Raw genomic sequence first — 72,089 nt, forward strand, 5'->3', positions numbered from 1 at the left:
AGCCTTGCTCTGCTGCCCAGTCTGGAGTGCAGTGGCGCCATCTCGTCTCACTGCAAGCTCTGCCCCCAGGGTTCATGCCATTCTAGATGAGATTTTTAATGTTGTTACCACAAAGAAATGATAAATGTTTAAAGTAACGGATATGGTAACTACCCTAATTTGATCATTATACTATGTATACATGCACCGAAACATCACGTTGTGCCCCGTAAATATATACAATTATTATGTGTCAATCATAAATTTAAAAAGTAAATAAAAATAAAAGAATCTAGTTGATACTATTTACAAGAATCAGAATAAAAAGAAAGTAATGAAAATCTAAAAGTAAATGCAAGAGACAGAGAGGTTGGAGGCGAGAGAGGCTGGATATCAATATTAATGTTAGAAGGTGGACTTCAGGGTTGAAAGCACTAAACAGAATATAAAATAGGCCGACATGTACTGATAAAAGTCACATTTTGTGAAGCAGATTTGCAGTCATAGAGCTTTGCAAGACACATTACAGCAGCTCAATATAAAAAGTAAGAACTACATATCACACTGGCAACTTGAAGAAAATATAATTTGAATAAGAACATTTAATATATTTCTTTTGAAATGTGGGTAAACCTAAGCATGTCATGAAAATTAACTGACTTCATCCTCACAGTAATAACTCTGTGAACGGAACACAATTATAATCTGTATGTACAATTGAGAAAAACTACAAATGATAAATAAGTCAACAGGTTTTTTTTTTTTTGACGTATCCAATAAGAATTACAAATCCTTCATATGCTTGATTAAGGACAAAAGAAAGGGAGTAAAATATAAAAGAATAGAGATAAGAAGATTCAAGTACAGAGAGTTTGTACAGAATAATATATGTTATGATATGCAATTCTATGGCAGCCCATTTGAAAACCAGAATAAATGAATGAATTTTTGGCAAAATATGTAATTACCACAATTGAATGAAACCTAAATGGAAAATCTGAAATGATCACTCAGAAAAGTATTGAAGGAACAGATATATTCACAGGTAATTTCTATTAAATATATAAAAAGTATGTACTTCAGGTACATTAAAGTAAGGGATGAATATTCATGATCAGAAAATGTATGGATGGTGATATCGGATAAGCATTTGATACAATTCAGTAGCCATGCTCTCTCTCAGATACAGTTCCCCTTCCTCCCTCCAGGGGGCGCCATGGAAACGCAGGGCCCTCCCTGGCCCTGGGGACTGGGTGACGTCAGGGGTGAGCCTCTCGTGATTGGCTGCATCACCCTGCGGAAGCTCAAAGGCCCGAAAGGTCACCCCGGACACCCGGAGTCATTGTGGCTCCGGCCGGTTGCGCCTGCCCTCGGGCCCTCAGGGAGGCGGGGGCTCGAGAGAGCGAGTTCGAGGCCAGCCTGGTCCACATTGGTTGAAACAAAAATTTTTTTCTCCTTCCCTGTAGAACAACAAAACATAAAGGGAGGACGCCTTCGTAGGAAGACATGACATCTTCCTAAGTGTTTTTAAATTACTTCAATGTATCTTTTTTTTTTTTTTTTTTGGGGGGAGGGGGAGACCCGAGCCTTGCTCTGCTGCCCAGTCTGGAGTGCAGTGGCGCCATCTCGTCTCACTGCAAGCTCTGCCCCCAGGGTTCATGCCATTCTAGATGAGATTTTTAATGTTGTTACCACAAAGAAGTGATAAATGTTTAAAGTAACGGATATGGTAACTACCCTAATTTGATCATTATACTATGTATACATGCACCGAAACATCACGTTGTGCCCCATAAATATATACAATTATTATGTGTCAATCATAAATTTAAAAAGTAAATAAAAATAAAAGAATCTAGTTGATACTATTTACAAGAATCAGAATAAAAAGAAAGTAATGAAAATCTAAAAGTAAATGCAAGAGACAGAGAGGTTGGAGGCGAGAGAGGCTGGATATCAATATTAATGTTAGAAGGTGGACTTCAGGGTTGAAAGCACTAAACAGAATATAAAATAGGCCGACATGTACTGATAAAAGTCACATTTTGTGAAGCAGATTTGCAGTCATAGAGCTTTGCAAGACACATTACAGCAGCTCAATATAAAAAGTAAGAACTACATATCACACTGGCAACTTGAAGAAAATATAATTTGAATAAGAACATTTAATATATTTCTTTTGAAATGTGGGTAAATCTAAGCATGTCATGAAAATTAACTGACTTCATCCTCACAGTAATAACTCTGTGAACGGAACACAATTATAATCTGTATGTACAATTGAGAAAAACTACAAATGATAAATAAGTCAACAGGTTTTTTTTTTTTTTTTTGACGTATCCAATAAGAATTACAAATCCTTCATATGCTTGATTAAGGACAAAAGAAAGGGAGTAAAATATAAAAGAATAGAGATAAGAAGATTTAAGTACAGAGAGTATGTACAGAATAATATATGTTATGATATGCAATTCTATGGCAGCCCATTTGAAAACCAGAATAAATGAATGAATTTTTGGCAAAATATGTAATTACCACAATTGAATGAAACCTAAATGGAAAATCTGAAATGATCACTCAGAAAAGTATTGAAGGAACAGATATATTCACAGGTAATTTCTATTAAATATATAAAAAGTATGTACTTCAGGTACATTAAAGTAAGGGATGAATATTCATGATCAGAAAATGTATGGATGGTGATATCGGATAAGCATTTGATACAATTCAGTAGCCATGCTCTCTCTCAGATACAGTTCCCCTTCCTCCCTCCAGGGGGCGCCATGGAAACGCAGGGCCCTCCCTGGCCCTGGGGACTGGGTGACGTCAGGGGTGAGCCTCTCGTGATTGGCTGCATCACCCTGCGGAAGCTCAAAGGCCCGAAAGGTCACCCCGGACACCCGGAGTCATTGTGGCTCCGGCCGGTTGCGCCTGCCCTCGGGCCCTCAGGGAGGCGGGGGCTCGAGAGAGCGAGTTCGAGGCCAGCCTGGTCCACATTGGTTGAAACAAAAATTTTTTTCTCCTTCCCTGTAGAACAACAAAACATAAAGGGAGGACGCCTTCGTAGGAAGACATGACATCTTCCTAAGTGTTTTTAAATTACTTCAATATGTCTTTTTTTTTTTTCTTTTTTTTGGGGAGGGGGGGGAGACCCGAGCCTTGCTCTGCTGCCCAGTCTGGAGTGCAGTGGCGCCATCTCGTCTCACTGCAAGCTCTGCCCCCAGGGTTCATGCCATTCTAGATGAGATTTTTAATGTTGTTACCACAAAGAAGTGATAAATGTTTAAAGTAACGGATATGGTAACTACCCTAATTTGATCATTATACTATGTATACATGCACCGAAACATCACGTTGTGCCCCATAAATATATACAATTATTATGTGTCAATCATAAATTTAAAAAGTAAATAAAAATAAAAGAATCTAGTTGATACTATTTACAAGAATCAGAATAAAAAGAAAGTAATGAAAATCTAAAAGTAAATGCAAGAGACAGAGAGGTTGGAGGCGAGAGAGGCTGGATATCAATATTAATGTTAGAAGGTGGACTTCAGGGTTGAAAGCACTAAACAGAATATAAAATAGGCCGACATGTACTGATAAAAGTCACATTTTGTGAAGCAGATTTGCAGTCATAGAGCTTTGCAAGACACATTACAGCAGCTCAATATAAAAAGTAAGAACTACATATCACACTGGCAACTTGAAGAAAATATAATTTGAATAAGAACATTTAATATATTTCTTTTGAAATGTGGGTAAACCTAAGCATGTCATGAAAATTAACTGACTTCATCCTCACAGTAATAACTCTGTGAACGGAACACAATTATAATCTGTATGTACAATTGAGAAAAACTACAAATGATAAATAAGTCAACAGGTTTTTTTTTTTTTTTTGACGTATCCAATAAGAATTACAAATCCTTCATATGCTTGATTAAGGACAAAAGAAAGGGAGTAAAATATAAAAGAATAGAGATAAGAAGATTTAAGTACAGAGAGTATGTACAGAATAATATATGTTATGATATGCAATTCTATGGCAGCCCATTTGAAAACCAGAATAAATGAATGAATTTTTGGCAAAATATGTAATTACCACAATTGAATGAAACCTAAATGGAAAATCTGAAATGATCACTCAGAAAAGTATTGAAGGAACAGATATATTCACAGGTAATTTCTATTAAATATATAAAAAGTATGTACTTCAGGTACATTAAAGTAAGGGATGAATATTCATGATCAGAAAATGTATGGATGGTGATATCGGATAAGCATTTGATACAATTCAGTAGCCATGCTCTCTCTCAGATACAGTTCCCCTTCCTCCCTCCAGGGGGCGCCATGGAAACGCAGGGCCCTCCCTGGCCCTGGGGACTGGGTGACGTCAGGGGTGAGCCTCTCGTGATTGGCTGCATCACCCTGCGGAAGCTCAAAGGCCCGAAAGGTCACCCCGGACACCCGGAGTCATTGTGGCTCTGGCCGGTTGCGCCTGCCCTCGGGCCCTCAGGGAGGCGGGGGCTCGAGAGAGCGAGTTCGAGGCCAGCCTGGTCCACATTGGTTGAAACAAAAATTTTTTTCTCCTTCCCTGTAGAACAACAAAACATAAAGGGAGGACGCCTTCGTAGGAAGACATGACACCTTCCTAAGTGTTTTTAAATTACTTCAATGTATCTTTTTTTTTTTTTTTTTTGGGGGGAGGGGGAGACCCGAGCCTTGCTCTGCTGCCCAGTCTGGAGTGCAGTGGCGCCATCTCGTCTCACTGCAAGCTCTGCCCCCAGGGTTCATGCCATTCTAGATGAGATTTTTAATGTTGTTACCACAAAGAAATGATAAATGTTTAAAGTAACGGATATGGTAACTACCCTAATTTGATCATTATACTATGTATACATGCACCGAAACATCACGTTGTGCCCCGTAAATATATACAATTATTATGTGTCAATCATAAATTTAAAAAGTAAATAAAAATAAAAGAATCTAGTTGATACTATTTACAAGAATCAGAATAAAAAGAAAGTAATGAAAATCTAAAAGTAAATGCAAGAGACAGAGAGGTTGGAGGCGAGAGAGGCTGGATATCAATATTAATGTTAGAAGGTGGACTTCAGGGTTGAAAGCACTAAACAGAATATAAAATAGGCCGACATGTACTGATAAAAGTCACATTTTGTGAAGCAGATTTGCAGTCATAGAGCTTTGCAAGACACATTACAGCAGCTCAATATAAAAAGTAAGAACTACATATCACACTGGCAACTTGAAGAAAATATAATTTGAATAAGAACATTTAATATATTTCTTTTGAAATGTGGGTAAACCTAAGCATGTCATGAAAATTAACTGACTTCATCCTCACAGTAATAACTCTGTGAACGGAACACAATTATAATCTGTATGTACAATTGAGAAAAACTACAAATGATAAATAAGTCAACAGGTTTTTTTTTTTTTGACGTATCCAATAAGAATTACAAATCCTTCATATGCTTGATTAAGGACAAAAGAAAGGGAGTAAAATATAAAAGAATAGAGATAAGAAGATTTAAGTACAGAGAGTTTGTACAGAATAATATATGTTATGATATGCAATTCTATGGCAGCCCATTTGAAAACCAGAATAAATGAATGAATTTTTGGCAAAATATGTAATTACCACAATTGAATGAAACCTAAATGGAAAATCTGAAATGATCACTCAGAAAAGTATTGAAGGAACAGATATATTCACAGGTAATTTCTATTAAATATATAAAAAGTATGTACTTCAGGTACATTAAAGTAAGGGATGAATATTCATGATCAGAAAATGTATGGATGGTGATATCGGATAAGCATTTGATACAATTCAGTAGCCATGCTCTCTCTCAGATACAGTTCCCCTTCCTCCCTCCAGGGGGCGCCATGGAAACGCAGGGCCCTCCCTGGCCCTGGGGACTGGGTGACGTCAGGGGTGAGCCTCTCGTGATTGGCTGCATCACCCTGCGGAAGCTCAAAGGCCCGAAAGGTCACCCCGGACACCCGGAGTCATTGTGGCTCCGGCCGGTTGCGCCTGCCCTCGGGCCCTCAGGGAGGCGGGGGCTCGAGAGAGCGAGTTCGAGGCCAGCCTGGTCCACATTGGTTGAAACAAAAATTTTTTTCTCCTTCCCTGTAGAACAACAAAACATAAAGGGAGGACGCCTTCGTAGGAAGACATGACATCTTCCTAAGTGTTTTTAAATTACTTCAATGTATCTTTTTTTTTTTTTTTTTTGGGGGGAGGGGGAGACCCGAGCCTTGCTCTGCTGCCCAGTCTGGAGTGCAGTGGCGCCATCTCGTCTCACTGCAAGCTCTGCCCCCAGGGTTCATGCCATTCTAGATGAGATTTTTAATGTTGTTACCACAAAGAAGTGATAAATGTTTAAAGTAACGGATATGGTAACTACCCTAATTTGATCATTATACTATGTATACATGCACCGAAACATCACGTTGTGCCCCATAAATATATACAATTATTATGTGTCAATCATAAATTTAAAAAGTAAATAAAAATAAAAGAATCTAGTTGATACTATTTACAAGAATCAGAATAAAAAGAAAGTAATGAAAATCTAAAAGTAAATGCAAGAGACAGAGAGGTTGGAGGCGAGAGAGGCTGGATATCAATATTAATGTTAGAAGGTGGACTTCAGGGTTGAAAGCACTAAACAGAATATAAAATAGGCCGACATGTACTGATAAAAGTCACATTTTGTGAAGCAGATTTGCAGTCATAGAGCTTTGCAAGACACATTACAGCAGCTCAATATAAAAAGTAAGAACTACATATCACACTGGCAACTTGAAGAAAATATAATTTGAATAAGAACATTTAATATATTTCTTTTGAAATGTGGGTAAATCTAAGCATGTCATGAAAATTAACTGACTTCATCCTCACAGTAATAACTCTGTGAACGGAACACAATTATAATCTGTATGTACAATTGAGAAAAACTACAAATGATAAATAAGTCAACAGGTTTTTTTTTTTTTTTTTGACGTATCCAATAAGAATTACAAATCCTTCATATGCTTGATTAAGGACAAAAGAAAGGGAGTAAAATATAAAAGAATAGAGATAAGAAGATTTAAGTACAGAGAGTATGTACAGAATAATATATGTTATGATATGCAATTCTATGGCAGCCCATTTGAAAACCAGAATAAATGAATGAATTTTTGGCAAAATATGTAATTACCACAATTGAATGAAACCTAAATGGAAAATCTGAAATGATCACTCAGAAAAGTATTGAAGGAACAGATATATTCACAGGTAATTTCTATTAAATATATAAAAAGTATGTACTTCAGGTACATTAAAGTAAGGGATGAATATTCATGATCAGAAAATGTATGGATGGTGATATCGGATAAGCATTTGATACAATTCAGTAGCCATGCTCTCTCTCAGATACAGTTCCCCTTCCTCCCTCCAGGGGGCGCCATGGAAACGCAGGGCCCTCCCTGGCCCTGGGGACTGGGTGACGTCAGGGGTGAGCCTCTCGTGATTGGCTGCATCACCCTGCGGAAGCTCAAAGGCCCGAAAGGTCACCCCGGACACCCGGAGTCATTGTGGCTCCGGCCGGTTGCGCCTGCCCTCGGGCCCTCAGGGAGGCGGGGGCTCGAGAGAGCGAGTTCGAGGCCAGCCTGGTCCACATTGGTTGAAACAAAAATTTTTTTCTCCTTCCCTGTAGAACAACAAAACATAAAGGGAGGACGCCTTCGTAGGAAGACATGACACCTTCCTAAGTGTTTTTAAATTACTTCAATATATCTTTTTTTTTTTTCTTTTTTTTGGGGAGGGGGGGGAGACCCGAGCCTTGCTCTGCTGCCCAGTCTGGAGTGCAGTGGCGCCATCTCGTCTCACTGCAAGCTCTGCCCCCAGGGTTCATGCCATTCTAGATGAGATTTTTAATGTTGTTACCACAAAGAAGTGATAAATGTTTAAAGTAACGGATATGGTAACTACCCTAATTTGATCATTATACTATGTATACATGCACCGAAACATCACGTTGTGCCCCATAAATATATACAATTATTATGTGTCAATCATAAATTTAAAAAGTAAATAAAAATAAAAGAATCTAGTTGATACTATTTACAAGAATCAGAATAAAAAGAAAGTAATGAAAATCTAAAAGTAAATGCAAGAGACAGAGAGGTTGGAGGCGAGAGAGGCTGGATATCAATATTAATGTTAGAAGGTGGACTTCAGGGTTGAAAGCACTAAACAGAATATAAAATAGGCCGACATGTACTGATAAAAGTCACATTTTGTGAAGCAGATTTGCAGTCATAGAGCTTTGCAAGACACATTACAGCAGCTCAATATAAAAAGTAAGAACTACATATCACACTGGCAACTTGAAGAAAATATAATTTGAATAAGAACATTTAATATATTTCTTTTGAAATGTGGGTAAACCTAAGCATGTCATGAAAATTAACTGACTTCATCCTCACAGTAATAACTCTGTGAACGGAACACAATTATAATCTGTATGTACAATTGAGAAAAACTACAAATGATAAATAAGTCAACAGGTTTTTTTTTTTTTTTTGACGTATCCAATAAGAATTACAAATCCTTCATATGCTTGATTAAGGACAAAAGAAAGGGAGTAAAATATAAAAGAATAGAGATAAGAAGATTTAAGTACAGAGAGTATGTACAGAATAATATATGTTATGATATGCAATTCTATGGCAGCCCATTTGAAAACCAGAATAAATGAATGAATTTTTGGCAAAATATGTAATTACCACAATTGAATGAAACCTAAATGGAAAATCTGAAATGATCACTCAGAAAAGTATTGAAGGAACAGATATATTCACAGGTAATTTCTATTAAATATATAAAAAGTATGTACTTCAGGTACATTAAAGTAAGGGATGAATATTCATGATCAGAAAATGTATGGATGGTGATATCGGATAAGCATTTGATACAATTCAGTAGCCATGCTCTCTCTCAGATACAGTTCCCCTTCCTCCCTCCAGGGGGCGCCATGGAAACGCAGGGCCCTCCCTGGCCCTGGGGACTGGGTGACGTCAGGGGTGAGCCTCTCGTGATTGGCTGCATCACCCTGCGGAAGCTCAAAGGCCCGAAAGGTCACCCCGGACACCCGGAGTCATTGTGGCTCTGGCCGGTTGCGCCTGCCCTCGGGCCCTCAGGGAGGCGGGGGCTCGAGAGAGCGAGTTCGAGGCCAGCCTGGTCCACATTGGTTGAAACAAAAATTTTTTTCTCCTTCCCTGTAGAACAACAAAACATAAAGGGAGGACGCCTTCGTAGGAAGACATGACACCTTCCTAAGTGTTTTTAAATTACTTCAATGTATCTTTTTTTTTTTTTTTTTGGGGGGAGGGGGAGACCCGAGCCTTGCTCTGCTGCCCAGTCTGGAGTGCAGTGGCGCCATCTCGTCTCACTGCAAGCTCTGCCCCCAGGGTTCATGCCATTCTAGATGAGATTTTTAATGTTGTTACCACAAAGAAATGATAAATGTTTAAAGTAACGGATATGGTAACTACCCTAATTTGATCATTATACTATGTATACATGCACCGAAACATCACGTTGTGCCCCGTAAATATATACAATTATTATGTGTCAATCATAAATTTAAAAAGTAAATAAAAATAAAAGAATCTAGTTGATACTATTTACAAGAATCAGAATAAAAAGAAAGTAATGAAAATCTAAAAGTAAATGCAAGAGACAGAGAGGTTGGAGGCGAGAGAGGCTGGATATCAATATTAATGTTAGAAGGTGGACTTCAGGGTTGAAAGCACTAAACAGAATATAAAATAGGCCGACATGTACTGATAAAAGTCACATTTTGTGAAGCAGATTTGCAGTCATAGAGCTTTGCAAGACACATTACAGCAGCTCAATATAAAAAGTAAGAACTACATATCACACTGGCAACTTGAAGAAAATATAATTTGAATAAGAACATTTAATATATTTCTTTTGAAATGTGGGTAAACCTAAGCATGTCATGAAAATTAACTGACTTCATCCTCACAGTAATAACTCTGTGAACGGAACACAATTATAATCTGTATGTACAATTGAGAAAAACTACAAATGATAAATAAGTCAACAGGTTTTTTTTTTTTTGACGTATCCAATAAGAATTACAAATCCTTCATATGCTTGATTAAGGACAAAAGAAAGGGAGTAAAATATAAAAGAATAGAGATAAGAAGATTTAAGTACAGAGAGTTTGTACAGAATAATATATGTTATGATATGCAATTCTATGGCAGCCCATTTGAAAACCAGAATAAATGAATGAATTTTTGGCAAAATATGTAATTACCACAATTGAATGAAACCTAAATGGAAAATCTGAAATGATCACTCAGAAAAGTATTGAAGGAACAGATATATTCACAGGTAATTTCTATTAAATATATAAAAAGTATGTACTTCAGGTACATTAAAGTAAGGGATGAATATTCATGATCAGAAAATGTATGGATGGTGATATCGGATAAGCATTTGATACAATTCAGTAGCCATGCTCTCTCTCAGATACAGTTCCCCTTCCTCCCTCCAGGGGGCGCCATGGAAACGCAGGGCCCTCCCTGGCCCTGGGGACTGGGTGACGTCAGGGGTGAGCCTCTCGTGATTGGCTGCATCACCCTGCGGAAGCTCAAAGGCCCGAAAGGTCACCCCGGACACCCGGAGTCATTGTGGCTCCGGCCGGTTGCGCCTGCCCTCGGGCCCTCAGGGAGGCGGGGGCTCGAGAGAGCGAGTTCGAGGCCAGCCTGGTCCACATTGGTTGAAACAAAAATTTTTTTCTCCTTCCCTGTAGAACAACAAAACATAAAGGGAGGACGCCTTCGTAGGAAGACATGACATCTTCCTAAGTGTTTTTAAATTACTTCAATGTATCTTTTTTTTTTTTTTTTTTGGGGGGAGGGGGAGACCCGAGCCTTGCTCTGCTGCCCAGTCTGGAGTGCAGTGGCGCCATCTCGTCTCACTGCAAGCTCTGCCCCCAGGGTTCATGCCATTCTAGATGAGATTTTTAATGTTGTTACCACAAAGAAGTGATAAATGTTTAAAGTAACGGATATGGTAACTACCCTAATTTGATCATTATACTATGTATACATGCACCGAAACATCACGTTGTGCCCCATAAATATATACAATTATTATGTGTCAATCATAAATTTAAAAAGTAAATAAAAATAAAAGAATCTAGTTGATACTATTTACAAGAATCAGAATAAAAAGAAAGTAATGAAAATCTAAAAGTAAATGCAAGAGACAGAGAGGTTGGAGGCGAGAGAGGCTGGATATCAATATTAATGTTAGAAGGTGGACTTCAGGGTTGAAAGCACTAAACAGAATATAAAATAGGCCGACATGTACTGATAAAAGTCACATTTTGTGAAGCAGATTTGCAGTCATAGAGCTTTGCAAGACACATTACAGCAGCTCAATATAAAAAGTAAGAACTACATATCACACTGGCAACTTGAAGAAAATATAATTTGAATAAGAACATTTAATATATTTCTTTTGAAATGTGGGTAAATCTAAGCATGTCATGAAAATTAACTGACTTCATCCTCACAGTAATAACTCTGTGAACGGAACACAATTATAATCTGTATGTACAATTGAGAAAAACTACAAATGATAAATAAGTCAACAGGTTTTTTTTTTTTTTTTTGACGTATCCAATAAGAATTACAAATCCTTCATATGCTTGATTAAGGACAAAAGAAAGGGAGTAAAATATAAAAGAATAGAGATAAGAAGATTTAAGTACAGAGAGTATGTACAGAATAATATATGTTATGATATGCAATTCTATGGCAGCCCATTTGAAAACCAGAATAAATGAATGAATTTTTGGCAAAATATGTAATTACCACAATTGAATGAAACCTAAATGGAAAATCTGAAATGATCACTCAGAAAAGTATTGAAGGAACAGATATATTCACAGGTAATTTCTATTAAATATATAAAAAGTATGTACTTCAGGTACATTAAAGTAAGGGATGAATATTCATGATCAGAAAATGTATGGATGGTGATATCGGATAAGCATTTGATACAATTCAGTAGCCATGCTCTCTCTCAGATACAGTTCCCCTTCCTCCCTCCAGGGGGCGCCATGGAAACGCAGGGCCCTCCCTGGCCCTGGGGACTGGGTGACGTCAGGGGTGAGCCTCTCGTGATTGGCTGCATCACCCTGCGGAAGCTCAAAGGCCCGAAAGGTCACCCCGGACACCCGGAGTCATTGTGGCTCTGGCCGGTTGCGCCTGCCCTCGGGCCCTCAGGGAGGCGGGGGCTCGAGAGAGCGAGTTCGAGGCCAGCCTGGTCCACATTGGTTGAAACAAAAATTTTTTTCTCCTTCCCTGTAGAACAACAAAACATAAAGGGAGGACGCCTTCGTAGGAAGACATGACATCTTCCTAAGTGTTTTTAAATTACTTCAATGTATCTTTTTTTTTTTTTTTTTGGGTGAGGGGGAGACCCGAGCCTTGCTCTGCTGCCCAGTCTGGAGTGCAGTGGCGCCATCTCGTCTCACTGCAAGCTCTGCCCCCAGGGTTCATGCCATTCTAGATGAGATTTTTAATGTTGTTACCACAAAGAAGTGATAAATGTTTAAAGTAACGGATATGGTAACTACCCTAATTTGATCATTATACTATGTATACATGCACCGAAACATCACGTTGTGCCCCATAAATATATACAATTATTATGTGTCAATCATAAATTTAAAAAGTAAATAAAAATAAAAGAATCTAGTTGATACTATTTACAAGAATCAGAATAAAAAGAAAGTAATGAAAATCTAAAAGTAAATGCAAGAGACAGAGAGGTTGGAGGCGAGAGAGGCTGGATATCAATATTAATGTTAGAAGGTGGACTTCAGGGTTGAAAGCACTAAACAGAATATAAAATAGGCCGACATGTACTGATAAAAGTCACATTTTGTGAAGCAGATTTGCAGTCATAGAGCTTTGCAAGACACATTACAGCAGCTCAATATAAAAAGTAAGAACTACATATCACACTGGCAACTTGAAGAAAATATAATTTGAATAAGAACATTTAATATATTTCTTTTGAAATGTGGGTAAACCTAAGCATGTCATGAAAATTAACTGACTTAATCCTCACAGTAATAACTCTGTGAACGGAACACAATTATAATCTGTATGTACAATTGAGAAAAACTACAAATGATAAATAAGTCAACAGGTTTTTTTTTTTTTTTTGACGTATCCAATAAGAATTACAAATCCTTCATATGCTTGATTAAGGACAAAAGAAAGGGAGTAAAATATAAAAGAATAGAGATAAGAAGATTTAAGTACAGAGAGTATGTACAGAATAATATATGTTATGATATGCAATTCTATGGCAGCCCATTTGAAAACCAGAATAAATGAATGAATTTTTGGCAAAATATGTAATTACCACAATTGAATGAAAACTAAATGGAAAATCTGAAATGATCACTCAGAAAAGTATTGAAGGAACAGATATATTCACAGGTAATTTCTATTAAATATATAAAAAGTATGTACTTCAGGTACATTAAAGTAAGGGATGAATATTCATGATCAGAAAATGTATGGATGGTGATATCGGATAAGCATTTGATACAATTCAGTAGCCATGCTCTCTCTCAGATACAGTTCCCCTTCCTCCCTCCAGGGGGCGCCATGGAAACGCAGGGCCCTCCCTGGCCCTGGGGACTGGGTGACGTCAGGGGTGAGCCTCTCGTGATTGGCTGCATCACCCTGCGGAAGCTCAAAGGCCCGAAAGGTCACCCCGGACACCCGGAGTCATTGTGGCTCTGGCCGGTTGCGCCTGCCCTCGGGCCCTCAGGGAGGCGGGGGCTCGAGAGAGCGAGTTCGAGGCCAGCCTGGTCCACATTGGTTGAAACAAAAATTTTTTTCTCCTTCCCTGTAGAACAACAAAACATAAAGGGAGGACGCCTTCGTAGGAAGACATGACATCTTCCTAAGTGTTTTTAAATTACTTCAATGTATCTTTTTTTTTTTTTTTGGGGGGGGGGGGAGACCCGAGCCTTGCTCTGCTGCCCAGTCTGGAGTGCAGTGGCGCCATCTCGTCTCACTGCAAGCTCTGCCCCCAGGGTTCATGCCATTCTAGATGAGATTTTTAATGTTGTTACCACAAAGAAGTGATAAATGTTTAAAGTAACGGATATGGTAACTACCCTAATTTGATCATTATACTATGTATACATGCACCGAAACATCACGTTGTGCCCCGTAAATATATACAATTATTATGTGTCAATCATAAATTTAAAAAGTAAATAAAAATAAAAGAATCTAGTTGATACTATTTACAAGAATCAGAATAAAAAGAAAGTAATGAAAATCTAAAAGTAAATGCAAGAGACAGAGAGGTTGGAGGCGAGAGAGGCTGGATATCAATATTAATGTTAGAAGGTGGACTTCAGGGTTGAAAGCACTAAACAGAATATAAAATAGGCCGACATGTACTGATAAAAGTCACATTTTGTGAAGCAGATTTGCAGTCATAGAGCTTTGCAAGACACATTACAGCAGCTCAATATAAAAAGTAAGAACTACATATCACACTGGCAACTTGAAGAAAATATAATTTGAATAAGAACATTTAATATATTTCTTTTGAAATGTGGGTAAATCTAAGCATGTCATGAAAATTAACTGACTTCATCCTCACAGTAATAACTCTGTGAACGGAACACAATTATAATCTGTATGTACAATTGAGAAAAACTACAAATGATAAATAAGTCAACAGGTTTTTTTTTTTTTTTTGACGTATCCAATAAGAATTACAAATCCTTCATATGCTTGATTAAGGACAAAAGAAAGGGAGTAAAATATAAAAGAATAGAGATAAGAAGATTTAAGTACAGAGAGTATGTACAGAATAATATATGTTATGATATGCAATTCTATGGCAGCCCATTTGAAAACCAGAATAAATGAATGAATTTTTGGCAAAATATGTAATTACCACAATTGAATGAAACCTAAATGGAAAATCTGAAATGATCACTCAGAAAAGTATTGAAGGAACAGATATATTCACAGGTAATTTCTATTAAATATATAAAAAGTATGTACTTCAGGTACATTAAAGTAAGGGATGAATATTCATGATCAGAAAATGTATGGATGGTGATATCGGATAAGCATTTGATACAATTCAGTAGCCATGCTCTCTCTCAGATACAGTTCCCCTTCCTCCCTCCAGGGGGCGCCATGGAAACGCAGGGCCCTCCCTGGCCCTGGGGACTGGGTGACGTCAGGGGTGAGCCTCTCGTGATTGGCTGCATCACCCTGCGGAAGCTCAAAGGCCCGAAAGGTCACCCCGGACACCCGGAGTCATTGTGGCTCCGGCCGGTTGCGCCTGCCCTCGGGCCCTCAGGGAGGCGGGGGCTCGAGAGAGCGAGTTCGAGGCCAGCCTGGTCCACATTGGTTGAAACAAAAATTTTTTTCTCCTTCCCTGTAGAACAACAAAACATAAAGGGAGGACGCCTTCGTAGGAAGACATGACATCTTCCTAAGTGTTTTTAAATTACTTCAATATATCTTTTTTTTTTTTTCTTTTTTTTGGGGAGGGGGGGGAGACCCGAGCCTTGCTCTGCTGCCCAGTCTGGAGTGCAGTGGCGCCATCTCGTCTCACTGCAAGCTCTGCCCCCAGGGTTCATGCCATTCTAGATGAGATTTTTAATGTTGTTACCACAAAGAAGTGATAAATGTTTAAAGTAACGGATATGGTAACTACCCTAATTTGATCATTATACTATGTATACATGCACCGAAACATCACGTTGTGCCCCATAAATATATACAATTATTATGTGTCAATCATAAATTTAAAAAGTAAATAAAAATAAAAGAATCTAGTTGATACTATTTACAAGAATCAGAATAAAAAGAAAGTAATGAAAATCTAAAAGTAAATGCAAGAGACAGAGAGGTTGGAGGCGAGAGAGGCTGGATATCAATATTAATGTTAGAAGGTGGACTTCAGGGTTGAAAGCACTAAACAGAATATAAAATAGGCCGACATGTACTGATAAAAGTCACATTTTGTGAAGCAGATTTGCAGTCATAGAGCTTTGCAAGACACATTACAGCAGCTCAATATAAAAAGTAAGAACTACATATCACACTGGCAACTTGAAGAAAATATAATTTGAATAAGAACATTTAATATATTTCTTTTGAAATGTGGGTAAACCTAAGCATGTCATGAAAATTAACTGACTTCATCCTCACAGTAATAACTCTGTGAACGGAACACAATTATAATCTGTATGTACAATTGAGAAAAACTACAAATTGTAAATAAGTCAACAGGTTTTTTTTTTTTTTGACGTATCCAATAAGAATTACAAATCCTTCATATGCTTGATTAAGGACAAAAGAAAGGGAGTAAAATATAAAAGAATAGAGATAAGAAGATTTAAGTACAGAGAGTATGTACAGAATAATATATGTTATGATATGCAATTCTATGGCAGCCCATTTGAAAACCAGAATAAATGAATGAATTTTTGGCAAAATATGTAATTACCACAATTGAATGAAACCTAAATGGAAAATCTGAAATGATCACTCAGAAAAGTATTGAAGGAACAGATATATTCACAGGTAATTTCTATTAAATATATAAAAAGTATGTACTTCAGGTACATTAAAGTAAGGGATGAATATTCATGATCAGAAAATGTATGGATGGTGATATCGGATAAGCATTTGATACAATTCAGTAGCCATGCTCTCTCTCAGATACAGTTCCCCTTCCTCCCTCCAGGGGGCGCCATGGAAACGCAGGGCCCTCCCTGGCCCTGGGGACTGGGTGACGTCAGGGGTGAGCCTCTCGTGATTGGCTGCATCACCCTGCGGAAGCTCAAAGGCCCGAAAGGTCACCCCGGACACCCGGAGTCATTGTGGCTCCGGCCGGTTGCGCCTGCCCTCGGGCCCTCAGGGAGGCGGGGGCTCGAGAGAGCGAGTTCGAGGCCAGCCTGGTCCACATTGGTTGAAACAAAAATTTTTTTCTCCTTCCCTGTAGAACAACAAAACATAAAGGGAGGACGCCTTCGTAGGAAGACATGACATCTTCCTAAGTGTTTTTAAATTACTTCAATGTATCTTTTTTTTTTTTTTTTGGGGGGGGAGGGGGAGACCCGAGCCTTGCTCTGCTGCCCAGTCTGGAGTGCAGTGGCGCCATCTCGTCTCACTGCAAGCTCTGCCACCAGGGTTCATGCCATTCTAGATGAGATTTTTAATGTTGTTACCACAAAGAAATGATAAATGTTTAAAGTAACGGATATGGTAACTACCCTAATTTGATCATTATACTATGTATACATGCACCGAAACATCACGTTGTGCCCCGTAAATATATACAATTATTATGTGTCAATCATAAATTTAAAAAGTAAATAAAAATAAAAGAATCTAGTTGATACTATTTACAAGAATCAGAATAAAAAGAAAGTAATGAAAATCTAAAAGTAAATGCAAGAGACAGAGAGGTTGGAGGCGAGAGAGGCTGGATATCAATATTAATGTTAGAAGGTGGACTTCAGGGTTGAAAGCACTAAACAGAATATAAAATAGGCCGACATGTACTGATAAAAGTCACATTTTGTGAAGCAGATTTGCAGTCATAGAGCTTTGCAAGACACATTACAGCAGCTCAATATAAAAAGTAAGAACTACATATCACACTGGCAACTTGAAGAAAATATAATTTGAATAAGAACATTTAATATATTTCTTTTGAAATGTGGGTAAACCTAAGCATGTCATTCCCTCTGAATATTACTAATCATTCCCTCTGAGAACTGGAACAAGACAAGGATGCCCACTCTCACCACTCCTCAACATAGTACTGGAAGTCCTAGCTAGAGCAATCAGACAAGAGAAAGAAATAAAAGGCATCCAAATTGGTAAAAAAGAAGTCAAACTGTCACTGTTTGCTGATGATATAATCGTTTACCTTGCAAAGGTACCTAAGGACTCCACCAGAAAGCTCCTAGAGCTGATAAAATAATTCAGCAGTCTCTGGATACAAGATTAATGTACACAAATTGGTAGCTTTTCACTACACCAACAGCGACCAAGTGGAGAATCAAATCAAGAACTCAACTCCTTTTACAATAGCTGCAAATAAATAAATAAATAAATAAATAAATAAATAAATAAATAAATACATAAATAAATAAAATACTTAGGAATATACCTAACTAAGAAGTTGAAAGATCTCTGCAAGGAAAACTACAAAACACTGCTGAAAGAAATCATAGATGGCACAAACAAATGGAAACACCTTCCATGCTCATGGATGGGTAGAATCAATATTGTGAAAATGACCTTACTGCCAAAAGCAATCTCCAAATTCAATGCAATTCCAATCAAATTACCACCATCATTCTTAACAGAATTAGAAAAAACAATTCTAAAATTTATATGGAACTGAAAAAGAGCCCGCATAGCCAAAATAAGACTAAGCAAAAAGAACAAATCTGGAGGCATCACATGACCTGATTTCATACTATATTATAAGGCCATAGTCACCAAAACTGCATGGTACTGGTATAAAAATAGACACATAGACCAATGGAACAGAATAGAGAACCCAGAAATAAACCCAAATACTTACAGCCAACTGATCTTCAACAAAGCAAACAAAAACATAAAGTGGGGAAAGGACATCTTTTTCAACAAATGGTGTTGGGATAATTGGCTAGCCACATGTAGGAGAATGATACTGGATCCTCATCTCTCACCTTATACAAAAATCGTTGCAAGATGGATTAAAGACTTAAACCTAAGACCTGAAACTATGAAAATTCTAGAAGATAACATTGAAAAAACCCTTGTAGACATCGGCTTAGGCAAAAATTTTATGACTAAGAACGTGAAAGCAAATTCAATAAAAACAAAGATATATAGCTGGGACCTAATTAAATTAAAGTGCTTTTGCGTGGCAAAAGGAACAGTCAGCAGAGTAAACAGGTGACACATAAAGTGGGAGAAAATCTTCACAATCTATACACAAAGGACTAATATCCAGAATCTACAATAAGTTCAAACAAATCAGTAAGAAAAAAAACAAGCAATCTCATCAAAAAGTGGGCTAAGGATATGAATAGACAATTCTCAAAAGAAGATACACAAATGGCCAATAAACGTACGAAAAAATGCTCAGCATCGCTAGTGATCAGGGAAATGCAAATCAAAACCATGCTGCAATACCACCTGACTCCTGCAAGAATGGCCATAAAAAATAATAAATAAATAGTAGATGTTGGCATGGATGCGGTGAACAGGGAACATATCTACTCTGCTTGTGGGAATGCAAACTAGTACAATCACTATGGAAAACAACATGGAGATTGCTTAAATAACTAAAAGTATTATTACCATTTGAACCAGCAATTCCACTACTGTGCATCTACCCAGAGGAAAAGAAATCGTTATTCAAAAAAGATACTTGCATATGCATGTTTATAGCAGCACAATTCACAATTGCAAAATTGTGGAACCAACCCAAATGCCCATCAATCAACAAGTGGATAAAGAAACTGTGGTATATATATGCGATAGAATACTACGCAGCCATAAAAAGGAATGGATTAATGGCATTTGCAGTGATCTGGATGAGATTGGAGACTATTATTCTAAGTGAAGTGTCTCAGGAATGGAAAATCAAACATTGTATGTTATCAATGATTTGTGGAATCTAAGCTATGAGGACATAAAGGCATAAGAATGATACAGTGGGGACTTTGGGGGAAGAGTGGGAGGGGTGCAAGGGATAAAAGACTATAAATATGGTGCAGTGTATACTGCTCGGGTGATGGGTGCACCAATATCTCACAAGTCAGCACTAAAGAACTTACTCATGTAACCAAATACCACTTGTACCCCAATAACTTTTTGAAAAATAAATAAATAAATAACAAAAATGATTCAAGGAAAACAAATGCCAATAATATGCTTATTTTTGAGAGAGTAGTTTATTTCCTTCAAAGAAAAACAATCTTTATAGCCTCTCCATCTCCCTAACCTTAACTCACTATGTGCAAAGACCTTTGGAATGGGTTGGGGTGTTTCTGGATTATGACGACACTCTTGAGAACTTTTATGTTTTTAAATCTTCCTTCATACATAGCTTTTTTCCCCTCTTTGTCTTTTTTTCTGATCCCTTTCTTTTGTCTTGGTTCCATGAAAGTCAGGTTTCATGATGATTTCTTGGTGAACTCCCCTTTTTGAAGAAACTTCAATCCCAATCATTCGCATGTTAGACAACAGGACAATGTGTGACTGTCTTTGAGTTCACTGTAACTAGAGGAAACAAAATTGTTGTATGGATATGAAATGGGATAACCACATTGAGTATATACATTTGTTTATAAATTTTTACATAAGTTAACAGTTGTGCAACAATCATAAAAAAAGAAATTTACATAACTAAAAGGAAGGCAAGTGCTAGTAGCTTCCAACATAATGGACAAAAGGCCTTCAAGGTATTTCAGAGACCTTTGGGGCAGCCCCTCCCATTATAGGCCCAGAGGCCTTGGAGAGAAGAATGGTTTCATGGGCCAGGCCCCCAGGGCCCCGTTGCACTGCACAGCCTTGGGACACAGCTCCCTGCATCCCAGCCACTCCTGTGCCAGTTGTGGCTCAAAGGGACCCAGGAACAGCTCAGGTAGCTGCTTCAGAGGGTGCAAGCCATAAGCCTTGGCAGTTTCCATGTGGTGTTAATCTTGCAGGTGCACAGAATGCAAGAATTGAGGATTAGGTGTCTCTGCCTAGATTTCAGCGGATGTATGAAAAGCCTAGATGTCCAGGCAGAAGCCTGCTTCAGGGACAGAGCCCTTATGGAGAAGCTCTACTAGGTCAGTGAGGAGGGGAAATACGGAGTTGGAGCTCCCATACAGAGTTCCCACTGGGTCACTGCCTGATGCAGCTGTGAGAAGAGAGCCATCATCCTGTAGACCCTAGAATGGTAGATTCACTTGCAGCTTGCACCCTTGCACCTGAAAGGGCCATAGGCACTCAACAGCAGTACATTAGAGTGACTGTGGAGGCTGAGTCACAGAAGTGGAGCTGCCCAAAGCTTTGGGAGCCCACCCCTTGCACCAGTGTTCCTTGGATGTGGTACATGGAATAAAAGAAGATTATTTTGGAGCCTTCAGATTTAATGATTGCCCTTCTGGGTTTTGGAGTTGCTTGGGGCCTGTAACCACTTTCTTTTATTCAATTTCTCCCTTTTGACAGAGTTGTGTTTACAAATGTCTATAGCCTCATTGTACCCTGTCAATAACTAACTTGTTTTTCATTTTTCAGGCTCATAGGCAGGAGGGCCTAGCCTTGTCTCAGATAAGACTTGAGACTGTGGACTTTTGAGTTAATGCTGAAATGAATCAACACTTTGGGGGAATGTTGGGAAGGCATGATTGTATTTTGCAATGTGAGAAGGACATGAGATTTGGGAGGGACCAGGGGCAAAATGATATGTTTTGGATCTGTGTCCCAAACCAAATCTTATTTTGAAGTGTAATCCTTAATGCTGGAGGTGGGGGAAGTGATTGGATCATGAGGGTAGTTGCTCATGGTTTAACACCGTCCCCCTATGGTGCTGTTTTCATGATAGTGAGTTCTTGTGACACCCGGTTGTTTAAAAGTGTATGGCACCTCCCCTCTTTCTCTTACTCATGATCTGGCTATGTAAGAGGAGCCACTTCCCCTTTGTCTTTTGCCATGACTGTAAGATTCCCCAGTCTTCCCCAGAGGCCAATGGCCAGCATCATGCTTGCTGTACATCTTGTGGAACAATGAGCCAATTAAACCACTATTCTTTATAAATTACTCAGTCTCAGATTTTTTTTTTAGCAATGAAAGAACAGACTAATACAGTATACATGAAGATTTCAGCATTAGGCTTGGCAGAATTTATATGCTAAATATATGTTTGCTAAAAATAAGACAGAGAGGCACCTACATGATTCTCATATAGTTCTATTTGTCTTTAGGTGGTCAGACACTTTAGGGTAAATTTTATAAAAGCAGTGAACCCAAAACAAGAAGTTGAGGATCTATCAAACCTAAAAATAGAACTTATTTAGGTGCATAGGTAAAGAAACCACACACAGCAAAAAGGTTCAATAGGGTCCGCTTGGTGATGAGAAGGTTGCTTCACCCATAATACTTGCTCACCCCACAATGGGAAGTAATGGTGACACTAGCTCATACTTCAGCACCTTCTCTCTTTAAAGCTCCTAGTTTTTAAAAAAATTCTCCCATGTGGACAAAATACAGCATGGGTTTCCATCAGAGACTACTTATGTCGCAAGTCTTACTAGCTGACTGCAGCCACTTGGTCATGATGCCTGCGCACAGTGGACATTATATATTTGCTTGTGTTAAAAGCCCCATTTTCTATACCCTTCATCCCAGCTGATGGGACTTCATTGAGCAGATCAATAATGGAACAGCCTGAAACAGTCCTAATTCCTTAGTATTGAACCACCACTAAATTCCACCTTTTTTGGTTTTATTTTGTTATGAATTACGAGATACAATTGTCTGCAATGCATTATTTTAATCCCTGGTGATGTAATATGTTTCTCTTTTTCTTATTTAAATAAACAAACATCACTCACCTGTCTTGTAGTAGCTTGCCTGCATGCTTGATTATTTGGATTAAGCCATTTCAATTATTCAGATAGTTTATTTTAAGGGGAACAATATTTCTGTGGACCTTGTATAAACATAGAGGTTTTTATGAATGTTACAAATATATATATCTTTTCCACAGAATCACATTTACCACTTGGATTATATCTTTTACAGGTAACAAGCAATTTAAAAATACGCTTTCCTAAGTATTAGCTCATGTATTTTTATTCACTTAAAACATGTATCTTTTATTTGTCACCTTCGAAATCAGAACAGCTTGTAGTATTAAGATTTTGCCAGGAATTCATTTAAAAATAAGTAGGAATAGTAGGACCAAAGAATTTTTTAACAGATGGCATTTAGACCATCTAATTTAGCAAAATATTTATTTTGTTTTTACAGAAAATTACCAGGCTAATGAGGGTGGTATAATTTTCCCAAGTTCACACGATAGATACCAAAATCCATAATGTCTGAGTCTGTCATGTTTCTTGTATTAAAAGTCCCATTTTACTTACATTTTTAAAAGAAACATAGAAATAGCTAATATTCCTGTTAAAATAAAAATCAAGTTGTTATCACTGCAATGTTATCTAAAAATATGAGAGCCTAATCTTGCCCAGGGAATGTTTTGTGGTTTCAAGGTTTAACATATGGAGCCACTCCTAAATCACACTTTCTACATTTCTCAATTGTCTCAGAATTTTAATTACTCATGGCTAGTACAATTATTACTAAACATAACTAGGTCCCTCACATTATATTTCCTAGAGTAGTTAAATGAAAGAAGTCTTTCTCAGTGAAACTTAACCAGAATTCACAAAATAATTACTATGTGCAGATAGTTGATGCATATAATATTTGCTTGGAATGTTTTCTAAATTAATCATTATCTAGACAAAAAATGGTTTTAAACACCATTTTGAGGAAGACCTGGGATTTCTACAGTGAAACATTAAAGATGCAAGGGAAACAAGGAGATAACTGAATGATATGGCTTGGCTCTGTATCACCACCCACATCTCACCTTGAATTGTAATAATCCCCATATGTTGTAGGAGGGACCCCATGGGAGGTAACTGAATTATGGGGGCAAGTTTTTCCTGTGATGTTCTCATGATATGGAATAAGTCTCATGAGATGGAATAAGTCTCACGATATCTGATGGTTTATAAAGGGGAGATCCCCTGCACATGCTCTCTCTTGCCTGCCACCCTGTAAGATGTGCCTTTCTCCTTTTTCGCCTTTTGCTGTGATTGTGTGGCTTCCTCATCCATGCAGAACTGTGAGTCCATTAAATCTCTTTTTCTTTAAAAATTACCCAGTCTCAAGTATGTCTTTATTAGCAGTGTAAGAAAAGTCTAATACAGTAAATCGGTACTGGGTAGTGGGGTGCTGCTGTAAAGATATCCAAAAATGTGGAAGCAACTGGAACTGGGTAACAGACAGAGGTTGGGACAGTTTGGAGGGCTCAGAAGATAGGAAAATGTGGAAAAGTTTGGAACTTCCTAGAGACTTGGAGGGCTCAAAAGACAGGAAGATGTGGGAAAGTCTGGAACTTCCTAGAGACTTGGAGGACTCAGAAGAGAGAAAGGTGAGGGAAAGTTTGAAACTTCCTAGAGACATGTTGAATGGCTTTAACCAAAATGCTGATAGTGATATGGACAGTAAAGTCCAGGCTGAGGTGGTCTCAGTTGGAAATAAGGAACTTGTTGGGAACTGGAGTAAAGATCACTCTTGCTATGTAAATAGACTGGTGGCATTTTGCCCCTGCCTTAGCGATCTGTGAAACTTTGAACTTGGGAGAGATGATTTAGGGTATCTGGGGGAAGAAATTTCTAAGCAGCAAAGTGTTCAAAAGGGAGCAGAACATAAAATTTTGAAAAATTTGCAGAGTGACAATGTAGTAGAAAGGAAAAGCTGATTTTCTGGGGAGAAATTCAAGTTGGCATCAGAAATTTGCATAAGTAACGGGGAGCCAAATGCTAATCCCCAAGACAATGGGGAAAATGTCTCCAGGGCATGTCAGTGATCTTCACAGGAACCCCTCCAATCACAGGCTCAGAGACCTCAGAGGAAAAAATGGTTTCCTTGGCCAGGTCCAAGGATCTCTGCTGTGTGCAGTCTTGGGACTTAGTGTCCTGTGTCCCAGCTGCTCCAGCTGTAGCTAAAAGGGGCCAACATACAGCTCAGGCCATTGCTTCTGACAATGCAAGCCCCAAGCCTTGGCAGCTTCCACATGGTATTGGGTGTGCGGGTGCACAGAAGTCAAGAATTGATGTTCGGGAACCTCCACCCAAGTTTCAGAGAATGTATGGAAACACTTGGATGTCCAGGCAGAATTTTTCTGCAGAGGTGGGGCTCTTGTGGAGAACTTCTGCTAGGGTAAAGCAGAAGGAATATGTGGGGTCGGAGCCCCCACACAGAGTCCCCAGTGGGGCACTGTATAGTGGAGTTGTGAGAAAAGGGCAAACATCCTCCAGATCCCAGAATAGTAGATCCACTGACAGCTCGTACTGTGCACCTGGAAAAACCATAGACACTCAATACCAGCCCATGAAAGCAGCCAGGAGGGAGGCTGAGCCCCACAAAGCCACAGGTGTGGAGTTTCCCAAGGCCATGGGAATGCACCTCTGGCATCAATGTGACCTGGATATGAGACATGATGTCAAAGGAGATTATACTGGAGCTTTAAGATTTGACTGCCCTGCTGGATTTCAGACTTGCATGAGGCCTGTAGCCCCTTCATTGTGGTCAATTTCTCCCATTTGAAATGGGCATAGTTACCCAATGCCTGTGCCTCCATTGTATCCGGGAAATAACTAACTTGCTTTTGATTTTACAGGCTCATAGGCAGAAGGGACTTGCCTTGTCTAAGATTAGACCTGAGACTTGGACTTTTGAGTAAATGCAGGAATGAGTTAAGATTTTGGGAGATTATTGGGAAGGCATGATTTGTTCTGAAATGTGAGGACATGAGATTTGGAAGGGGCCAGGAGCAGAATGATATGTTTTGGCTCTGTGTCCCCATCCAAATCTCAACTTGAATTGTAATAATCCCCATGTGTCATGGGAAGGACCCATTGGGAGGTAACTGAATCATTAGGGCAGGTTTTTTCTGTGCTGTTCCCATTATAGTGAATAGGTCTCACAACATCTGATGGTTTTATAAAAGTGAGTTCCCCTGAACATGCTCTCTCTTGCCTGCCTCCATGTAAGATGTTCATTTCTCCTCTTTTGCCTTCCACAATGATTGTGAGGCTTCCCTAGTCATGTGAGACCACAAGTCCTTTAACCTCTTTTTCTGTATAAATTACCCAGTCTTGGGTATGTCTTTATTAGCAGTGTAAGAACAGACTAATATATCAAGGAAGCAAGTTGCTGAGCTTTCCTCTCTACTCTCAAAAGGCCAATAACGAGTGGCTTTAAAATCTGTTCATTACTTCTCTGACATTCTTTCCTTTAAGAGATGGAGCTTAATATCTCTCCCCTGGAATGTGCGCTGGACTTAATGAGTCACTTGAAACAAATGGAATATGCCAGAAGTGACCATCTGGGTAATTTTTGAGACTAAGTCACAAAAAACATTGTGTCTTTTGCCTTTCTATCTCTTTGGGATCACTTACCATGGAAAAAGCCAGTCGTCAGGTCATGAGGACATTTAGGCAACCTTGTGGAGAGGTCCATGTGATGAAAAACTGAGACCTCCTTCCAACAGCCATGTGGAAAATGATCCTCCAGCCCTAGTCAAGTCTTCAGTTTTCTACAGCCCTAACCTGTATTATTAACCAAAGTAGAACCCTAGGTGTCATAGTTCCACTGACTATTAATAAATATTTCACGATAAAAATGATTCAGTGGTCAAATAAGTGTGGGAAGGTCTGAATTAAACAAAGCTAAGAAAGCTTATTTCCCCTAAGATTTTAAAAATTCTTTAATATAATGTATACACTGTGGCTCTGGGTATTTTATATCTAAGAGGAGTTAACAGAAAGTTTACTGCTTTCTTTACCCTAAATCTGTTTATTTGGTAGTACGCTTTTATATTCAATTATAACATTTATGAACCTATTTTGTAGGAAAGAGCTCTTTGTCACAAATTAAGTGGGAGGATATTACCTCAGTGCTTAAATGTTAGAAGCGGGTGAGTCTTCCAATACAGTATTGGGTTGTACATGTGTGAGTCATAGATATAAATAAAATTGCCATATAGCTCAGTGAAAGATGGACGTCCTAATAATACATATTGAATTTTTCATGCTATACATTCTCCTATGTGCTTCTGAATAATTAAATATGTTTTATGGATTTAAAAAATAGTTTCAGAAGGCTGGTTAAGTGCTCAATACAGAAGACTGTCAAAGTGGCCTAGTGGGGAATCCAGTGTTTTTTCCATTGTATCATTCTGCCTCAAATATGATTCTGGCATATCCAATCAAATTTATCTGGATTTCTCAACTTCTATACACATTCTAGTTACTCCTAGCATGGGACATATCCATACCTGTGTCTTATTTCCTGTTCTTCCTTTATCTTTCCTGAATGACTATCATCAATTTCTACCCTCTCAGAATCTTTGGCTAATCAATATTTATGGATCATTCATTATACTTTCATCACTGTCACTACTAAAGAATAAACTAAAAGGTAAATCATTTATTCAAGATCACACAAAGTTTGAGGTTATTAGGTTTATTAGTACTTAGACCCAACTCTAGTGCTCATGCTCTTCACCACTATGCATATTTCCATGACCTATTTCCTTCCAAGTGTCACTCCTACATATGAATTATGCAGCTCTTATATATTTTCTGTACTATTCACAGATCCCCATCATATGAGACCATGTTTCATTTGATAATGTTATATATGTGTCAGTTTATAAGTAGGTTACAGATGAATTAGAACATAGGAATCATATCTTGGCAATATTAAGTAAGTTGGCTGATGTGATGGTAGTAGAAAAGTTGTAAGCAAAAAGGACTACAGAAACTGCTTTTGATATTTACTAAACCTGCTTTTGATATTTACTAAAGCTTCCATTAAGTTTGATAGTTATGTTCAGGAAAATGTGAAATCCTGATTTCTGTGTATAGTGTTCACGAATCTTTATAATGTAGCTCGAATCTCTTTTTCAAACCTCAGCTTTCACTTCCACCATTCAAAGGCCTTAGCAATTCTCTATCCACAATTTATATTCTCAAAGTCTAACCATTCTCTACATTTCTTTGCCTTTGCCTACATAATTTTTTTTTGCTTCCCTGCCTGAAAATCTACTCATTCTTCAAAAACCATGTCCATTATTCTCCTCTTAGCTAGATAGCAATTATTACTTCCTTTCTGATCTCTATTAGAACATTTATAGCATTGCTCAGGACTAGATACAAGTGCTTACATATCTGTCTTCAAGGAAACTTCATCACTCAGGGTAGAAGAAAATCTGTAATTATTAAAAATGTGAGCCTTAAGCTTAGGTATATCTGGATTCAAACTCTGACTCTGTCACTTATTAGCTACTCTGTCACTTATTAGTTATTAGGAACTTGGCCAAGATGTTTAACTTTTCAAAGTCTCAATCCCCTTCTGCATAAGTAAGGATATTAATAACCTTACAGAGTTCTTGCAAGGATGACACAATAAAATACACATAGTTCCAAGCATATAAAAGCATCATGAATTTTGTGATATGATGATAATAATAATTGATAGATCTTTGTGTTTCAATCATTAACACTGACTGAAACCTTTTATACACTTAAATTTTTGCAGAAGGCATATATGAAAATATAAATGCTTGTATATTTACTTTTTCATTACCCACAAATAACATACACATTATGACCATAATGAATTCTTGCAGATTGAAATTAAAAAGAACAAACCCAGCAGTATGTTGCCTGCCCTTCTGGAAACTGAAGAATATAATTAATAAAATTAGAGAAAATTAAAGACTCAAGTGACACAGGTAAGTATATCTAATTAGTGTCAAAACTTAGGCCTCCTGAATGTCTGGCCCACAGAATGCCTTTCAGGTTAGCAAAATGTCCATGCAGGTATGACTGAAGATGAAGTATGGCAGAATATGGTAGCCATGCTTTATAACAAACTAAGAATGAATAAGATTTTGCCACTTATAATTCATATGGTTGCAGATTTTCCTTATTAAGATCTGAAGTTTGTTGCTTCCTCTTCCTTCTCAGCATTTTACTTCCAAAAGTCTTTTTCAACAAAGACACTAAGTCAGAGACAAAAAGCAAATGAACAAACAACAACAACAACAAGAAACCTCTTCTTTTTATTCATCTTCTATTCCAAGATAGAAGAATCTGAGTGGAACAGGGAACTGATGAGGGATATTGTCTTAATCAAAGGATCATTGGATGGGTCTATTAGGGCTGCGACACTTCTTTTAGGGAGCTGTGTATGTGTTCTCAATTAATTAGCATAAAGCATTTAGACTGATTTTTAGTTCACAGTACGCACTCAGTAGGCATTGTGGTTTTAATTGGAACTCGTAATTACTTCATCGTAAAATAAATTTTATCCCAATTTTGTATTGCTTTTGCTGTTTTCTCTGAGTTTCTAGAGAAGACAGTGAACTGAAAATGCCTTTCTGAAAAAGTGTGTGTGGGGGTGTGGGTTGGGGGTGTGTAAATGCCAATATACAAGCAGTGAATGCGCCCCCGCACGCTTTGGAAGCCCTGTGTACCGCCCTCCCCCCCACCCCCGCATGCTTTGGAAGCCCTGTGTCCACTTTCCTTTAACCAGTGATTAACAGGCAAGCGCAATTTTTAATTTTATAGTTTGAAGCTTTTTCACTATTCCTATGCCTTTTTTATCTTCAGGCTTTGTTGAATTAGGATGAGAATTTTAAACGGGAAGTTTGGCACTGAGTAAGCATCATTGGGAGACGGCTGAATACAGGCGAACCTCTGCACTCTGTCAGTATCAGAATTTTTGAAAAGGAAACAGATTGCTTTGTCTTTATTTGCAATAATATAATGTTAACCTTCAAGTAAACCTTCTTTAATAAAAACCTTCTTTGATAAAAAATATTATTTTTGCCCAATGAAAACAATATGCCTAATTATTTTTTTCTGCATTGTTTATCTCTATCTCCAAATAAATGTCTGTTGGATCCAAGCTCTAATACTCAGAAGTGGTACAGAGTAGGTAAATCATCATTATCTATATATGAGATTATGAGATCCTTGAGAAAATGGGCTGTAAGTTGTTCACCTTGTGATTGCCCGTGACTAGCACCGTGTCTGGGATTGTGTGGCTCACTATTAAAGTGGGGGAAGATATGAAGTCCTAATTGTACAGAAAGAGAGATGATTTTAGTAAACAATAGGTTCCTTAGCTATAAAATGAAGTAACAACTGCTACTCATAGGTATAGAACACAACTGTAGGTAGCCCATAGGCATAGAATTAGAAGCCGAAGTCAGCATCTACTATGTGTCGTGCACTATACTATGTCTAGATACTTTAGATCCTTCTCCTTTAGAGAAAGAGAAGAATTAAAAGAGAGTGTAATGGATGCTACTATAGAGGCTTTAAAAATTCTTATGAGGACCCTGTATAGAGTGTTACCCCTCCCTGAGAAATTCAAAAAAGACTTCACAAAAGAAATGATATTTTAGCTGGGGCCTGAGATTCATTAGGAGTTTGCCAAATGAAGAAAGGCAGATGGAATTTTAGGTGGAGGGAGGAAAACACAGATAGAGTCTGGATTTAACAACAATTTTCAGCTGAAAATGAAAGTTTGCAAACCTAAAATTTTATCTTACAGATAAAAATTATCTACTGTTAGATGGTATTTAAAGTAACTTTGTAGTAAAATTTTTACCATTTGTATTATTTATAGTCCAAAAGCTGGGTCCATTGGTCCCTTTCCCGCCAAACAGGATATTGTCATTAGAGTGACTTGCATCCTGCTGAAAGCAGTATGTCTGATGTGTAAGGCACAAAGACATTGTTTAAAGAACCCTTATGATTTTGAACAAACTGGCCCAGCAGGGAAGTTTTAACCTGCCCACCCTAACACGCACAACAGCCTGTGTTTGTAAACAGAGCCTTATTGCACTAGTGAGAGCAGACTCAGAACAGTGTCAGCTCATTAATTGGGTGTCAGCTCCCTGCTGGGAAAAAAGCTTAATGAGTCATCTCATCATAAAGAACTGTGGCTCAAGGGAGGGGTGAATTTCTTAGAGAGAGGGGGAAAGATTTGTCCAGCAATAACTGTGTGTATAGAAAAGCTTGAAGCCCGCCTGCTGGGATAAAGAGAGAGCAGCATTTGGGAACGGATGGTTTCTCTGCATTCTGCTATTCAGAGCGAAACCTGAGTTTATGAGTTTATAAATGCAGCAATTACCAGTGCGTATATTCAGATTTATTGGTAGTTTAATAAATTGAAATCATTTAAAACACATTTTTGTATACAATTTAAGTTTTTCTTTGTTCTGCCCCCAATATAAATACTATTCTACATTTCTTCATAAAATTTCCTGTGACAAAGCACACGTTAATCAGTGCTCGTATTGAAACTCAAATATATTCTTGACATCAACAGCAAACATTATTAAAGGCTATCAAATTTATGCTGTGTGTTTTGTAGAAAGTCATAAGACAATATTAAACTAATTAACAAAATACAGCCTTAAACATGAAAAAATCCACCTCTCTGAGTTATTATTTTAAAATCTATCCTAATATTCACATAAGAAAGTATTTTAGGTTTTCACGTAGTGCTCCAGATTTATACCTAATATTCATTATTAGGACACTGTGTTCTTATGTCTTGGGCCATTGGTCTTATTAATTTGTAACATCTCTTGATATTAAATTGTCAGCCCATTGTTATATATTTTCCATAGTTTGTGTTCGTATTTTAATTTTGCCTCCAGTATTTTTGCCATGAGTTTGATAAATGAATTATGGTAAGTGTTTTCCCTTATGTCTCTATTTTTCTCAATTCCCAAAGAATCTCAAAATCTCTACTCTTTGCTCACTGACTTCTCAACCTAAGTGGCCTTTCCGACCTTCTGATCCCTCTTATCAAATCGCTAGTTCTTTCTCTCATCCTCATTCCATGTCCCCTCCGCACGAAATGTTTCAATAGTTAATGCGTAATGTATTTTGCTGAGAAAATTAGGGGGATTTATTTATCATTTCCATAAATCTGAGATTTTCTTATCCCCTCTAGAATACATCTATTGCTGTGGTTTCTAAAATGTGTTAACTTCAAATGTGTTGACTCTCCTAGTGGGAGTCTCTATTTCTTCCCCTTAAACCTGGATAGGCTTGTGACTGCTTAGACAAATAGGTAGAAGTGACACTATGTAGAGGGTGGCTCGACAAAAGGCACGAAGCTTCTACTTCGTTTGCTAAAATACTCCCTTATGGAGACCTAAGCTGCAATATACAAAATCCAACTGAACTGAGGCCACCAACCTGGAGAGCCATAAGAAGAGGCCACATGGAGAGGCTCTGCAGTTACATAGAGGGAGGAAGCTATTTGAGTCATCCCTGCCCATAAACTAGACGTGTGAGTGAAGAAGCCTCTAGAGGTGTCAGGCTTCCAGCTGTTCAAACAACTGAGACCCTAGACATTGTGGAACAAAGACAAACCACACTTGCTGAGCCCTGCCCTAATTCCTTACTCACAGAATCCATGAGTATAATCAAATAATTTTTTGGAAGGTGAGTCATTTTGCAGTAACAGATAATTGGAATATCTGCCTCCTTTCAGTAAGTAGAAAATCCTTTTAAACACACTTTCCAGCATTTAATATCTGTTTCTATTCATTACCTTCCTTTTGTCTTCTTTAAATAAGTTTAAGAGTACAATTTAATAGATATCCTTGACTCTTACTTTCTCAGATTTTTCTTCAATTTCATCTTACATCGCCAATTACCTTTTTAAAGTTCTGTCTCTAGGCATTGCATTCACTTTCTTCTTCTGATTCCCCTTCTATCTCCCAGAACCACCTAAATTGAAGTAAGATACCACCCCTTAAACTTTCATTATTCTCGAGAAAACCTTTGTGAACGCATTTGTTACCTTCATTAAATAATTTTGTTGTTCAAAGGCAGAGACCAGGTCTTTTTCAGAGTTGTATTTTCAGTGTCTACTAGTGTGCACTGAAAGTAAGACAGCATTCAAATAATATTTGGATAAGAGAACTCCACCTATTTCTATACTGTCTACTCTTTTAAAAATTATTTGTATCAACATACAATAATTACACATATTTAATAGGTCCATGTGATATTTTGATACAGAGTGTGTAATGATCAAGTCAGGGTAATTAAACTATACATCATCTCACTCATTTATCATATATTTATCTTATCTAGCTGCTCTGACTAGGACTTCCAGTACTCTTTTGAACAAAAGGGCTGAAAGTGGGCATTTTAATCTTCTTCCAGAACTTAGAAGAAACGCTTTCAATTTTTCCCCATTCAATATGGTGCTAGCTGTGAGTTTCATATATACAGCCTTTGTTATTTTGAGGCATGTTTCTTCCATGCTCAGTTTGTTGATTTTTTTTCATCATGAATTGAAGTCGAATTTTATCCAATTGTTTTTGACATCTATTGAAATAACCATGTGGTGTTGTCCTTGATTGTATTAATGTAACATATCAAGTTTATTGATTTGCATATGTAATGTGATTCTTCCAGCTTTATTCTTTTTGCTCAGGATTGTTTTGACTATTTAGGGTCTTTCGTGGTTCCGTATGAATTTTAGGATTGTTTTTTCATTTCTGGAAAAATGTTATTTGTATTTATACAAAGAATGCATTGAATCTGTAGATCGCTTTTGGTATTATGCACATTTTAACAGTGTTAATTCTTCCAATCCATGAACATAAGCTATCTTTTCATTTTTTGTGTGTCTTCATCAATTTTCCTCATTGGCATTTTATAGTGTTCATTGTAAAGATTTTAACTTCTTTAGTTAAATTAATTCCTTGTTAATTTATTTTTTGTAGCTAACGTAAATGAAATTGGATTTTTAAATTTCTTTTTCAGAATTTTACTGTCGGTGTATAGAAATGCTACTGATTTTTGTACGTTGATTTTGTATCCTAAAACTTTAATGAACTCATTTGTCATTTGTCAGTTCTAACAATTTTTGGTGGAGTCTAGATTTTTCATTTGTGAATAAGGATAACTTGACTTATTATTTTCCAATTTGAATGTTCTTTATTTATTTGTTTTGGGGACATTCCAGATACTCTGTTCTAGCTACTTTGAAATATGCAATAAATTATTGTTAACTGTAGTCACCCTAGTGTGCTACAGAACACCAGAATTATTCCTTCTACCTAGGTAAGGAACTCCATGCATTCCCCAGGCAACTACTCATTTGCTACTATAGATTACTTTGCATTTTTCTAGAATTGTATATTAATGTAATAATAGAATATATACTGTTTGTTGGTCTGGCTTTTTTCTTCTATGTTGTCATATGTGCCATTTTTATTGCTAAATGATAGTCTACTAAGTACTGTTTCAAATGTATATACTGCAATGTGTTTATAAATTCATCTGCTGTTAGATAGCGGATGGTTTGTGCATAAGTTTTTATATGGAAATATAGTACAAGTGGAACAGCAAAATCATGTAAGTGTATATTTTGAGAATGTCCTAAAAACCATCAAACTATTTTACAATTGGTTATATCATTTTATACTCCCACAAAAAATATATTATAATTCCACTTACTAATATCCTTGCTATCATTTCGTCAGATATACAATTTTAGTTATTTTAGTAGGTGTGTGATGGTATCTCATCGTGGTTTAGATGTTTTTTTTTACTGATTAATAATGAGTACATTTTTCTGTGCTAATCTGCCAGCTGTATATCCTATGCTAAAGTGTCAATTGAAGTTTATTGCCCACCTTTAATTGTGTGCTTGTTTCCTGAATTTTGAATTTAGAGAATCCTTATATCATTTATGAACTGCAAACATTTTCTTACTGTCTGTAGATTTTTTTCCATTTTCTAAACCATGTTTTTCTTTCTTTCTAACTTTTATTTTGGTTTCAGGGGGTATATGTGCAGGCTTGTTACATGGGTAAATTGCATGTCATGGAAGCTTTTTGTACAGATTATTTTGTTACTCAGGTAAGGAACATTGTACCTCATAGGTGGTTTTCCAGTCCTCAACTGCTCCTACTCTCTACCCTTAAGTAGTCCCTGGTGTCTGTTGTTCTCCTCTTTGTATCCACATGTACTCAATGTTTAGCTCCCACTTATAAGTGAGAATGTGTAGTTGGTTTTCTGTTTTTGCATTCATTTGCTTAGGATAATGGCCTCCAGCTCCATCTCTGTTGCTGAAAGAACATAATTTAATTCTTTTTATAGCTGTGTAGTGTTCCATGATGTGCATGTACCATATTTTCTCTATCTAGTTCATTAAAGGCATCTAGGTTGATTCTATGTCTTTGTCTTTGTAAATACTGCAATAATGAATCTATGGGTATATGTGTGCATGTGTCTTCATGTAGAACAATTTATATTTCTTTGGGTATAAACCTAGCAATGAGATTGCTGGGTAAAAAGGTGGTACTCATTTAAACTCTTTCAGAAATTTCCAAACTGTTTTTCACAGTGGCTGAACTAATTTACATTTCCATCAGCAGTGTATAAGCTTTCTCTTTTTTCCACATCTTCACCAGCATCTGTTATTTCTGGACTTTTAAACAATAGCCATTCTGACTAGTATGAGATGGTATCTTATTGTGGTTTTGATTTCCACCCCTCTGATGATTAGTAATGTTAAATATTTTTTCATTTGTTTTCATACATGTTTTCATACATGTTTGCTGCATGTATGTCTTATTTTGAGAAGTGCCCATTCATGTCCTTCGCCCATTTTTTAATGGGGTTATTTGGTTTTGCTTGTTATTTTGTTTAAGTTTCTTATAGATACTGGATATTGGACCTTTGTCAGAAGCATAGTTTGCAAATATTTCCCCTCATTCTGTATGTTGTCTGTTTACTCCCCTCCTAGTTTCCACTGCTGTGCAGAAGCTTTGTAGTTTAATAAGTCCTACTTGTCAATTACCATTTTTGTTGCAATTGCTTTTGGAGTCTTTGTCATGAAATCTTTGCCAAAGGCTACATTCAGAATAGTATTTCCTAGTTTTTCTTCCAGGGGTTTTATAGGTTTGGGTTTCATATTTAAATATTTAATCTATCTTAAGTTGATTTTTATATATGGTGAAATGGAGGGGTCCAGTTTCAGTCTTCTGCATATGGCTAGCCAGCTATCCCAGCATCATTTATTGAATAGGAATTCTTTACCCCACTGCTTGTTTTTGTCAACTTTGTCAAAGCTCAGATATTTTCCCTTGTGTGGGTTTATTTCTGGGTTCTCTAATCAGTTTCATTTGTCTATGTGTCTGTTTTTCTACCAGTACTATGTTGTTTTGGTTAGTGAGGCCTTGTAGTACATAGTTTGAAGTCATGTGGTGTGATGTTTCTGGTTTTGTTCTTTTTGCTTAGGATTGCTTTGGCTATTTGGGCTTTTTTGGTTCAATATGAATTTTAAAATTGCTTTCTCTAATTCTGTGAAAAATATCATTGGCAGTTTGGTAGAAATAATATTGAATCTGTAAATTTCTTTGGGCAGCATGGTCATTTTAACAGGACTGAATCTTCCTATCCATGAGCACGGAATGTGTCTTCACTTGTTTGTGTCTTTTCTGACCTCTTTCAGCAGTGTTTTGTAATTCTTATTGTAGATATTGTTGCCCTCCCTGGTTAGCTGTACTCTTAGGTATTTTATCATTTTATAGCTATTGTGAATTGGATTCCATTTTGGATTTGGCTCTTAGATTGAACATTATTGGTATATAAAAATGTACTAAATTATGCACATTGATTTTGTATTCTGAAACATTGCTGAAGTTGTTGATGAGATCTAGGAGTCCTTGGGCAGAAACTATGTGGCTTTCTAGGTATAAAATCACATTGTTTGTAAAGAGATATAGTTTGAGTTTCTCTCTTCCTATTTGTACATGTTTTATATCTTTCTCTTGCCTGCTTGCTCTGGATAGGACTTTTAGTTCTATGTTGAATAGCAGTGCTAAGAGTGGACATGCCTGTTTTGTTCTGGTTCTCAAGGGGAATGCTTTCTACTTTTTCCCATTTGGCGTGATGTTGACTGTGGGCTTGTCATAGAAGTCTCTTATTTTTTTGAGGTACTCCCCTTTGATATGTAGTTTATTGAGAGATTTTAACATGAAAGGATGTAGAATTTTATCAAAAACCTCTTCATCATCTATTGAAATGATTATGTGGTTTCTGTTTTCAATTCTGCTTATGTGGTAAATTATATTTATTGATTTTCATGTGTTGAACCAGTCTTGCATCCCAGGAATAAAGCTTACTTGATTGCATTGCATCAGCTTTGCGATGTGTTGCTGGTATCAGTTTCCTGATACTTTGTTGAAAATTTTTGAATCTGGGTTCATCAGGGATATCAGTCTGATGTTTTTGGTAGGAGTCCTTCCTCCCCAGTTTTTTTTTGGAATAACTTCAGTAGCATTGGTACCAGCTCTTCTTTATAAGTCTGGTAAAATTTGGCTGTGAATCTGTCTTGTCCAGGGCTTTTTCTTGTTGGTAGGTTTTTTATTATTGATTCACCTTTGAAACTTCTTATAGTCTGTTAATGATTTTCATTTCTTCCTGGTTCACTCATGAGAGGTTATATGCTTCCAGGAATTTATCCATCTCTTCTAGGTTTTCTAGTTTGTCTCCAAAGTGGTGATCATTATAGTCTCTGAGGGTTTTTTGTATTTCTGTGGGGTTGGTGACAATGTCACCTTTGTCATTTTTAATTTTGTTTATTTGGATATTCTCACTTTTTAATTTATTAATCTAGCTAGCAGTCTATCAATGTTATTTATTCTTTCAAAGAACCAACTTTGGGTTCATCTATCCTTTTTATACATTTTTGTGTTCAATTTTGTTCAGCTCAGCTTTGATTTCTGGTTATTTATTTTCTTCTGCTATGTTTGGGGTTGGTTTCCTCCTGTTTTTGTAGTTTATCTGGATGCAATATAAATGTTATTTTGAGGTCTAACTTCTTCATATAGGCAATTAGTGCTATGAACTTTCCTCTTAACACTGCTTAGCTGTGTCCCAGAGATTCTATTGTATTGTATCCTTGTTTTCATTAGTTTCTAAGAATATTTTTTAATTTCTGCATTAATGTCATTCTTTACCCCAAAGTCATTCAGGAATAGGTTGTTTAATTTCCATGTAATTGTTTGATTTTGAGAGTTCTTCTTGGTATTGACTTCTCTTTTAATTATGCTGTACTCTGAGAGTATGCTTGGTATGATTTTGGTTTCTTTAGAATTTGTTGAGAATTGCTTTATTGCTGAGCATGTGTTTGATTTTCGAGTACGTGCCATGTGCAGATGAGAAGAATATATATTCTGCTGTTGTTGCATGGAGTCTTCTACAGATGTCTATTAGGTCCTTTCGATGAAGTGTCAAAGTTTAGATCCTAGATATGTTAGTTTTCTAATTCATTGATTCATCTAACACTGTCAGCGTGCTGTTGAAGTCTCCCACTATTACTGTGTAGTTATCTAGGTCTCTACATGTCTCTATAAGAACTTGTTTTACAAATCTGGGTGCTCCAGCATTGGGTGCATATATATTTAGGACTGTTAATTCTTCTTTTCGAATTGAACCCTTTATCATTATGTAACGCCCTTCTTGGCTTTTTAAAAATTTTTTGTTGGTTTAAAGTCTATTTTTCTGAAATAGGAATAGGAAGTCCTGCTCTTTTTGTTTTCAGTTGGCTTGGTAGATTTTTCTCCATCACTTTCCTTTGAGCCTATGAATGTCACTGCATGTGATGGGTCTCTCGAAGATAACATAGAGTTGGGTCTTGCTTCTTTATCCAACTTGCCAATCTGTGCCTTTTAAATGGGATGTTTAGCTCAACATTTAAAGTTAATATTGATATATGCGCATTTGATCTTGTCATCATGTTATTACCTGGTTGTTATGTAGACATGTTTTTGTCTTTGCTTTATAATGTTAATGGTGTATGTACTTAAGTGTGTTTTTATGATGGCTGGTAATAGTCTTTCATTTCCATATTTAGCACTAACTTAAGGACTTTTTTTAAAAGAGATCTCATGGTTTCCTTAACATTTGCTTGACTGAAAAGATTTCATTGCTTCTTTGCTTATAAAACTTAGTTTGACTGGTTATAAAATACTTGGTTAGAATTTCTTTTCTTTGTGGATACTGAATATAGGCCTTCAGTCTCTTCTTGCTTGTAGGGTTTCTGCTGAAAAGTCTACTTTGAGCCTGATGAAGTTCCCATTGTAGGCAACCTGCCCTTCTCCCTTCTCTCTAGCTATTTTTAATATATTTTCTTTTTCTTTTCTTTTTTCTTTTTGAGACAGAGTCTCACTCTGCTGCCCAGGCTGGAGTGCAGTAGAGCTATCTCAGCTCACTGTAACATCCACCTCCCGGGACTGCAACCTCTGCCTCCTGGGTTCAAGCGATTCTAGTGTCTCAGCCTCCCGAGTAGCTGGGATTATAGGCATGTGCCACCACTCCCAGCTAATTTTTGTATCTTTAGTAGAGTCAGGGTTTCACCATCTTGGCCAGGCTGGTCTCAAACTTTTGACCTCATGTGACACACCTGTCCTTGCCTCCCCAATTGCTGGGATTACAGGTATGAGCCACCGTGCCCAGCCTTTAATATGTTTTCTTTCACATGGCTTTGGAGAATCTGATTGTCAGGCCTCTGAGCCCAAGCCAAGCCATCGCATCCCCTGTGACCTGCACATATACGCCCAGATGGCCTGAAGTAGCTGAAGAATCACAAAAGAAGTGACTATGCCCTGCCCCATCTTAACTGATGACATTCCACCACAAAAGTGTAAATGGCTGGTCCTTGCCTTAAGTGATGACATTACCTTGTGAAAGTCCTTTTCCTGGCTCATCCTGGCTCAAAAAGCACCCCCACTGAGCACCTTGTGACCCCTACTCCTGCCCGCCAGAGAACAAACCCCCTTTGACTGTAATTTTCCTTTACCTACCCAAATCCTATAAAAGGGCCCCATCCTTATCTCCCTTCGCTGACTCTCTTTTCGGACTCAGCCCACCTGCACCCAGGCCATGTTGCTCACACAAAGCCTATTTGGTGGGCTCTTCACACGGACGCGCATGAAACTGATGACAATGTGTATTGAGGATGGTCTCCTTGTATGGCATCTTGCAGGGCTTCTCTGGTTTTCCTGAATTTGCATGTTGACTTCTTTAGTGAGGCTGGGAAAATTTTCAAGGACAATGTCCTCAAATATGTTTTCCAAGTTACTTGCTCTCTGTCCCTCTCCTTCAGTGAGGCCAATGAGTCATAGATTTGGCCTCTACCTAATCTTGTATTTCTTAGAGATTTTGTTCAATTTTTAAAATTCTTTTTTTGTTTTAATTTTTGCATGAATGAGTTGACTAAAAGAACCAGTCTTCAAGCTCTGGAATCCTTTCCTCAGCTTGGTCAATTCTGCTATTAAATTTTCCAATTGTAATATCAGCTTCAACAGATTAGTTTTGTTTGTTTGTTTTGTTTTGTTTTCATAAAATGGTTATTTTATCTTTCAGCTCTGGTATCATTTTATTGGCTTCCTTAAGTTCCTTGGATTGGGTTTCACCTTTCTTCTGAATCTCAATGATTCTTGCTGCCACCCAGATTCTGAATTCTATGTCTGTCATTCCAGCCATTTCAGCCTGGTTACGAACCATTGCTGGGTAGCTAGGGTGTTTGTTTGGAGTTGAGAAGACGCTCAGGCCTTTTGAGTTGCCAAAGTTCTTGTGCTTGTTCTTTCTCATCTGTGTGGGCTGATGTTCCTTTCATCTGTGAAGTTGCTGTCGATTGAATAGGGCTTTTTCCTTTTATAGTCTTTAATTCCTTTGAAGGATTGGCTGTGGTATAGAACCTGGGGTCAGTTAACTGGCTTCATTTCTGTATGATTTCATGAGGCCAAGGCTCTGCTCAGCACTCCTGGCCTGCCTGCTGTAATTCTGGGGTTCTGGAGCTAGGCCCACAGCTTTGTTCTCTGGTCCCTTGCGGTTAAACACCTGCTGTGCTGGAGGGGCTGAGGTGTTCTCAGGCCACTGGCAACAACGCTCCAATGGGTGTTCTGACCAAAGTGCTTCATCAGGGCAGTGTCAGTGTGGTCTATGCATATGGTTGTGCCAACAGTTACAGTTACAGGGTGGCAGGATCTGCATGTGTGCATGTGTTGGTGGGGACAGGGCAGTGGTAGTGAGATCTGCAAATGTGCTAGTTGTGGCAGGGTGGCCAGGTCCACACATGTGTGTCTGCGAAATGGTGGGCAGTGTTTGTGAGTGCAAACTGGTAAAGTAGTGTATTTTATTGTATTTATTTAAAGACAGAGTCTCACTTTGTTGCCCGGGCTGAAACACAGTGGCATATGAAATGACCATCACTCACTTCAACCCCAGACTCCTGGGCTCAAGCAATCCTCCACTCCAGCCTCCTGAGTAGCTAAGACTACAGGCATGCACTGCCACACCTGGCTAATTTTTCAATTTTCTTATGGAGATGGGGTGTCACTGTGTTGCCCAAGCTTATGGTCTCAAAGTGCTAGGATTACAGGCATGAGCTACCAGCCTTGTCAAAAATTTTTGTGATAACATGTTATAAAAGCTGAAGAGGTATTTTTACTTCCCATTTTTGCTATATTTTAATGCTTATTGTTAAACAGCTACTTCCTCATAAAAATTTATTATGGCTTTTTTTTTTTTTTGAAACGGAGTCTTACTCTGTTGCCCAGGCTGGAGTACAGTGGTGCAATCTCAGCTCACTGCAGTCTCTGCCTCCTGGGTTCAAGCAATTCTCCTTCCTCAGCCTCCCGAGTAGCTGGGACTACAGGTGCACACTGCCACACCTGGTTAATTTTTTATATTTTAGTAGAGACAGGGTTTCACTGTGTTGCCCAGGCTGGTCTGAACTCTTGAGCTCAGGCAACGTGCCCGCCTCGGCCTCCCAAAGTGTTGGGATTACAGGCATGAGCCACCGCGCCCAGCCAGAATTTATTATGTTAACACTACATACTTTAAATCATAAAAGCTTTCCAGCATGTGATTTTACATAATCTATTTTCCTTCCTTACATCATGGTTTCCTACATAACTGTGTAAAGCTTGGGCTAACACTTTATAAATTTAAGAGCTATTTTATCATGATAAAGATGAGTTGAAACAGATAACTGGTCTTGGCCAAATAAAAATTCTTAATTTTTTATTACTTTACGCAGACTCCATTGTTGAATATTTCTAAATATTCTAAGAGCAAACACTTAAATATTCTATTTTTTCTCCCTGCCTTGTCTCTTGGCAAACAAGAATGTTGTCTAAACTTGGGTTGCCACAAAGGCTTTGTGGCTAATCCTGTAAAGACAAGATGCAGAAAAGACCCAGGTAAGACAGTTTTATGAAGCTAACAAATTGTATGCTCCAGGTCAAGCTGTTAAGGTATTCAGCTCTTTTGCAAACTGCTTTTAGAAAGAGAACCCGACATGGCACATGTATACCTACGTAACAAACCTGCACATTGTGCACATGTACCTAGAACTTAAACTATAATAAAATAAATAAATAAATAAATAAATAACCATGCTCAAAAAAAAAAGAAAAAGAAAAAAGGAAGAGAACCAGGGCCTGGCGTGGTGGCTCCTGTAATCCCAGCACTTTGGGAGATCAAGGAGGGCAGATTGCCTGAGCTCAGGAGTTCAAGACCAGCCCAGGCAACACGGTGAAATGCCATCTCTACTTAAAAAAAAAAAAAATTAGTTCAGCATGGTGTCATGTGCCTCTGATCCCAGCTACTCTGGAGGCTGAGGCAGGGAAATCATTTGAGCCGGGAAGCAGAGGTTGCAGGGAGGCAGAGGTTGCAGTGAGCCAAGATCACTCCATTGTGTGCCATCCTGGGTGACAGAGCCAGACCCTGTCTAAAAAAAAAAAAAAAAAAAAAAAAAGAAAGAAAAAAGAAAAAAAGCACTTGATGACTGCTGCAGGAGAAATCTGGACAGCGACTCTCCTAAACCTTTGATCTGGGCTTCTGATTTAAAATAGAAAATACTACATTCTTTAACTTCAAGAATTAGTCAATGAACCAAAGTAAAAGGACCTTGAAAGCCAATAGATGATTGGCCACTTTCAAGTGGGAGGTTAATACCAATTGTTAGAAAGTAAATAAAAACTGAATTCTTAATAAACCCACTCAGAATTGACATGTGGTTGTTTCATTCCAGCATCTGGGCAATTATGAGGCCAAAGAGTATAATGAAGAGAGATAGCCATGCTTGTTTTAGGTGCGTTTTCTCATGATAAGAATAAAAGTGCTTGCTTGGGAGGCAGCATATACAATAGTGTAATACGTGAACATTAGAATCAAACAGTGAAAATCCATGATTCTTCTATTTAATAGTTGTGTAGGTATGGGCAAGTGACTTAAACGCCTACTTTTTTAGCTGTAAAATGGAAATAAATATAAGTTCCCTCGTGGGACTATTGTTAAGATTAAGTGAACTAATCCAGGAAAACTATTTAATATTTTGTTTGGTTTAGAGTGACAATCATGTTAGCTATTTTATTCATTACTACAAATATGTGGCTCTAAATACTGAGAGAAAATGCAGCACAAAGGTCAAGAACATAGCTCTGGAGCTAGACTTCCTGAGTCCAAATCTCAGAATTTTTCCTATTTTTCCCATTTATTTGATATAGCTATTATTAGTAACTATGCCATAAGTTTTGTATGAGGTTTAAATGACTAAGTATTTCTGAAGCATTCCAGACAGTGTCTGGCACAGAGGGATCATCATATAAATATTTACTTGATAAAATAATAAATTGATTGCATATAGACTTGTTCATGTTGTTTTGGTATCGTAGAATTTTATTTGTAATTGTCCCAAACTGGAAACAATCCTTACTGAGGTATAACTGAACGAAGAAAATTGCACCAGATTATAATGTACAATGTGATTGATTTATAATGTGCAATGCAATTGATAAATATATATCTCGTGAAATAATTACCACAATCAAGTTTGTTATACCATCTAAACAACCTACATTTTAATCAGTAATAGAATGAGTATCTAAATTGTGGTTAATATTATGCAAAATAATTCTACTCAGCAATATAAAAGAACAGTTTATTGATACAAAAACAAGATGCATCATATTGAGTGACAGATCTCTGACAGAAAATGGTATCATTTACATACAGTTCAAGAATAAGCAAATCTGGTTTATACTAATAGATTTTAGGGAAATGGTTACCATCTGGAGGAGTACTGACAGGAGTGAATCATGAGGGAATATTCTTTGATTTTGCAAAAGTTCAATATATTAATCTGGGTGCTGACTACAAGGTAATACTACCATGCACATTTTAATAAAATTATACGTTTAAGATTTTTATACTTCATGTATATTATACTTTAATTTTTTAATTTAATATGTTTTATTATATATCATCTGTTTTACTCCAGTATAACACTTTCATCTGTCAATCCATTGACCCATTCAGGTATTTGTAATAGGTAAGAGCACATCTTTGAGATTCAGACTAACTTGAGGTGCAATCCAGGTGCTGCAATGGTATGTCCCTCACTGTTCTGAGTTTCCATCTCCTCACCTGTTCATTGTTATCATTGCTAACTTTCTGGGTTTTTTGAGGATCAGTTGAAGTAATGTAAATAAACTGCTTAATGCAATACCTGGTAGAAAGTAAGTGCTCAAAAAATAACAGAATTATATTTTTTATAAATGTTATCATTTTGTATAAGAATATGTACCAGGTATGCTACCAGCCACTATGGAGTTGACCAGTGTAAATAGGAAAAGGTTACCTCCTTCAAAGAGAAGACTTAAATGGCACAAAAACATCCATGAAGGAAACATGAAACAATCTTACCCAAGATCTACAAACCTAAGTCATACAACTGTAGAGAGATTCTAGGCTTGGGGATCAGAAATGGAATGTCAAGACCTGTTTTCAAGCTTTTCATTTTAGGTCATGTGACTAATACAGTATGCTCTCCATATGCATTCCAAAAGTCATGGTTTTTAGCTTATAAACTATATTTAAGTGTGTATATTGTAAGTACTAAATGAAATTCTTCATATCACAATAGTTTCATAAATAAAGTACAATAGAAGTATAGTAGGTTATTTTCATTCTTATCATAATTAAGTCTACTGGTCAGAGAGGAAAGTAAATATAGGACACCCAGAGTATATTTATTTCTTAATGTTTATAAAATTCCGTTACTCACTCACGCAAGACCTCCCCAACCACTGAAATTATGTAACAAATTCTCAATATCAAAATTGTATTATTCTTATAGTCATTGTCCAGTAATTTCTTTAAAAAATGTTTTATTTATTTTTTAGATTAAGGGGGTGCATGTGCATGTTTGTTACATGGGTATATTGAGTAATGCTGGGGTATGAGCTTCTAGTGAACCCATCACCCAGACAACAAACATAGTAATCAATAAGCAGTTTTTCAACCCTTGTTCCCTTCCCTCCCTCCCCCTTTATGGAGTCCCCAGTGTCTATTGTTTCCATCTTTATGACCATGTGTACAGGTTATTTTGCTCCCACTTATAAACGAGAACATGTGGTATTTGATTTTCTTTTTCTGCATTAATTCACTTGGGATAATGTCTTCCAGCTACAGCCGTGTTGCTGCAAAGGACATGATTTTATTTATTTTAATGACTCTATATTATTCCACGGTGTGTATGTGCCACGTTTTCTTTATCCAATCCATTGTTGATGGAAACTAAGGTTGATTTTATGACTTTGCCACTGTGAATAGTGCTGTAATCAACATGCGAGTGCAGGTGTCTTTGTCTTTTTGGTAAAGCAATTTATTTTCTCTTGGGTAGATATCCAGTAGTAGGACTGATAGATGAAATAGTAATTCTATTTTTAGCTCTTTGAGACACCGCCATACTTTTTTCATTAAGGGTTAAACTAATTCACATTCCTACCAACCGTGTCTTCCCTTTTCTCCACATCCTTGCCAACATCTGTTATTTTTTGTTTTTAATAAAATAGCCATTCTGACTGGTGTGAGATGGTATCTCGTTGTAATTTAATTTGCATTTATTTGATGATTTGTGATGTACAGCATTTTAAAATATGTTTGTTGGATACGTGTATGTCTTATTTTGAGAAGTGTCTGTTTGTTAATATATCATTTGCCCAATTTTTAATGAGGTTATTTTTTTACTTGTTGATTTAAGTTCTTCATAGATTCTGGTTATTAGTCCTTTGTTGGATGCACCATTTGCAAATATTCTCTCCCGTTCTGTAGGTTGTCTGTTTACTTTGTTGATTGTTTCTTTTGCTGTGCAGGAACTCTTTAGTTTAATTAAGTACCATTTGTCATTTTTGTTTTTGTTGCAATTGCTATTGAGGTCTTAGTCATAAATTCTTCGCACCAACCAATGTCCAGAAGAGTTTTTCCTAGGTTTTCTTCTAGGGTTTCTATTTGAGTTCTTACATTTAAGTATAATATTTAATCCATCTTGAGTTAATTTTTACATATGGTAAGAGATGGGGTCCCATTTCATTCTTTTGCAAAATGTTAGCTAATTTTCCTAGCACCATTTGTTGAATAAGAGTATGTGATTTCCCCATTGTTTATTCTTCTCAACTTTCTTGAAGAGCAGTTGGTTGTAGGTGTGGGACTTCATTTCTGGGTTCTCTGTTCTGTTCCATTGATCCATGTGTCTATTTTGGTACCAATACTATGCTGCTTTGGTTACTACAGCTTTGTAGTATTCAGGCTCTTTTTTGGTTCCATGTACATTTTAGACTTGTTTAAAAACTTTTAAAATTGACATATAAAAGTCTATATCTTTATGGTATGTAACATGATGTTTTGATATATTTATGCATTACAGAATGGCCAAACAAGCTAATTCCAATATTTTCAATTACGCTATGTTTAGTCTCATACTGCCACATTACCATGAAGCTAATATCAACTTAAGAAAGTACTTTTGCAAATGTGAGAATTTTTCATTGAAAATATTTCAATTTTAGATAATTTTAGGCCAGGCATGGTGGCTCACACCTGTAGTCCCAGCACTTTGGGAGGCCAAGGTCGGCGGATCACTTGAGGTCAGGAGCTCCAGACCAGCCTTGCAAACATGGTGAAACTCCATCTCTAGTAAAAGTACAAGAATTAGCTGGGCATGGCACATGTCTGTAGTCCCAGCTACTCGGAAGGAGGAACAAGAAATGCTTGAAGCCAGGAGGTGGAGGTTGCAGTGAGCCTGAGATCATACCTCTGCACTCCAGCCTGGGCAACAGAGTAAGACCCTGTCTTGGGGGAAAAAAAAAAAAAAAAAAAAGAAAGAAAATAAAAAAAAAAAAGAAAAGAAAAAAGAAATATTATGTAGATAATTTTAGATGGACATGTCATTGTAGGAATAATACAGACAGATCATGTGCACTCTTCACTTTCCAAATGGTTCCTTTATGGAAAATTATTGTACAACTTTGCAACCAAGATATGGACATCAGTACAATCTACTGCTCTTACTCAGGTTTTCTATTTTACTTGTACTCATTAATGTGTGTTCCTTTTGTTCTATGTAACTTTACCATATGTATAGTTTCATGTATCCAGCACCACAGTCAGGCCACTGAACAGTTCCATAACTATAAGGATTCCTTATGTTGCACTTTTATATCAGAGTCTACCTTCTCCTGCCTGTCTACCTCAGATGGAATAGAAACCAATAACTTGTTCTCCATTTCTAAAATCATGTAATTTAAAAATATGATAGAAATGGAATCATATCCTATGTAATCTTTTGGCATTTTTTTTTATTCAACACAATTCCTTGGAGATTCATTCAATATGTTATGTGTACAAATAATTTGTTTGATTTCATTGCTGTGTTATTATTTCACAATATGTATGCAGCAGTTTGTCCATTCACCTATTGAAGGACGTCGGGATTGTTTCTGGTGTTTGCTATTATGAACAAATAGCTCCAAATATTCAGGTGTACATTTTAAGTGAGCATAAGTTTCCATTTTTCTGCGATAAATGCCTAAGAATACAATGGCTGGGTCACATTATAATTTTGAATGGTTAGTATTTTTAAGAAATTGTCTATTGATACTTGCCTGTGCTTCACGAAGTTCTCATGCTGTGTTTTTCAGCTCCATCAGGTCATTTATATTCTTCTCTAAACTTATTCTAGTTAGCAATTCTTCTAACCTTTTTTTCAAGGTTTTTAGCTTCCTAGCATAGGGTTAGAACATGCTCCTTTAGCTCGGAGGAGTTTGTTATTGCCCACCATCTGAAGCCTACTTCTGTCAATTTGTCAAATTCATTCTTTGTCCAGTTTTGTTCCCTTGCTGGTGAGGAGTTGTGATCCTCTGGAGAAGAAGAGGCATTCTGGTTTTGGGAATTTTCAGCTGTTTTGTGCTGTTTTTTCCTCATCTTCATGGATTTATCTACCTTTGGTCTTTGATGTTGGTGACCTTCGGGTGGGGTTTCTGTATGGACGTCCTTTTTAGGACGTCCTTTTAGGATGCTATTCCTTTCTGTTTGTTAGTTGTCCTTCTAACAGGCCCCTCTGCTGCAGGTCTGCTGGAGTTTGCTGGAGGTCCACTCCAGACACTGTTGGCCTGGGTATCACCAGTGGAGGCTGCAGAACAGTAAAGATTGCAGCCTGTTCCTTCCTCTGGAAGCTTTGTCCCAGAGGGTCACTTGCCAGACGCCAGCTGGAGCTCTCCTATATGAGGTATCTGTTGACTGCTGCTGGGAGGTGTCTCCCAGTCAGGAGGCACAGGCGTCAGGGACCCACTCGAGGAAGCAGTCTGTCCCTTAGCAGAGCTCAAGCGATATGCTGGGAGATCTCTTCAGAGCCGGCAGGCAGGAACATTTAAGTCTGCCCAAGCTGCGCCCACAGCCGCCCCTTCCCCCAGGTGCTCTGTCCCAGGGAGATGGGAGTTTTATCTATAAGCCCCTGACTGGGTCTGGTGCTTTTCTTTCAGAGATGCCCTGCCCAGAGAGGAGGAATCTAGAGAGTCAGTCTGGCTACAGCGGCTTTGCCGAGTATCAGTAGGCTCCATCCAGTTCGAACTTCCAGGCAGCTTTGTTTACACTGTAAGGGGAAAACCACCTACTCAAGCCTCAGTAACGGTGCACGCCCTCCCCTCACCAAGCTCGAGCATCCCAGATTGACTTCAGACTGCTGTGCTGGCGGCAAGTATTTCAAGCCAGTGGATCTTAGCTTGCTGGGCTCTGCGGTGGGATCCACTGAGCTAGATCACTTGGCTCCCTGGCTTCAGCCCCCTTTCCAGGGGAGTGAACGGTTCTGTCTCGCTGGCATTCCAGGCACCACTGGGGTATGAAAAAAAGAAAACTCTTGCAGCTAGCTCAGTGTCCGCCCAAACGGCTGCCCAGTTTTGTGCTTGAAACTCAGGGCCCTGGTGGCATAGGCATAGGCCAGGAATCTCCTGGCCTGCAAGTTGTGAAGACCATGGGAAAAGCATAGTATCTGGGCCAGAGTGTTCTGTTCCTCACTGCACAGTTCCTCAAGTATTCCCTTGGCTAGGGGAGGGAGATCCCCAACCCCTTGCACTTCCCAAGTGAGGTGACACCCCACCCTGCTTCAGTTCATCCTCTTAGCCCTCTGATAAGTGTGTGGTAATATATTAATATCATTTGGCTTTAATTTGTATTTACCTAATGACTAATGATGTTGAATGCATTTCATGTGCTTATTTGTGCATATTTCATCGGATATCCAGTTCTTTATATATTTTAAATATTGGTCCTTTGTCAGATAAGTCAGATATGTGGCTTGAAATATTTTTTCTCAGCCTGTAGCTTCCTTTCCATCCTCTAAATAGGGACTTTCATAAAGCAAATGTTTTTAATTTTGATGAAGTGCAATTTATCAGATTTTCGTTCTATGGATCATGATTTTGGTATCAAGTCTAAGAACTCTACCTATGCTGAAGACTTATTTCGAATCTTTTCTAAAAGTTGTATAGTTTTACCTTTTATGTTAAGTGCATGATCCACTTGGTGTTATTTTCTGTATAAAGTGTGAGGCTTAGGTTGTAGTTCTTTTTTTAATTTCCTTATGTGTCCAATTTCTCCAGCACGGTTTGTTGAAAGGCTATCTGTGTTGCATTGAGCTACCTTTGGAACGTCTCAAAATTAAGTTGAGCATATTTTTATGTGTCTGTTTCTGGGTTCTGTGTTCTAGTCCGTTGATCAATGTGTCTATTTCTCTAAAAATACCACACAGTCATGATTTGTAGTTTAAGCAAGCTTTAATATTGAGTAGAGTGATATCATCACTTTATTCTTTGTTGTCAAGATTGGTTAAGCTATTCTAGGTCCTATGCCTTTTCATATAAATATTAGGATTAGTTTGTTTATATCTACAATACATCTTGCTCTGATTTTTATAGGAACTGCATGAAACCTGAAGATGAATGTAAGGATAATCGATGTCATTGTTTTACAGCATACAGATGCTGTATATGTTTTATTAAGTGCATACATAAGAATTTTATTTTTGAGGGAATGATTTTAAATGGCATTGTATTATTTGTTTCTATGTGCTCATTTTTATTTTCTTTTATTTCATTTTATTTTAGTTTTTGTAGGCAAAGCTTTACCTCTGTCACCCAGGGTAGGGTGCAGTGACACAACCATAGCTCGCTATAACCTCGAACTACTGGCTAAAGCGATCCTCCAACCTCAGCCACCCAAGTAGCTGGGACTATAGGCACATGCCAATGCCACCATGCCCAGCTAATGTATGTTTATTTTTAGTGTACAGAAAGTACATTGATATTTTTGTGTTGATTTTGTATAATGCTACCCTACCTCATTAAACTCACTTATTGATTATAGAAATTCCCCTTCCCCGAATTTTTTTGACATTTTGTACATACACAATTACGTCATGTGCAAATACAAAAAGTTTTGTTTTGTTCTGTCTCATCTGCATGCCTGTCTCTTTTTCTTCCTTCCTTTCCTCCCTTCCTATCTGTCTTTCTCCCTTCATTTCCTCCTCTCCCTGTTCCTCCCCACTCCTCCCTTTCCTTCATTCCTTCTTTCTTTCTTTCTCTCTTTATTTCCCTTTTCCTCTGTTGCTTTATTGCAGTGGCTAGAACTTCACTATTATGTTAAATAAGAATGAAAAGAATAGACATCCTTACCATGTTCTTGATCTTAAGAGGAAAAAATGCCTTCCATTTTTCACCATAAAGTATGAAATTATCTGTAGATCCCTGAGGGTTTCTATACTGAATGGGGTTTGGACTTTTGACAAATGCTTCTTTTGTATTAACTGGTATGTTCATAGGATTTTAGTGTTTAGCCTGTTGATGTGAGAAATTACATCAATTGATTTTATAATATTGAACCGGTCTTACATACTGCTTTGCAGAGTTACATAGTTCTTTCCATGCGTTGCTAAGTTCAGTTTGCCAATATTTTATTGGGGACTTGTGTGTCTGAGTTCATGAGAGACACCAGTCTTTTTTATTTTCTTTTAACTGTTTGTCTTCTTTTGGTGATAGAGAAATATTGGGAGAAAATATATAAAATTGGTATTGGATTTTAAAATGTTTGCTAGAATTCTTCAGTAAAACTATCGAACTGGGAATTTCTTTTTTGAGTGCTTTTTAATCACACATTTATTTTATAGAAGGTGTTCAAATTATCTGTTTCATTTTTAGTGAGATTTGGTAGTTTGTGATTTTCAAAAAATTGGTCCATTTCTTGTAAGTTTTTGAGTTTATCAGCATAAAGTTGCTCAAAGTAATAATGCCTTATAATTGTTTCAGTGACTACAGGGTGATATTCCCTATTTTATTCTTGATATTAGTGATTTGTGTCCTTTCTCTTTTTACTTCCGTCAGTGTTACTAGAGATTTACCAACTTCGTTGACTCGTTTTGAAGAACTAGGGATTTGTTTCATTGATTTTTTTCCTATTTTTATAGTTTCAATTTCATTGATTTTTCTCTTTTCTCTGTTATTTTTATTGATAGAGGGCTGTGCTGAAATCCCCACTCGAATGCTGGAATTGCCTGTCTCTGTTCTGTCAGCTGGTGCTTCATATATTTTGATGTTCTCTAGTTTGGTACATACACATGTAGAATTGTTACGTCTTCCCAGTGAATTGGTCACTTTGCAAATATGTGATGTCCCTAGTAGTATCTCTAGTAATGTTTTCTTTTCTCTGAAATCTACTTTGTCTGATGTTAATTCAGCTACTCTGCTTTTTTTAAAAAAAATAATAATGTTTATATGGTGTATCTTTTTCAAACTTTTACTTCCAATCTACATATGTTGTTGATTTTAAAGTGAGTTTCTTGTAAATAGAGTATAATTGGATTTTTTGTTTGTTTTGCTCACTTTAGCTGCCAACCTGTCTTTTGATTAATCTATTTAGACTCTACATTTAGGGTAATTATTAATATGTTAGAGCTTAGGTCTGTCAATTTATTATTTTTCTTTGCTTACTTGCTCTGGCTTTGTTTCTCGTTTTTGCCTTCCTGCGGGTTACATGAACACATTGTATGGCTGCATACATGCATTGATTTGTGATAATGTATTTGAGTATATCTCTTTCTACAATTTTTGTTTTGGTTGCAATAGGAACTATGATATACATATGTAATTTATCACAGCCTACAGACATCAACATGTAACCACTTTAGGTGAAGTGTGGACACCTCATATCTGGCTGCTTTCAACATTTTTTTCTTTGTCTTTAGTTTTCAGAAGATTAATTATGATTAGTGTTAGCATGAATTTCTTTGGATTTATCTTGTTTAGAATTTTATTCATCTTCATGAATCTGTAGGTTTGTGTGTTTTTGCCACATTTGGTAAGTTGTCAGCTGTTATTTCTTTGAATAGTCTTTTAGGCCCACTCTGTTTTTCCTCTTCTTCAGAAACTTTAATGATACAAGGTTGTATCTTTTAATATTGTCACAAGTTTTTGAGGCCGTTATATTTATTTTTCATTCTATTTTCTCTCTTTTGTCCAAATTGGATAAATTCTATTGATCAATCAAGTTTAGTTATTTTATCCTCTATTGATCTATCAAGTTTAGTTATTTTATCAGCGGATAAACTAGCCATTGGCTCTCTATGGTAATGAGTCCATCGAGTGAGTTTTATGATGCTATTACTGTATTCTTTTAGGTCTGTGTTTTCCATTTTTTAAAATAACTTCTATTTATTTGCTGAAATTTTATATTTTTTGCTTCAAGATAATATGTAATTCATTGTTTAAACATTGTTACCATCACTGATTAAAACTTCTTGCCCTAAAATTTCAACATCTAATTGATTTTGGTGCTGGTGCCAGTGATTGTCTTTTTCTCATCAAGATGTAATATTCTTGCTTCTTGGGCTAACTGGATGATTTTCAATTGTATCCTTGATATTTTGTATTTTATATTAGGAGACTTCGGGTCTTCTAAAATCTCTTATTCTAGAAGACAGCCCCTCTGTTTAGGTTTAGCTAGATCCTGGCATACTTCTGTGGGTTGCTATTTCTCTGACAGTTTAACTTTCAGATCTTTGCAGTGTTATTTTGGTCTGCTCGATTTACATGGTACTGCTGGGGCCCCCATGGGTCCCTGCAGTTCTTGCCTGAAGAAGGCAGAAGAAGTTTCCACAACCGGTGCTATAAGCTGTTTCTCAATCAAGGAAAGAAGTCTCTAGCTCTCTGGGATCAGTTGACTTCCTTGGACAGGAGTTTCATTTTGGTGGGGTTTTCTTTTTGTGGGGGACGGAGAACACTGTTATGGTGAGATTTCCACCTACCCATCTACTTTCAGAACCTTAGGACCAAAATGTCTTCCTAGGTTTAACTCCTTAACCTAGCAGCAGTTGCTGCTGCCCAGCTGACCACGTAATAATTCTCATTGGGAGAGGTGGTCTTATGCCCACAGGGATATAATAATCTTCCCTGTTGTGCTGCTTATTGTGACAGCATCGCTTTTGCTGTTGCTGCCCAGCTGTCCCGTGTCTCTTGGTGGAAAAGGAGTCTCAGGCTTACATGGAAGAAGAATCTGCTTTCTCTGGCTGCTGATTGCAGTTGGGACTCCCAGCTGATTTACCTTGCTTGTGGTGCCGTGCTCTCCTGGTACTGTTAGTGAACTCTTGTTCAGTCAGGGGTAGGGGGAATAAGCCAACCTGGCCTCCCTTCTGTTGCTTCACTAGGGCTGGGAAACTCTAAGGTCGATGACTTCTGCTGAGTGTGGGGATCATAAGCTTTCTTGCCATTAAGTTTTTCTGCCAGTCCTTGGGTGCCAAATCATTTGGGCTTTCTTTTATCCCCTTTCAGCACTGTTTTTTGTTGTCTCTTGCATTATTGCCAGGGTTTATAGCTGTACTTATTGGGGAAGAGTGGGGGCATGCAATCTGCTCCAGACCAGAAGTTGTGGATTATTTTTGAAAACCAAGATTGATTAAAAATAATATATAGTCAACTTCAAATTTTAACCCAGAGTCTCCTGTTACCAATTTAATACAATGATCATATATAAATTACAATAAATACTGAGCTGAGTAAATTTTCACTGGGATCACTGTCCATAATAGTAGCCATGCTCTGTCCTTCATAAGTTTTAGCATTTGGTTTTTCCTCTCACTGATTTATTCATTTGTTCTGAATAACAGGCAAGTGTAATAACTCCTCATGTGATAATAGGAGGACACAAAAGTCTCCTCTATTCTTAGTTGCTCCCATTCAGTCATTCAATAATTAAATATTTATATTTTAATTAACACCAGATTATAGTAGACAGTGGTATAAAAAGCCAATTAAGGTTCACTTCCTATCTTTAAAAAAATTAAAAATAAAGACTAATACTAAAATAGCAGAATAATATAATACATTTTACATTTCACTAATAGCAGAATAGTATAATACATTTTCATTAGGCAGAATGCATGATTTATTTGAAATCCATTCCTATTTTTTTAAAATACTATGTACTTGGGCAAAAACCTGCTTTTAAAGGCACACACACGTACAAACATGTAGGCAAACAAATAAACATCATGCAACATATAGTATAGGCAAAACCATATATAATATAACAAATATAATGCTATTCATGTTTTGATATTATAATATTGTTTTTACCAATAAAAATGAATGGCAAACTAGCATTAATATTACTTACACAAAGCCTTAATAACCAGCAAATTCCAATTTAAGAAAAAACATGAGAAAAATAAAGACTTTTACAGATCATATTTCCATGTGCAAAGTATTCAAGCTGATAAGATATTCTTATAATAGTCCAGAATTTTTATTCATTTTTAAAATTCAGGGGAGTCTAAATGTAAAGGAAATGAGAGATTTAATGAAGGCAAGATAACTATTAGAAATAATTAAATTACTTATTCCATTTCTAAATTATCTCCTTCATATAAACCACCAAAATGATTAAGTATTGTCTTAGTTTGTACAGGAGTATTATTTTATCAACAGGTTGAAAAAGTTATGCCTCTTGCTGAGAAAAAAAACTAACGAAATTAAACATTTTTTGATTGCTTATTCATTCCAAAACCAGCTTCAATTGTTCTATCTATAAAAATCAATGACAGAATATTTTTAGGGACAGAAATCAAGATGAATATTGATATATTTCTAAACATTGGGACTTGTTAACATGATGATATACTGATATTTACTAATGAAAAATCATTGTTAGTATTTTATTTGGAATGAAGAATCCTTGATATCCTCTGCTTTTGAGTTTCAAAGAGCAATATCTAACAATGGTAATTTACAATTAACAATGATGTTTTAGGTTACTCTTTAGTACAATTTACAATGTACTTTCTCAACAGGTATTTTAGAGGGAATTAAAGCACAACAAAGAACTTGCCCAAAGTCACAATGAACCCACACTAGAAAACTTACAGTCTGTGGTCTTCATTTTACATTTTTTTGACAGCATTTACTTTCTATATTTAAAAATAAATATAGGTGTTTAAATACATTTCAAAAAATATGTCAAAATAATTCACATTTCTTTTAATTCTAGAAATATTTTGAAACCTTAACAATGGATATATTCAGTAATTATTGTAAATAGAAATATGAGTTAGGAATTTAATCATTTGACTTTCTAATTGAGGCGAATGGCAGTGGCTAACAACGCTGGAGTAGCACCGAATGCAGTAATTCATTCCCTTCACACAAATAGCTACTGAAAGGCAGATGGAGGTGCCAGTTGTGTGGGGTGCAGGTGATTACTGCCCAGCCTGCACGCCACCAGGTTGTTTTTCTCTCCACCAGAAAACTGTCCATTCACTTTCCTAAGTGCCAAAAGCAAAAGGAGAGGAATTTATGAAGTCCCTAGCCCATATGGCTGGTAGTGAATTAATCTGTGTCTGAGCAGCAGGTAGCACGAGCCAGTCTGTCTGTTGGGGCTGTTAGTAACCCAGGGGCAGATCAGAGAACAGCAGGAGAGAGGATCAACTCAGGCTGCAAATACAGTCAGGAATGTGGCAGGAAATTATTTCTGAAAACACACTTTGCAGCATAAGGGCAGCCATCAGATGCTACATGATAATCTATCTGCACTTTGTACACTCATAATTATATAGAGCTATATAAGTAGGTGTGAATTTAAAATGTAGTTGTAGATATATAGCTATCATGAGATTTTCCTTTATATAGCATCTTGCATTAAAATAATTATTTCAAGAGTACCTCAAAAATAAAATACGCAGGCAGAGAGATTTTAAAATTATGAAAAAGAGAAATTAGAATATTAGAAAAAGGGTATGCATCTATTCAAAAGTGGAATAGCAAAGATGAGGGCTCTGATACATAAACAAGAGAAAATAGGGGCTATATAACAGTTCTTTGATGAAATAGCAAAATAGGAAGAAAACAATGGAAAATAATTTAATAATTGCTTGAATACATTAAGACAAAGCTGAGACATGGGACAATTAGGTACAGAACCTTAAATAAGAAATCATGCAAATGGTCAGACGATGATTGGACAATGGTTATTAATATCTTCCTTCCTTTTATTATCTCTTCCTCCCTCCTTCTTATTTCCCTTCTTCCTCCTTCCTATCTCTATCTTATCTATCTATCTATAGTAATGTGAAGTCTAACATTAAGATTTCACATATTCTTGTGTACACAGGGCTAAAACTAAGACATTTGCAAAACTGAACTAGACCAAGGAATCTGTGTACATGTAGTCTTTTTGTTTCTTAACCATAAAAATAAAGCCACTAATTTCCCTAAACTTATATGAAAAAAACCAGAACATTGTTATCATTTTTTAATATTAAAAAGGAAGATCAAAGAGTTAAAAAACTCAAAAGGAAAGAGAAAGCTGAATTAAAGTGACCCTACTCCTTTTGAAAAGACCATCTCTCTGAATTAGATGATTAAAAATTCTTTATAGTAACTTCAAATTATCTTTACTAGCATTCCTGTTTCAATGGATGATTATAGGAATTAGAGCCAGGTTTAGAAGGTAGGCCTTAAGAAACAGAAGACGAATAGTTTCTTTTAGAGAAAGAATTAATTGAGCACCTAACACATAGAACATAATGTTTCCAAGCAAATATTGGAAGAGATACAGAGATAGAGCCAATACAATACAAGTCATTGTATAATTCATAGATGAAGTAAGTGCATCTTCCCGTGAACTGGATATGGTTATGAAGAAGACATACTTCCGGAAAACCCCAACAGCTATTTTTATATTAATACTTAACCTTTTTCATGCTATAAACATGTATTTAAGTTCAAAGATCTTTAAGAATATATTCCCTAGGGAGGAAAAAATTGATCCGGAAAGGTCAAGCCTATGCCCAAGGTCACAATGCAGGTGAAACTCATTTTCCTCCTGAGACCTGTGGCCTTTAGTCTCAATGCATTGCACATCATCCTCCATTAGATCATAGTTAAAATTCTAAACCTTAAAGGTTTACTATTTTTATGGGTCTACAATGTGACCTTGGTAATAGGGTTTGACTGTTTCCATAGTGAAACATATTTTGTTTTCTTTCTAGAAGCATGGAAAGCAAAATATTGTTACTCCTGACAGAAGTAGTTGCTCTGAGATATTTGTTTACAGACTCAACAAATGAAAGGTTTCTCACCACTCATAAAGGGTCAATACATGGTTGCCCACCTCATAATTATCCCCAAATACCTATGTAATTGGAAGTGTCCTTGGGCATGGGTCTCAGTGGCCAAGTTGTGTTTTCTTTGCTCTGTTCCAAATTGCAAAAATACGCAAAAGAAATTTCTTAGTGATTAAGGAAGGCATTGTTAGCATAATGGCATCTGAACTGGGCCTCAGAGTCTTGAATAATGAGAAGCATAGGAGAAATAGATATTCCAGGCAGATGATATATCAGATGCAGATATGTAAAGGAAAAATATTCCACGATGCACCCAGGGACACAGTACAGAATGATATGATACCTCATTTTGTTTGTATCATTTCTGAAATTGTAACACAGAAGTTCCATGGAATATTAAGTTCAAATTAATGGTAATGCTGGTTTGCCTTCCGTGTGTGAGGCAAACTCCTCCATGCAAGCTACCATTCCTTTCCAGTTTCCTTCAATATCTGAAACCACTCCTCCATCTGCTTTTTATCTTTTAGAAATTTGTTGAAATATCTCAAACTGCTGACGGATCTTTCCTTGCACATTTATGTTGGAAACATATATAATAGGATGTGTGTGTGTGTGTGTGTGTGTGTGAGAGAGAGAGAGAGAGAGAGAGAGAGAGAGAGAGAGAGAGAAACAAGTCTCAGGAAGGGGAATAAATAAATTTATGTTGCTAACTTATCTTCTTGTGAATTTTTAAGAGGGAAAATTTTCAAACAATGACTACAAAGAATCATATTACCCAGGACCAAGGTGCTGAGATTTAGGATTCAAAACAGTAGTTTTGATTTTTTAAAGTATTGATAACTTCAACAGGGAAAGCAATAAAAGTTCAGATGCACTTTGAAAATATGAATAAATGAAAACAATCTCTAATTTTCTCATGAAGAAGTCTAAACTTAAAACTGATTCCAGATTCCAGGGACTGTGGTAATCTCATTTTGACACAGAAGGAAGAAAGCATAAATGATTAACAAAAATAAAATCATAAAATAAGCTAATTCAATAAAACTGATCCTTGTTACATATTTTTATTGGTGATTTGACGAAAAATCAGATTTTTTGAGTTCCCAGCTACATGGCTAAGTTGACTTAAATGGGTAAATTATTGAAGGCTATTCAGGAAATTTTATTGAGAAGTAAAGCAGTTGCTTTTGACATCCCACTCATATTCTTCCATATTTACCACTTCAATGTATACTTGCCCCACCTCTAATTGCTAGAACTTCCTTGTTTTTTGTTTGTTTGTTTTTTAATAAAAGGGCTTGCTCTGATTTCTAAAGCCTTTTTGTCTATCCATGTAACACCCCAGAAGTGCCAGGAAACTAATTTCCATGAGCAACACTCAATTGCTGATTGATGGGAATTGGTAGAAACTTCAGTTCCTGTTAAGGACTTAATTGTGCCCCACCCCCACATTCATATGTTGAACCCCTAATGCTCAGTGTATCTGTAAAATACAAATATGTGGAGTATTTTTATTTGGGCCTGCGAGGTGGTGGTAAAGGTTAAATGAAGTCAGAAGGGTGGAATTGAAAGTAGTTATCTTTAATTTAAAAATTATTGTCTGAATGAATAATATGCCTGCTACATTTGTTATTTGACCTTCACAGAGAAAGGCAGTCTTAGGGTAGAGAAATATACAATTATATTAATATTAGATATATTGAAAATGCTGGTTTTTTTGTATAGACAGAACTTGGAGGCCAGGCATGGTGGCTCATGCCTGTAATTCCAGCCCTTTGGAAGGCCAAGGCGGGTGGATCACCTGAGGTCAAGAGTTTGAGACCAACCTGGCCAACATGGTGGAACCCCGTCTCTACTAAAAATACAAAAAAAAAAAAAAAAAGCCACGCATGGTGGCACATGCCTGAAATTCCAGCTACTCGGGAGGCTGAGGCAGGAGAATCACTTGAACCTGGAAGGCGGAGATTTCAGTGAGCGGAGATCGTGCCATTGCACTCCAGCCTGGGCAGCAGAGTGAGACTCTGTCCCAAAACAACAACAAAAAACAGATCCTTAAGTGAATTTATATCAATGAATTGATTGGAGAAATTCTATCAAAAAATAGGTCACTGAGTGAAACCACTGATAGCCCTTCAGTGTATCCATCAATTTATCCCTATGTTGATAAGAAATGGCCCAGGTAGGCAGAGTCACCAATGTACCATGCTTGCCTTTCTAACCAAAATCTCATCCTTATTTCTTGTTCTCTTAAAATCTCTGGTCCTATGTCTTCTAGTCTTCCTAAAAAAAGGCATCCTATCTCCATAATTATCCTCTCTTGCCTTTTCCAGTATCTTTTCTTTTATAGTATATACTTCAGAGTCAATACTTGCATTTTTTATATTTGAGAGTTAAATGGAAACTTTCTTCTGTGGAATTCCATGTGCTTGCTTTCTTTATTTTTCCATTAAAATTATTCAAGTCTATCATAAGTACACAAGTTACAGGGTTTTATTTGATACAATACCAGTATTCAAAAGCAGCAAATAGAAGGTTGGGTGCTTTGCTAGTTATTGACAGCAAGAGCCTTTTGCCTGTGTTCAAGATTGGGTAATAATCTATTGTTATAGAGTTTATTAATTCCATTAAAGCCTTTAGTATAAGCTCATATTAATTGTATCTTTAAGCTTCATTCCTCAGCTTAGCAGTGCTGAAATTTCCTAATTGAAATCTGGACTGTAATTATAATTTACTTAGCTGGAATTTACAAAGTATATTGCCTATTATAACTCTTAAAGTTGAATCCCAAATCAAAACTTTTGAAAGAGAGGCATGAGGGAGGCTAACCTGTTCTTGGAAAGCCTTGTCACTGTGTAGGCATATCACCTCCGGAAGTATGGCCAGTTATATTTCTGTGATGCTGCCTATGGGAGGAAATGTTGCTTTTCACCTTTTTTCTTTTTTAGAAACAAAAGCTTATGAATTCAGTAACTAAAAGTTGGAAAGATCCTTAAAAATGTTCAAAATATAAAATCTTTTGGAAGACAGCTTCTTTCACTTACATGACACTTCTTTACAACCTTCTTAGGTGTTAACGTTTTCAGATGAGGAAAATACAAGCAGAGACTCAGACTAAAATCTTTTGACCCGAGCTCAGGCTTCTGCTTCAACATCCATCCTGTCAAGAAGCTGAAGTTAATAGCACAAGCCGTTTCTAGACAATACAATTATTCCCGAAACAGTGATCACAGACACATCAGATACCAAAAATTCAGTGTCACATATTTGACCCCTATAAAAAAGTCTGCTGGCTTCTGCCAAATCTTATTATCCAAAACATAGGCTAGTTAAGGTTAAGAAACTGACATTTTTTTTGTGGTAAAGAAGATCACAGTAATTCAAAGTGTAAGCATTTCTGACATTAGTTTAAAAATTTTGTCCTTATCAAAGAAGGGCAGCAAGTTTAATTAATAATTTAGATTATTCTAAGTGATATTTATTTAATCTCTTAGCTAAGTGGCAAAATACATGTAAATGATACTGTAGAAACATTCAGAACTATACATTGAAAGATAACTAGCAAATTTGAATAGGATTGAGATGTTATTCTATATGTTTTCTTTGTCTCTCTCTACCCCTCCCTTCCTTCTTCTATCAAAATATGAGATGGAGAGAAGAAGCAAAGCCTGACTACTGCATAAAAATGTATTGAGAACTCAAGCTTTGTATATTTATCTATTACTGTTGCCATTGAAAATAGTAACTGCAATTTACTGAGCAAACTGTAGACCAAGCATTAAGCAAACTATGTTATATTATCTAATTCTAACGTTCTCTAGAAACAAATTAAGGAAACAACTAAAATTTAGAAAGCCTAGGTAACTTTTTAAAAATTATGTGTTTTTTTAGTTTGTTTTTTTTGTTTGTTTGTGTGTTTGTTTCACTTTTTTTTTTTTTTTTAGATGGAGTTTTGCTCTTGTCACCCAGGAAGGAGTGCAACGGCGCAATCTCGGCTCACTGCAACCTCCCCATCCTGGGTTCAAGCGATTCTCCTGCCTCAGCCTCCCGAGTGGCTGGGATTACAGGGATTAAAGGTACCTGCAACCACACCATACCCGGTTAATTTTTGTATTTTTAGTAGAGACGGGGTTTCACCATTTTGGCCAGGCTGGTCTTGAACTCCTGACCTCAGATGATTCACCTGCCTTGGGCTCCCAAAGTGCAGGGATTAGAGGCATGAGCCATTGGGCCCAGCCCAAATTCTGAATTTTTTATAGCTTTAATTTTTAATTTATTTATCTTTTATTTTAAGTTCAGGGGTACAAGTGCAGGTTTGCTGCATAAGAAAACTTGTATCATGAGAGTTTGTTGTACAGATTATTGCATACCTTAGGTATTAAGCCTAGAATCCGTTAGTTATTTTTTCTGATCCTCTCCCTTCTCCCGCCCTCCACCCTCCAAAACTTCCCAGTGTGTGTTGTCCCTCTCTATATGTGTAAGTGTTCTCATTATTTAGCTCCCAGTTGTAAGTGAGAACATGTGGTATTTGGTTTCCTGTTCCTGTGTTAGTTTGCTAAGGATAACTTTTCTAAGTATATACTTTTCTAGATAATGAGGTATTTGGGTTTGAAGGCAGACTTTTTGAATTACAAAGAATGTTGAGTACAATTTTCAATTTCATGATAAAATTGCCACTTTATACGTTTATTATAAGAATCAAATAAAAATAACATTTGAGGAAGCTTTGTAAATTGGAAAGCATGAAACAGCACTATTATTATTATTCTGCTTAAAGAAGACTAAGTGTGCACACTACTAGAAGAGACATGCACACAAATACAGGGTGATGTGCAAACGCCGTCAGAGAAGAACAGAGAATGTGTTGCTGCGACTGCATCCTGAAGAGGAAGAAGTCATGTCTAGATAGAATAAAGGAAAGTTGTTGAAGATGCTACTTTCTAAGGCAAATATGGATATTTGAAAATAAAGCTGAGTAAGGGCAGGTTTTGACAACAAAAGGGAAAATACTAAAGGAAAGTTTCTATTTTAATAGATCTGGTGTTTTATTTAGTATAAGAGACATAAAATAGTTTTAGGATATAGCCCCTAAGCTTACAATGGGGGTTTATCCTTTGAGGAATTGACTTATATTCATGAAATAATTGGGAAAAAATTCACATGCCAGTTGGATGTCTTAATGGTGATCTCTAACAGAAGTTTCTGAAAAGAAATTTATTTTCTAATGAAATTTTAGATGTAATGATTTCTCTCCCAAAATCAAGCAGTATCATTCTACAAATCATTCTGAGCTGTGAGATTAAGTATTTTCTTTTCCTTTAATTAGACCTTATTTTAAACTGTGTGTGTGATTTCATGTATCATTTCATATATCCATTTTGTCATAAGCAATTAGGAGAGTTAAGCTCTGAAAATTAATACTTACTCTTGCTAAATTAAAAAAAAGGTGTGAGCCAAAAAGAATTCTGAAAAGGAACATTTTTTAGTGAGGAGAGAACTAAGAGTTTTTCTCAATTTTATCTTCTAGAATTTTTTCTTCATTTGTTGTTCTCACACTTGTAGTTTTGATTCTTGTTTTTACACTATCAGAATATAGGTATTTAATTATAGTTTTCATATGTCTCTTAAATTTTATTTTATAGTAATTTTCCAATATTCATTGATCATTTTTGTTGTGCTGAACACAATGGCTTGTTACTCTTAGAAATTATCTCATTAGATCCTCACAAAACACTATGAGATATCACATACTCTTATGTACTACTATAATCTCCATTTCTTAATCTGAGGAAAATTTATATTTCAAGAGGTTAAGCAATTTGCTGAAAATCACACAGTGAATAAGTACTCTTTCTGGGATTCAAATCAAGGGAACTCTCTGGGATATAAATCAAGGGAGCCTCTTGTCTGCTATCGCACATTGATTTACTCAAGTTTATATGTGTTCAACTTTTGTCTCAGACTCTCAGTTCCCAAGATAGCATGTGTGCTTTACTCACTGTTGTATCTCTAGGGTCTAGCCTGGTGTTTTGTACATAGCAGATACACACACACACACACACACACACACACACATACACAAATGTAGAGCCTTGTTTCATCAAGATTAAGAGCATTGAGTAATAACATCATTATTAGAGATGATTTAATGAGAAAAATAACTGGATAAAGGTCATTTTCAAAGGTCATAAACATGAGTAGGACATTCCACTTGCCAAATTCCCACTTCTGACTAAGATGGAGTAAAAGCAGATAGACCCTCATGCCTAAAACACTAAAACGCTAGATAAAATGTAAGAAGAAAATGGTTCTAAAGATATTGAACACTGGGCAATAAAGGACAGAAATCACTAATATGAGAAACAAAAATCATAAGATCTGTAATTGCTCTGGCTTGTCTGAAAGTTTCTAGGCATTGATGCGGAATGGAGGATCCAGCTGGAGTCAGGCAGCGTCTCTTCGTGGAGAAAATGGGTCTTTGGTTCCAGGGAGGTAAAGGGGACCAGAGTTTACAGAGCTGAGCACAGGAGAAAAGAGAATTGTCCAGACTGAGAACTCTGGAGACAGAAAACAATCCACCTTGAGGATTCAGCTGAGTACTGGTTAGTACATTTGTTTGAAGAAACTATCCAAGGTAGCTGAAATAACTACCTGAAAGAATGAGGAGAAACAATCTCTGAAAGTCACACAGGGCAGTTCTGTTCCAAGAAGAGTAGAAAACTTCATAATTGAAGATTCTTGAGTAGGGTCCTCAGAGGGTTTTTTCCTAGTTATTGTGAATAATTACTCCCAGGCTAAATAAGTAAAGGGTCAAATAGATTACAAGTAGTTTAGCCCCATTACAAAAAAGCTGGAAGAAATTTATAAAAATAAAATCTTTGTACCTGCCTTTTTACTTATTTATTTTAAATATATTTAATTACAGAAAAGATTGTATATATTCAAGGTGTACAATGTGGTGGCTTGTTGTACATATACCTTGTGGAATGATTATTTCAGTCAAATTAATCAACACATCAATCACAACAAATGCTTTACATTAGAACCCCAGAACTTGCATACCTTATAACTGAAAGTTCATACCCTTTGACCAACATGTCCCCATTTTATTCATCTCCATGACCTTGGCAACAACCATTCTATTTTCTGTTTTTATGAGTTTGAATTTTTTAGATTATCCTTGTAAGTAAGACCGCACAATATTTGTTTACTTGTGTCAGGCTTATTTCACCTAGCATAATATACCCCTGGTTCATCCATGTAGTCACAAATGATAGGATTTCCTTGTTTTCATGCCTGAATAATATTCCATTACACACACACACACACACACACCACATTTTCTTTATTCATCTGTCAATGGACATTTTGGTTGATTCCATATCTTGGCTATTATTAATAATGCTACAATTAACATGGGAGTTCAGGTATCTTGGAGATACTGAATCTACATCGTTCAGGGGTTAAAGCAGTGATCTTATAAAAATAAAAATTTTAAATACAATCTCAAAAATGTAAAATTCACAATCTCTGACATCTAATTAAATATTGTCAGTTATGCAAAGAATCAGGAAATGCAATCAATAAAAGGGAGAAAAATAAAATGAAACAGACTCAGAAATAAAACAGATGAGATAATTAGTTGACAAGGGCATAAAAGGACAAGTATTGCAAGTATATTCTATAGTCATAATAACATAGATAAAAAACATACACTTTAAGCAGAAATATGAAAGATAGAATACACAAATTGAATTTCTAAAGATGAAAACTATAATACCTGAGTAAAAACACACTGGATTGAATAAATGACAGATATCACAGAATAATATGTTAGTAATTATGCAGATTTAGTAATTGAAATTATCCAAAATAAAACACAGAGAATATTTTTTTTTAAAATAAACAGTGAATTGGTGACCTGTGGGAAAATTTCAAGTGGTCTAACATACATATTATTGGACTCCCTAAAAGGTGGGGCAGAAATGAGTATTTGCAAACACAATGGTAAATAATTGCCAAATTTGATGGAAACTGTAAACCCACAGAACCAAGATGCTCAGTGAACTTCGATCACAGAAAACATTAAGGAAATTACATCAAGACATTTAATAATCAACTCATTTAAAACCAGATAAAGATGTTTTAAAAGTAGTTGAACTGCAGGAAAGCACATTGTATAAAGAGTGTAAAGAGGAAGACAGGTGAGAATGTCAGCAAAATAAAATTGAAAACAATTTCAGCAGAAGAGAGAGGAACAACACCTTTAAAATACTGAAAGGAAAATACTGTAAATTAAGAATTCTCTACCTAGCAAAAATACCTTTAAAAAATTAAAGTTACAGAAATTCTTTTTAGACATAAAAACCCAAAAGAAGATATCACTGGCAGAAATGCAGTACAAGAAATACAAGGAGACTACTTCAGGATATATACATACACACACACACACACACACACACACACACACACACACACACCAGTTGGGAATACAAGGACTCAAAATCAAAATGGTAACTCTTGGCTAAATATAATATTTTTTATTTAAAATACGTTGGGGTGATTGGACCCAACACCAGGTCGTGGGGGAGATAAAGTCCAGCAGAGTCAAAGGAATGAGAAAAGACGGTTTGAGAGAGAAAGTGGGTCCAGGGGGCCATCGCTAAGTATGGAGGCTGCGAAGTCCCCAAGCTCTGGAAGCCCAGACTATTTACTGATGATCAAACAAAGAAACAAGTGGTGAGAATGTGGGGGTCGAAAGGGAGTGTTGCATTAAGCACATGATTTACAGCCGTGATGGTTTAGCAAATGCTCTGCTACTTGTGATAATGGAGAGCAGGTTCTTTTAACTCAAGATGCCATCGATCCCCGGAGAGCAAGGAGCAAGGAGCCAGCAAGTCTAGGCACATTCCAGAGCCATGAGACCTGGATTCCATCCACGCCACGAGGGGTTTTATGCCCTGGGCTTAGATATGGTGCGTCAGGGTAGCCTTCCACCCTTCGTCACAGAGCTTGGTGTTCCAAAGGCCACGAGGGGTTTTAGACCCTGGACCCCAGACATATTCCAAGACTCTTTTACATTATGTCAGACATGCAAACCCTGCCTCAGCTTCTCTCCCAACACTCAGCTTTTCTCCCAACAAAATATTTTAAAATAATAATTGGCAAAAAAATAAAAAATGGTACAAATGCTTTAATAGGAGACAAATATGCTGTTGTCAAGTTATTATACTACATATGAAGTTGTTATCACCTGTTATATAGACTGTGATAAGTTAAATCTGTTTACTATAAACTCTAAAGAAAAAGTATGACAATAAAGTATAGGTAATAAGCCAACCAGGAAGAAAAAATGGAATAAAAATATACTTAGTTAATTCAAAAAAGAACAAAAATACAGAAAATGAAAAAAAGAAACAAATGAGAGAAATAGAAAATAACAAATAGGAGAGTGGTATATTTAAGCCCAATCGTATTAATAATCACAATGAATGTAAGTGTCCTAAACATCACAATTGAAGGAAAGACGTAAGACTGGATAACAAAGTAAAAACAAACCATAAGATGCCTATAATAATCCAACTTTAAATATAAAGACATAAATAGGCTAAGAGCAAATGGAAGGAAGAAGACATACTGTGACATCAATATAAAGCGAGCTCAGGTAGCTATATTAATGTCAGGCAAAGTAAATTTTAAAGCAAATAATATTGCCAGGAATAAAGAGTTTCATTCCATAATTATAAAAAGATTAATCAATCAAATCTTCCATCATAGTGCAGTGAGAAGCTCAGCAATGTATCACCTCAAAAAGTAAGGATAAAACATAATAAAATTGTCAAGTCCAATTACTTAAGCTTTCTGGAGAAAATAAAAGGCATGTAACACATTAAAAATCAATAATTCGGCCAGGCACGGTGGCTTGGGCCTGTAATCCCAGCGTTTTGGGAGGCCGAGGCAGGCGGATCTCAAGGTCAGGAGATCAAGACCATCCTGGCTAAAACGGTGAAACCCCATTTCTACTAAAAATACAAAAAGTTAGCCGGGTGTGGTGGCAGGCACCTGTAGTCCCAGCTACTTGGGAGGCTGAGGCAGGAGAATGACGTGAACCCGGGAGGCTGGACTTGCAGCAAGCCGAGATCACGCCACTGCACTCCAGCTGGGGTGACAGAGTGAGACTCGGTCTCAAAAAAATATATATCAGTAATTTATTATTTAAAAAGCTATGCCAGAGCTTAATCAACATAGTAGTGGAAAGGATAAAATGAGTCATTACATGAGGAGTAAAAATACTGGAAATAGCTGACTCTTCTGATTATCATTAGAAGTAATAAAAAAAGTAAAATAAAATATCCAAAGTGACAAAAAGAAAAAACAGAATGCCAAGAAAAATTAAGTTCCAGTTAAAAAAAAAATCAGTCAGAAAAAGATGAAATGAAAACATCCATGGTTAAACAAAGACAAAAAAATTGTTGCTTGCAGATTAACTTTATTTGAGATGGTCTTTTTTATAATCAGGTGATAGTGCAGTGGCAGGATCATGGGTCAGTGCAGCCTTAACCCCCTGGGCTCAAGCGACCCTACACCTCAGCCTCCTGAGAAGCTGGGACCACAGGAGCAATCCCCCATATCTGGCTAATTTTTAAAATATTTTGTAGAAAAGTGGTCTCACTAAGTTCCCCAGGCTGGTCTCAAACTCCTAGACTTAAACATCACCCCTGCTTAAACCTTCCAAAGTCTGGGTACAAGCAGAGCCAATGCACCTGGCTGCAGACCAGCTTTAAAGGAAATCTTTAAGCATGTCCTTTGAGCTGAAATAAAATGACATCAAAGAATAGCTTTAAGCCAGACTTTTAGAAAATCGAGAGCACTGAAATAGGTAAATATGCAGGTAAATAGAAAAATATATAAATGTATTTTTGGCCATTTCTTCTATGAACTTATTTAAAACATATACAATTTTATAAATTAAATTACAAAATTATGTAATCAAATTAATAATATATACAGTGTAATATAAACGAGAATAAGTGCACAAAGGAGGTAGACAATAATTGATCTATATTTGAGTAGAGTTTCTACATTTCAACAGAATTTAATGTGAATCTGAAATAGATTGGAGGTAAGTTAAGATTCATACTGTAATGTCTAGAGCAACCACTAAGAAAACAAAAAATAGTAAAAATATCAACAAATACTAAAGAGCTTCTGCACAGCAAAAGAAACTACCATCAGAGTGAACAGGCAACCTACAAAATGGGAGAAAATTTTTGCAATCTACTCATCTGACAAAGGGCTAATATCCAGAATCTATAATGAACTCAAACAAATTTACAAGAAAAAAACAAACAACCCCATCAAAAAGTGGGCGAAGGATATGAACAGACACTTCTCAAAAGAAGACATTTATGCAGCCAAAAGACACATGAAAAAAATGCTCACCATCAGTGGCCATCAGAGAAATGCAAATCAAAACCACAATGAGGTACCATCTCACACCAGTTAGAATGGCAATCATTAAAAAGTCAGGAAACAACAGGTGCTGGAGAAGATATGGAGAAATAGGAACACTTTTATACTGTTGGTGGGACTGTAAACTGGTTCAACCATTGTGGAAGTCAGTGTGGCAATTCCTCAGGGATCTAGAACTAGAAATACCATTTGACCCAGCCATCCCATTACTGGGTATATACCCAAGGGATTATAAATCATGCTGCTATAAAGACACACAGACAAGTATGTTTATTGTGGCACATTCTCAGGAGATGAATTTCTCCTCTGAGGAGAAATTCAAGCAGGCTGCAAAAAGTAATGAGGAGCCAAATGTTAATCCCCAAGACAATGGGGAAAATGTCTCCAGGGAATGTCAGAGGTCTTCATGGCAGCCCCTCCTATCACAGGCTCAGAGGCCTAGGAGTTAAAACTGATTTTTTTATGGGCTGGGCCAAAGGTCCCCATACTGTGTGCAGACTAGTGACTTGGTGCCCTGCATCCCAGTTGCTCCAGCTGTGGCTGAAAGGAGCCAATGTAGAGCTTGGGCTGTGGCTTCAGAGTGCAAACCTCAAGTCTTGGCAGCTTCCACGTGGTGTTGGCCCTGCCAGTGCCCAGAAGTCAAGAATTCTGGTTTGAGAACCTCTGCCTATGAAATCTAGTTAAAGCCCTGCAAAGCCACAGGAGTGGAGCTGCCCAAGACCATGGGAACCCATCTCTTCAATCAACATGACCTGGATATGAGACATGAAGTCAAGGGAGATCACTTTGGAGCTTTAATATTTAACTGCCCCACTGGATTTCAGACTCGCATGGGGCCTCTAGCCCCTTTGTTGTGGCCAATGTCTCCCGTTTGGAATGGGTGTATTTACCCAATCCCCGGACCCGCATTGTATCTAGGAAATAACTACCTTGCTTTTGATTTTACAGGCTTATAGGCAGAAGGGACTTGCCTTGTCTCAAATAAGACTTTGGACTGTGGATTTTTGAGATAATGCTGAAATGAGTTGAGACTTTGGGGAACTGTTAGGAGAGCATGATTCGTTTTGAAATGTGAGGACATGAGATTTTGGGGGAGACGGGTGGAAATTATATGGTTTGGCTGTGTCCCTACCCAAATCTCATCTTGTATTGTAACTCCCACAATTCTCACATGATGTGAGAGGAAGCTGGTGGGAGGTAATTGAATCATGGGGGCGAGTTTTTCCCATGTTGTTCTCATGATAGTGAATAAGTATCATGAGATCTGATGGTTTTAAAAATGGGAGTTTCCTTGCACAGAGCTCTCATCTCTTGTCTGCCACAACGTGAGACGTGCCTTTCAACTTTTGTCATGATTTTGAGGCCTCCTCAGCCATGTGGAACTGAGAGGCTATTAAAACCTCTTTTTCTTCCCAGTCTCAGGTATGTCTATATCAGCAGCATGAAAACGGACTATTACACTGATCCTGTTAAGGTGGTGGCCAAAATACTGTGCTCTGCTTTCTGTGGAAGCATGATCTCTAAGAAGACCCCAAGACCAGAAGTCGTAATTTATTTATAAGTAATTACTTGTATGAAGTAGTATGGGCTCTTTTCTAAAGAGGAACTATGAAAAATGAATAGTAAGTACCATAAATGTTGCTTCCTTGCTACTGCTCTCCAGAGGGTACTGCTCTCCAGAGGGTACTGCTGAGTGTGTGAAGCAGGGAAGAGCATTGTTTGGATTGCAGATGCCCTCCTGTCACTGAATGTGGTAATTTCACAATCAAGAGAAAAGACTACAGTTCTTTACTGACTTAGGTTGGCATCTCAAGAGGTAGATAGAGGTATAAGGAGTGAGAGCAATATTTAGCTGTCTTTTTTTCTTGTTTCAGAAAGCACTCTTGTATAATTGTATAAACAAACATTTTACCCAGAACGTGATACTAAAATAAGTTAAATTGGAAGATATCTTTAATTTCGTTGTAAAATTGAAATTAAAATTACTTTCAGCCATTTCTGGATGGGTTGCTAAGCATCACACAAGTTCTTTTATTTATTATCACAAAGTTCTTCAGTTTTTATCTAAACTTCTCCATATAATTATCCATTGAACAAATGCAGAATTCATATTCTTTTCAAGTGCACATAAAATATTCACCAAAAAAGACCAAAAGAGAATAAATTTAAAAAAATTAAAATCACATAGGATATATTTTCTGACCAAAATGTAGTCAAAGTTAAATTAATAGGAAAAAAATTTTGAAAAATTATTCTCAAACTTTAAAAATTAGAAAATAAAATATTTAGAACTGAGTGAAAATGAAAACCACCTTTGGTATTTGATGATGGTGATGTACAGATGGGTTTTTGGTGTGGATGTCCTTTCTGTTTGTTAGTTTTCCTTCTAACAGACAGGACCCTCAGCTGCAGGTCTGTTGGAGTACCCCGCCCTGTGAGGTGTCAGTCTGCCCCTACTGGGCGGTGCCTCCCAGTTAGGCTGCTTGGGGGTCAGGGGTCAGGGACCCACTTGAGGAGGCAGTCTGCCCGTTCTCAGATCTCCAGCTGCGTGCTGGGAGAACCACTGCTCTCTTCAAAGCTGTCAGACAGGGACATTTAAGTCTGCAGAGGTTACTGCTGTCTTTTTGTTTGTCTGTGCCCTGCCCCCAGAGGTG

Source organism: Gorilla gorilla, chromosome 2 (assembly GCF_029281585.2).
Source record: "Gorilla gorilla gorilla isolate KB3781 chromosome 2, NHGRI_mGorGor1-v2.1_pri, whole genome shotgun sequence".
Taxonomy (NCBI): Eukaryota; Metazoa; Chordata; class Mammalia; order Primates; family Hominidae; genus Gorilla; species Gorilla gorilla.